Source organism: Drosophila innubila (assembly GCF_004354385.1).
Source record: "Drosophila innubila isolate TH190305 chromosome 3L unlocalized genomic scaffold, UK_Dinn_1.0 0_D_3L, whole genome shotgun sequence".
Classification (NCBI taxonomy): Eukaryota; Metazoa; Arthropoda; class Insecta; order Diptera; family Drosophilidae; genus Drosophila; species Drosophila innubila.
In genome coordinates, this window is record NW_022995376.1 from 8,361,649 (window position 1) to 8,429,044 (window position 67,396).

At 39.0% G+C, this 67,396-nt stretch overlaps 12 protein-coding genes across 14 annotated transcripts; 8 read left to right on the forward strand and 4 right to left on the reverse strand.

The window, feature by feature from the left end:
- The first annotated feature begins 10,427 nt into the window (after positions 1 to 10,427).
- Positions 10,428 to 13,858, forward strand: LOC117788851 (T-box transcription factor TBX6). The gene is made up of 5 exons (XM_034627752.1): positions 10,428 to 10,629; positions 11,394 to 11,559; positions 12,533 to 12,800; positions 12,873 to 13,010; positions 13,225 to 13,858. The coding sequence occupies exons 1-5, from the start codon at positions 10,539 to 10,541 to the stop codon at positions 13,729 to 13,731; spliced, it is 1,170 nt and encodes a 389-aa protein (XP_034483643.1). The 5' UTR covers positions 10,428 to 10,538; the 3' UTR covers positions 13,732 to 13,858.
- Positions 13,859 to 16,413: 2,555 nt separating this feature from the next.
- LOC117788849 (ankyrin repeat and MYND domain-containing protein 2) lies at positions 16,414 to 17,859 on the reverse strand. Its single transcript, XM_034627750.1, has 3 exons — positions 17,603 to 17,859; positions 16,773 to 17,543; positions 16,414 to 16,713 (listed from the first exon to the last, which is right to left on the reverse strand). Exons 1-3 carry the CDS (start codon positions 17,807 to 17,809, stop codon positions 16,477 to 16,479), a joined length of 1,215 nt encoding a protein of 404 aa, XP_034483641.1. The 5' UTR covers positions 17,810 to 17,859; the 3' UTR covers positions 16,414 to 16,476.
- Positions 17,860 to 18,361: 502 nt separating this feature from the next.
- LOC117788852 (CYFIP-related Rac1 interactor B) lies at positions 18,362 to 38,729 on the forward strand. 3 transcript variants are annotated; one of them, XM_034627753.1, is made up of 5 exons: positions 18,362 to 18,449; positions 19,806 to 20,164; positions 33,484 to 33,747; positions 37,018 to 37,280; positions 37,350 to 38,729. In XM_034627753.1, exons 2-5 carry the CDS (start codon positions 19,982 to 19,984, stop codon positions 37,612 to 37,614), a joined length of 975 nt encoding a protein of 324 aa, XP_034483644.1. In that variant the 5' UTR covers positions 18,362 to 18,449; positions 19,806 to 19,981; the 3' UTR covers positions 37,615 to 38,729. The 3 variants fall into 3 exon arrangements, with proteins under 3 accessions (XP_034483644.1, XP_034483645.1, XP_034483646.1); XM_034627754.1 differs by having other exon boundaries at positions 18,369 to 18,653; XM_034627755.1 differs by having other exon boundaries at positions 18,369 to 18,562.
- On the reverse strand, positions 35,631 to 36,563 carry LOC117788853 (probable serine/threonine-protein kinase cdc7). The gene is made up of 2 exons (XM_034627756.1): positions 36,486 to 36,563; positions 35,631 to 36,403 (listed from the first exon to the last, which is right to left on the reverse strand). The coding sequence occupies exons 1-2, from the start codon at positions 36,531 to 36,533 to the stop codon at positions 35,708 to 35,710; spliced, it is 744 nt and encodes a 247-aa protein (XP_034483647.1). The 5' UTR covers positions 36,534 to 36,563; the 3' UTR covers positions 35,631 to 35,707.
- Positions 38,730 to 39,322: 593 nt separating the features above from the next.
- Positions 39,323 to 40,181, reverse strand: LOC117788854 (nuclear envelope phosphatase-regulatory subunit 1 homolog). The gene is made up of 2 exons (XM_034627757.1): positions 39,982 to 40,181; positions 39,323 to 39,911 (listed from the first exon to the last, which is right to left on the reverse strand). Exons 1-2 carry the CDS (start codon positions 40,073 to 40,075, stop codon positions 39,616 to 39,618), a joined length of 390 nt encoding a protein of 129 aa, XP_034483648.1. The 5' UTR covers positions 40,076 to 40,181; the 3' UTR covers positions 39,323 to 39,615.
- Positions 40,182 to 40,429: 248 nt separating this feature from the next.
- On the forward strand, positions 40,430 to 43,282 carry LOC117786970 (histone-lysine N-methyltransferase E(z)). Its single transcript, XM_034625403.1, has 8 exons — positions 40,430 to 40,590; positions 40,672 to 41,385; positions 41,446 to 41,606; positions 41,785 to 41,799; positions 42,146 to 42,243; positions 42,297 to 42,468; positions 42,532 to 43,098; positions 43,161 to 43,282. Exons 1-8 carry the CDS (start codon positions 40,481 to 40,483, stop codon positions 43,280 to 43,282), a joined length of 1,959 nt encoding a protein of 652 aa, XP_034481294.1. The 5' UTR covers positions 40,430 to 40,480.
- A 2,283-nt stretch (positions 43,283 to 45,565) lies between these two features.
- Positions 45,566 to 46,629, forward strand: LOC117787872. The gene is made up of 5 exons (XM_034626495.1): positions 45,566 to 45,817; positions 45,896 to 45,979; positions 46,044 to 46,191; positions 46,246 to 46,377; positions 46,435 to 46,629. Exons 1-5 carry the CDS (start codon positions 45,638 to 45,640, stop codon positions 46,506 to 46,508), a joined length of 618 nt encoding a protein of 205 aa, XP_034482386.1. The 5' UTR covers positions 45,566 to 45,637; the 3' UTR covers positions 46,509 to 46,629.
- A 1,657-nt stretch (positions 46,630 to 48,286) lies between these two features.
- Positions 48,287 to 49,167, forward strand: LOC117787883. The gene is made up of 4 exons (XM_034626509.1): positions 48,287 to 48,423; positions 48,480 to 48,711; positions 48,766 to 49,009; positions 49,075 to 49,167. Exons 1-3 carry the CDS (start codon positions 48,310 to 48,312, stop codon positions 49,002 to 49,004), a joined length of 585 nt encoding a protein of 194 aa, XP_034482400.1. The 5' UTR covers positions 48,287 to 48,309; the 3' UTR covers positions 49,005 to 49,009; positions 49,075 to 49,167.
- LOC117787882 lies at positions 48,922 to 50,029 on the forward strand. Its single transcript, XM_034626508.1, has 5 exons — positions 48,922 to 49,009; positions 49,075 to 49,246; positions 49,298 to 49,381; positions 49,440 to 49,587; positions 49,646 to 50,029. Exons 2-5 carry the CDS (start codon positions 49,136 to 49,138, stop codon positions 49,945 to 49,947), a joined length of 645 nt encoding a protein of 214 aa, XP_034482399.1. The 5' UTR covers positions 48,922 to 49,009; positions 49,075 to 49,135; the 3' UTR covers positions 49,948 to 50,029.
- Positions 50,030 to 50,626: 597 nt separating this feature from the next.
- LOC117787664 lies at positions 50,627 to 51,322 on the forward strand. Its single transcript, XM_034626242.1, has 4 exons — positions 50,627 to 50,752; positions 50,822 to 50,925; positions 50,987 to 51,137; positions 51,193 to 51,322. Exons 1-4 carry the CDS (start codon positions 50,659 to 50,661, stop codon positions 51,306 to 51,308), a joined length of 465 nt encoding a protein of 154 aa, XP_034482133.1. The 5' UTR covers positions 50,627 to 50,658; the 3' UTR covers positions 51,309 to 51,322.
- On the reverse strand, positions 51,323 to 52,008 carry LOC117787663. The gene is made up of 3 exons (XM_034626241.1): positions 51,861 to 52,008; positions 51,713 to 51,796; positions 51,323 to 51,650 (listed from the first exon to the last, which is right to left on the reverse strand). Exons 1-3 carry the CDS (start codon positions 51,963 to 51,965, stop codon positions 51,360 to 51,362), a joined length of 480 nt encoding a protein of 159 aa, XP_034482132.1. The 5' UTR covers positions 51,966 to 52,008; the 3' UTR covers positions 51,323 to 51,359.
- A 1,260-nt stretch (positions 52,009 to 53,268) lies between these two features.
- On the forward strand, positions 53,269 to 54,780 carry LOC117787116 (PE-PGRS family protein PE_PGRS5-like). The gene is made up of 3 exons (XM_034625558.1): positions 53,269 to 53,333; positions 53,384 to 53,488; positions 53,551 to 54,780. The coding sequence occupies exons 1-3, from the start codon at positions 53,270 to 53,272 to the stop codon at positions 54,420 to 54,422; spliced, it is 1,041 nt and encodes a 346-aa protein (XP_034481449.1). The 5' UTR covers position 53,269; the 3' UTR covers positions 54,423 to 54,780.
- Positions 54,781 to 67,396: the final 12,616 nt, after the last annotated feature.

Below are 67,396 nucleotides of genomic sequence, written 5' to 3' on the forward strand. Positions count from 1 at the left end.
GCTCAGATCTCAGCTCAGTTCGGGTTCGGAATCGGGAACTGGGAACCCAACCAAGTGGCCCTTTTGGCGCCCCATTGCAATTGTGTGGCATCGCAGTGGATTTTTTTGTTCACTGTTTCTCTCGTTCGGTGGTCATTAATAAAAATGTTTTTTGTTGCTTTTGGGTTAACTCCCATAAGCCATAAGCCATAAGAAAAACAAACAAATGGACAGGCTGGTTAGTTGGTTAGTTGACTGGTGGCCCAGACACATATAAGTATATATATATGTATATGTATTGGACAGGCCCCTACTTTGGGTCAAATAAGCCAAGTCAGCGACGTGAGCATGAATCAACCTGTCAAAAGTCTCGTTAACGCCAACAGCACCGATTTTTACTCATTTGGCCTTCTTCAGCGACAGGGTCACAACGAACTAGCCATGAGCTACGATTTAAATCACAAACAACATCAATAAAAAATGCAAAGAAAATATTTTTAAAATAAAATCAAAAACTGTAAACTCGTACATATAAATTCAAATGCTCTGCAAAAGTCGTTAAGTTCGGCACTTTCCTGCTCCCCTACACACCAACAAACGCCAGAGATCCCAAAAAAAAAAAAAAAAAAAATCGTTGGTTGCAGCCAGCAGAAACCCTAAGGGGCAACAATAAAAACAACAACGGTGGGGAAATTTTCATTAAATGCCACATTTGGGCAGCCCAAAAACTGGCGCCAGGCTCTGGACACAGCCCAGATCGACATCCACAAGCAGCAGGCATGTCCACATCCCATGTCCATATAATCTCGACAACTGCAACGAGGCCACCGAACAAATAAGCAGCAATTTCTTCATGTTGCGAGCAAATTTGGCTGGAATGCGAACGATGGAACGAACGAGATGACGATGTAGAGGTTGGCCAGGTTGGCCAGGCCAGCAGGCAATGAAGTGCGCCGTCGTGCTGCTAAACGATCTTGCCACCGCCCGTCCACACCATGCCACACACACTACACACACACACACATACACACATACACACACACAACACACATACTGATACAGTTAGGGAAGGGAACACGACGCACGCACGAACTCCGAACTTCAAACATTGCCAGTTAGCCAAGTTACTACGTTCTTGGGGGCCCTTCACCCGACCTGGCTGCCGTTGTTGCTTCTGCTGGGCAGCCGACTGGCGCTATCGTCGTCTGGGTCTGACTCTGACTCTGGGCCAAGTTGTTGTTGTTCCTGCTGTTGTTGTTGTTGTTGCTTTTGCCCACACCGAATTCAGAGGTGCAAATACGTTCAGACCAGTCTCCAATTTGTGCTGGAAAGTGATCATTCATGCGCCGTAGCTGTTTCCATACTTGTTATGTGCTCATGTCGTAATGCCCTCGATGAAATGAGCATAGGGTAGTTGCGGTAGAAGGCTCATAATTATTTTTAAGAAATTACAACTTAATAATAATAAAACTATGGTTATAATCTAGTGGGGTGGATATAATTAGGTAGAACTTAGGATAGAATAACAATTTAAATATATCCCTTGACTCTGTTTCAAAATATTAATTCTATATACTATAAATTATGAACTGTAAAGAAAAAAATTAAAGTTAGATCTGCGGTAACCAAAATAAATACATAAAACAGTTTGTCCTGAATTTACAGATTGACTGACTGACTGATATTCGCTATTTCCAATAAAACTCAACTTTTATCTACTAAATAAAGCGTAAAGTATTTATATATATCAAAAAGTTCCAGGAATTTATTCAGGAAATTAAAAATACAAGATTATACATAAAAATCATTATATTTCCTTTCAAAGTACTTCCAATTCCAAATTATGTATTTTACACTTTATTTTTATTTCTTTTACTCTCCTGCTTTTATTTAAGTTAGAATGCACATACTCATATAGTTGAAAATACAGGGTATTGAAGTTTCGATGCTGCGCATTGGGCTTGTTATCTTCTTTCAACTTGATGATGATTTTACGTTTCTGTCTTTGCCCTCCGGTCGTCTTGTCGTTCTCGTTGTCGTCGTCTTTCGGTCGTCGCCATCGTTGAGAAAAGGAAATGAAATATTTGTCTGGTCTAAAAGTTATCATTTTATTAAAAAGCAGAGGCAATCAACGCATTCACATATTAAAACCGATTTCAACTCGACTTGTGGGATCTTAAAACAAAAACAGCATCAAAAGCAGAAGAAGAAAAAATAAATAAAACCTGAGGAATCACGTTAAGTTTATAGGTCGCAACACACACGCATATATACACATGTGTGTGTGTGTGTGGAAAGTGATTCACTTGGGTTTGGGTCAGTCGAGTGCTGGAGACAGGGGCGTGTCTCGCCAGTCGCCGGTCGCCTCGTCAACTGGCCAACTGTCTGTACAATAATAACCCAGGATATATGAGAATATTTTGGGTAAAAGGGAGCGAGGACTTGTCCTAGTTACGTTGACATTTTGTGGGCGTGATAGGGTCTGGTTTTGATTGAGCTACCCCAAGAGCAAATGAAAATGTCTAGTTAGGTATTGACTAATGTGCTACATAAACAAATCTGAGCCAAGGACTCAGTTCGAGTTACAACTCTTGCAATAGGCGTTTTGTGTGGCTGTCATGTCAAAGTGCAATTTCATGTCAAAGGACTTTAACATGAGATTGGTGTAAGATGTGACTATTTAGTAGACTGTCAATGCATCGCATTCATAACTCAATCAAGTTCCAATGATGGTCATAAACAACTTGAAAAAGTTGAGCCCACTGTTAAGCCCACGCCTCATTCGAAGATTCATAAACTGCCAATATAAATGTTTAACTTAATTATAGTTTAACCATCAAAGATGTTTAATTGTACTCGGCTGAGACTGGACAGGACAGGACCCACCACGGTATTATAATCGTGCCTAGTGCCATATAAAAGACAAAACATTGAAATCCAATTAAATGGGTAGTCATTAAAGTGCCAGCATAATGTTGACTCAAATTCATTTTTAATTGTTTATTTCATAAAAAGAGAATGAAAAAGTGGAGACAACAGGTTGGGAAAAGAAAAACCTAAACAGAGGTGCATATTATCATATTAACGCGTCTCTATATAAGCCCACAACTTTAATTACCAAACATTTCTAATGTCCATCAAATTGAACCCACACTCTTTTGTGTCAATGTCGTAAATACATAAATAAACAAAAAACCAAAATCTCTGCCTCTTCCACCGCCAGAATTTTTGATGATTGATGTCCTTGGTTGTGGAAGGTTCGCCTAAACGGCTGCAATAAAAAATTTACCACGTTTGGGGCACAGCGGGCGGTGACTTGGCGCCAGTGATATATTTCACCCTTTTCTGATATGACTGGGAACTCGGCTTGTGGCCTGAGAATCTCCCAGAGACCGAGAGACGAAGGCAGAGACAGAGACAGAGACAGAGACTACGACTGAGATTTGGAGACGGAGATGGAGATGGAGGCGACATTCGCTGCACTCAGATCGCAGCAAACAGATTCGAACAGAACACAAAAAGGTGGAAATGTTAAAATTTAATTATGGGTTCAGTTTTGGACTACATGCATATAAAGATACTCACACACACACACACACACTCAGCTCACTGCAATAAAACACTGCGTGGCGAGTGTAGAAAAGTCAACAAAAATTTGTTTTTAATTTACAATTTAATATGCGTTATAAAAAATTGGGCTCAATGACGAGACATAAATATTTATGAAGGCTGCGCCAGAAAGGCACAGCCAAAAAGGAAAACGATCTAAGTTTGGGCTCTGCTGGAAACATTTAATGCTCTACAGGTTGAGGCTAAGGATATAAGGCATAAGGCATTGCAGATCACATCAAATGGATGATAGGAGATGAAAACTTGTGAAAAGATCATTTATTATATAGGGTATGATTTATTATAAAGATTGAAATTTATCTAGGCATAATTAGTAGCTTGATAAGATTATCACTGTTATTTACAGCAGGGAAATATTTCTTAGAAATAGAAACAGTGATTTTCCATTGAGACTGATTAATAGATCAGTTCGTAAAAATATGTAAAAACACTTAAATTTAAAGGTAATCAAATTGGATACAATATTCTAACTTTTCATTATATAAATCGAATTTCATTTATTAGTTGAATGTTTTAATATGTCAAAATCACTTGTAATATAACAAATTTAATATGATTAAAATAAAAAATGTTAACCATTAATAATATTTTTAAACAGAATTGAATTTTTAAGGTTTAGAGAACATCTTAAGTTTAAGTAAATGTTATTTTTATTACCCAACTGTTTATTTATTTTAAAACATTTTCTGTTTCAAAGCTTATTATGCAAGAAGTATGCCCCATTTAAAGATTTCCCACATGCGCTTTTGTGGACACACTCTAAAGAATTTGTCAAAGGCAACTAGCAACATTTTCGACGCGAAGCAACGCACACTGGGGCAGGCGGCCGATATGCGTGGCAAAAATCATTTTTTTGACGAAAGCGTTTGTAAAAAGTAATAATAGCATTCGATAGAGAAATCTCCAGAGATTACAAATCAAAGATTTTGAAATCAGGTAAAATTGTGGGCGTGACAGCCTCTCAAAGTTGACCCTTATTTCAGTGCGCGCACAAATGTGGATTTTTCCTAAAATGCAAACTTTAAAACTGATTTGATGACAAGTTATATGACCGATCTTTATGTTTTTGTTTTCATATGAAAAGTACATTCATTTTTAATTAAATGCCGTAGAATTTTGTTTCTTCACTTGTTGACCTTTCATTCCAGCGATGTTTAAAAAAAGCACTAAAATTAGGCTATTTTTTGACTTTGATGGAATAGAAAAAAAATTGGACTCCGAAGGACTCGATCCCACTACCACAGGAGTCTTCGTTAATCAATTCTCTAACGAAATAACCCCGGTCTTTCATGCGTCCAGCTGCGTCTGGGAGAGTTATAGGACGAAAACTGATGCAACCTCGCAAAAAAATGGTGATAGAAGAGGAAGAGCGCAGTGCAATTTCATACGTTTTCGCTATGCCAGGCATCATACAAGATTTATCAAAAAAACAAAATTTTTTTTTTTTTAAATAAGCGTAATAAAACTTTTTTATATATTAAACAATGCTTTTTAAAGAATAAAATAGATTGAAATTTATATTTCGAACAAAAAAAAAATAATTTTTTTTTTAATTTTACATGTAAAATATGCACTGAAAATATTTTTCAACTTTGACCGAAAGCCCTGAATCAACCAGTAGGCCTATTACGCAGTTAAAGCACTGATTTTAAAGCTTATAAAGTTTTCTATCAAATGCTTTTTAAATTTTGAAAATATCTTTACTGGTTCAAAAGATATGATTTTTGCAACGCAAAATGAGGATCTGCCCCACTGTGCAACGCGACGCGACTCGTTTCAAATACTTATGCCACACACATCATGAGGCGATCCTAACTCGCCAAATTGCAAACCGCATAAATTGCCAAACTTGGTGGAGTTGTTGTCGTTGAGTTCGACGTATTTTTGAGCTGCCCGTCGAATGTTTTGACATTTAGAGGCGTTCGTTGTCGCCAGCGAGAAACGAATGACAAACGCCACTGTGGCTCATTATTTATTATGAATTCTATAAATATTAATGGATTTTTAAATGCAATTATAACAACTAATTAATAATGTGCATTTTTAATGGCCAACAACGAATCGAACACCGTCTCCATCAACGTCTTGGTCTCCGGCTTTGTTGGTTCATTTGACGTATTGGTTGACGTATTTATTGCATGTTTTCTCGCTTTCAATTCGATGCGATGCGATTCGATTCGATTCGACTTGGCTTTGAGTTTGATTCGCAGTCCGAGTCCAAATGGAGGTGCGCGAAAAAATTAAACGAGAATGTCTGACAGAATTTATTTTAATTAGTGCGATGGAGCTGTGAGTAGCATGCCAAATGAGAGCTGGCCACATTTCAGAGAGAGATCAACTCTCAGCTCATGGTCGAGTTGATGTCCATGCAAAACAAGTCTTGCCAAATGCCGAAATGGCCAATGGCAATCGCTGATCAGCCGCCCAACCATGACATAAAGATCACAGGCTATAAAGCCGCCAGGAAGAGACAACAAATGGCCAATACAATATGTTCGCAGATCGCGATCACGATCGCCAGCGGGATTGGGATAACGTATCGATTACATAGATCGACTTCTGTGCTCAGGTCAATTGCTGCTAGGCCAATGCAAAGAGAAAAGCCGCCGATAGCAACGGGTCGCGTTGTTGTAATCGATATGGCAAAACGCTTGGCAATCGGAGCCCGGAAAATGTATCTTAAGTAGCAATGTAATGTGTTCAGAGATGCCGAACTGATGATAACAGCGCCCTGGTGGCGACGTCTAGATGATCACAGCGATCAGTAGCTAGCACACTCTCTTTCTCTCCCTCTCTCTCTCTCTCTGTCTGTCTGTCTCGCTAGGCACTTGTAGATAATGTATCTTACAGATACTTATTGATTTTTCGGTCTTGTGACAGGCGTCCGCTGTGGATCCAACCAGGGGGTAGCCAGTTACGAGTAAAATGGAGCCTCACAACGTGAGAAATATAATATACCTAACGATATATGCAAAACAGATAGAGAGGAGTTGAATTTTATTTTGTTTTTGGACTGACGGTGGGGGGAAAAGGTTGCAGCCCGTCGATCAATCCCGATGGAAACAAACATCTTAACAAATTATAATGCCCGTCTCGGGGGTCGATCGTTAAGTATCTCAACTAGTAGCCGCTAGGCAGCCACAGAAAGTGATCATCTCAACGACAGGCCATCGATCATTCAAAACTGAGCTCATGCTGGCGTTGCTTTTACCCAGTCTTCGGTTTTTTTTTTTTTTTGTTTTTTTGGCTACAACTTTGGACCAAGTGTGGTAGAAAGCGTGTTGGAAAATTAAATCATCGTTGTGGTTGTCTGTGTGCTGTTGTTGTTGTTGATGTTGTTGTCTTTGTCTTTTCGCTGTCTTAATGATGCTCAACGCACCTTGAGCTACGGCTTAGTATTTACCCAAAAGATCTCTATCAGCGAGTTAACTCGTTTAGCATTTAGTTGCAGGCGCCTAACTGGTACTTCGACTGTCTCTGTCTCTGGATCTCGATCTGGTTCTGAGTCCAAGTCTGAGTTCGAGTCCGAGTCGGACTTATCGCATAGTTTGCATCTTTATGCATCTTTTCTCAGGATTCGGGGCGCGGCAACGCCTCGCTTATTAGGCGCAGACAGTGTCGTTTATATCATTTATATTATTTTATGAACATCATTTTTTTGTCTTCTGTTTTTTATCTCGTTTTTGTTGTTTTCATAAATTATGTGTAACCTGTTGTGTTTCTTTTTGAGATGCAGGTGACAATCCAGCAGACCTTTGTTTCTTTCATTTGATTTTGGTATGGGTTAATTAGGGTTATACACCATGATTTATTGATTTGTTGTGCCCCCAGAGGCTGTATTAACTGCAACCTGTCTGCCCCCATTGATTATGGCCATCATAAGCAGCCAATGTTGATGGTCTTTTAATTTTGTTAGTTGCTTTATATTTTAATTAGCCAAATGATTTGATGTGGCCTGTCTGCAACTAAAGTGGGCCACAGCCCGCAGCTAAAGAGGAGTCGCTGCCCAACGGTAGCTGCCTCAAATCTCTTATCAAAGTCAAACACATGTCGCTGTTGAGCCACTGGCTGGCTACCGTGCAACATGCGCTGAGGCAGATGCTCTGTCGGCAGATAAGAGCACACACAAAGGCACAGCCAGCGCATGGACAAGCGGACGAAAAGATCTAAAGGTCCTACAGGATCGACTGGCGCCAAGTGAAGCACTTGTCGCGTCGCGCGACAACTGAACAATACCAAATTATTACTTCAATTGGCGACAGCCTCATGCCCATCCACATCCCAGTCAGGTACGAGGCATAAGCAACATCTTAAGTTGATTTCGAAGATGAGAAAAAGACGCCCGCCTACGGATCAGTTCACACCAATGCCGCAACTTACCACAAAATGTGGCACGGAGACAAGTCTGCATATAGTTCATGTACTTTGTGCCTTTGACCTTGCAACATTTAGTGACGCAATTACACCTGACCTTTAACTGGGCTATCTCGAACTAGAATCGGCCATAAAACTACCAGCAACGCCCCAGCTGCTGACCAGGAACAAAGCCAACCGTCAGCTTCCCATACAGTGACTACCTACCTTTTTTTAGACATATGTTTTTTGTCGGTCTTGGCCCTTTATGCAGGCGTGAAGCGTTACAATTTTAATATCTTTTGTTCTCATTTTTTTGTGTCACATAAAGTTATGCTGCAATTTGTACAAATATTTTATGATGCTTAGGCGCCCGTCGCTCAGTCACCAGTCCAACATATACAACAGTCTGGGAAAGTGAACTGGAACTTTGTCTCTCGATTCTCCACACAATTCTCGACTGTCTTCTCACCGGAGATATGCCGTCTACGTCTGGCAAACGTGCTAATGTGTCCAAAATCTCAATTTAATGAGTGAGTCGAGGCGAATTTGCATCGCTTTCTGTATTTAGTTGGAATCCTTCTTTCTAGTCCGTTGACAATCAACTCAACCCCGAAATTATTCGCTGTCGTCGACCATTTGTGATGTGATTTGGCTGCAGCGCTTGAATTCAAGTGCAAATTGTTTTCGTGACATTCTCCAGAAAGTGTCACTGTCATGACAAAAAGAGGGACTACCCCTAATCCCAGTCTCCATGGTGTGGAAATTAGCTGCAAGTTGTCTGCGTGGGCATAGACAAGTATATTTTTAAGTTTGTCAATTGGTTCAAGATCAATATGAAAAGGAATTAATATAATTTGTTTAGTGAAGTGGACATAATATTAAGAAAATAATTGTAGGAAAAGCGATATTAGAAGATGAATAATATTTTAGTGCGCAATTCGTAAAGATCAGTGAACTTGTTTGCTTTTAATGTTGGAATCTTTGGGGATAGCATAGCATGGTTTTTCATGTAAAATATTTTTCGTTTACACCATCAAAAATAACACTTAAAAAATAGATTTAATTTCTAACCACTAGCAAGCTAAATAATCCCTAATTCTAGTGCAAAGAACACCTAAACGGCAATACTGAAAGGAACATTAATCTAAAACATTATTTTCTTATTCTTCTGACCTATTAATAGAACATTATTATAAGCTCAGATTGATATTGTTTATCTATCAGTTTTCTTCACATAAATATCAGTTGAAATAAATAAAACTTTGTATCGATTTTTCTTAAGTAAACTCCTAAAATGATCAATGATATTGAAGTTCCTATAGCTATGAATCATACACAGGCAATAATTTTTACATTCATGGCGACTTCCTGTGGCAACTGCAACTGCTGTCTTGTGATTAGGTTTCGGGAAAATGCATTTCACTATTTTCCGAGCACTTCAACAGCGATTAGCAGCAATTTTCAGTGCTGACAAGCACTAATCAATAGTTGAGAACCAAAAATGTATCAATTTTCGGAAAACTAAGGCCAGCAATCTGGCGAAAACCAAACACCAAATGGTTAAGGAAAGATAAAGAGAGAGAGAGAGGGAAAGAGGGAGGAGGGGTGAGCGCAATGTCGAAACATCGAAACAGGCAATTAACAAAACCAACAAAATTTATGTTTCACCTGTCTGCATAAAATACATAAATACAAAATGCCAGACAATGCCAACAAGAGCCCAAAATGGTGGCTAATTACACGCCACAAAATGCAGCGAAATGCCTAAAAAGATCCCCGTTTCAGGGGCAGTACGAGACGCAGACACAGTATCGAGTACCCAGTACCCAGTACCCAGTGCCAGTTCCAAAGACCCTCAAACGACGGAAGACAAAACACGACGATGAAAATAGCAAACGGGCATTTTTCCAGCCGTCTACAGGCTGTTGTTGTTGCTGCTGCAGACAGGCGCGCTGTGGAAAATCTCACTTCTGAATTACAAAGCATGCCACATTCGAGACTGACAGAAAGAGAGAGAGAGAGAGCGAAAGAGGGAGCGGTAGCAAAGTCAGTGGCGCAGAAAAACACTGCGGCTGATGAAAATCAACAGCGCTAAGCGTTAACTTCGCCACTCGCAGCCCAGCACGGCCCAAACCGATTGCTGTGTTGCAACTGACAGCAGTTGCTGTTGTTGTTGCTGCAACTCCTCACACAAAATGGCGCACGCTTGTCGCCAGAGCGAGTGCGCCATAGTCAAACTCGCAGTCGCAGTCGTAGTCGTTGTCTGCGTAGGCGTCGGCGTCGGCGTCCACGCTGTCAGCCAATCAGCTTGCGCCGCTGCTGGAACCGGTCTGGCAGGTAGCTCCGTTTTAATTTTGGGCAACTGGAACTGAAACTGGAACCGGCTACGGCTACGACGTGTGCGCAGCTAAGCGACTGCCTCGATCAGCTCGAGATCAGTTCGTTGCGAAACGTCGTGCGTGTCAGAACCTCGAACGCAGCGCAGTAAAACCTAAAGAAGAACACAAATACAAAGAGATATAAATAATTATTTTCCCGAGTGTAGTGAAGTTTTGAGTGATTTTGTTTTGAAAATGTTGTCCATGCACGAATTAATGGATATGAGAATGCAGCAGCAGCTGGCACATGAGTTGTACCGTCAACAGATCATGCAACGCATACCGGGTAAGTTAATGTGGCATGAACAAAGGGACAGATTGAAGTGCCGACGTCAAAGCTCGCGATATTTTAAATAGGTTGTAGGTAACAGGTAATCAAGTAATTTTTTTTACAAAGAAATTAAATTATATTTAATTTGGGATTTATAGATTCAACTGAGTCAACTATTTAATTGAGATAATTTTCTAATTGAGACTGAAATCAGTCAAAAGCTGGGGAAATTGATCTCTAAAAATTAGTTAAGTGTAGATCATAAAACAAAGTAAAATTTTGATATTTAGAACTTGTGTCAATTCTACAATAAATTATTAATGGGTCTACTAAGGCTCTAATTAAAGCTGAGATTAGGTAATTAAAATTTCTGGGCATGTTGCTCTAATAAAGTAGATCATAAGGAGGAGTAAGAGAATAACTTGTTACACTTTTAAAATGTCAAACAATTAACTTTACAATTCCGATCTATGCATAGCATCAGTTTCTTATATAATTAGTTATTTCATAGCAATTTTCTAAAATTCTAAAACATAAATAAAGGCTATCTTGACTGAGCTGACTGATATAAAATCAGCGTTATGTATTGCATAATAACAGGCAAGACAGCAGCAATTTCGATGCATCCATAATTGAGTATCTTAACAAATTGTTATGGCATGTCTACACATAAAGAACTGGACAGACTAACGAACCAACCAAACCACTTCTAAGCAACTGACTAACATTGCAGTTTGGCATTTCTCCCTCTCTCTCTCTCTCTCACTTTGAACCAACAGATCCCTTTCCGAGCATGTTGCCGTTGCACATGGCACAACCCCAGCCACAGATGATGATGCCCAGCCGACCGACATTGCCGGGCGTAGAGGCCAAGTTGGAGAATAACGATTTGTGGCAGCAGTTCCATCAGATTGGCACCGAGATGATCATCACCAAAAGCGGCAGGTATGTTTCCCAAGAATTGTGTATGCCACATTTACATCCACATCCTATGCAAATATCGCTACAGTTTTTCCCTGCAACTTGAAGAGTCAAGTGCGGCTACAGGGCCTACGTAAATATTTGCCATGACCCTACTCACTCTCTCTCTCTTTCTCTCTCTCGCTTGTTGTCTCGAGAGAAACGCGGCCTAATGTGGCGCCTAGCGATAATTCAAAACGCAGCAGGAGCGAAAGAGCATGGACAGCAGTGACAACAACAAGAACAACAACAAGTGCAACCGCCGTCCTGGCGCCGGCGTGCTCATAAAAATCTTCTTTCTTGAGAGCGTTGACAATGCCGCAAGACCCAGATCTGGGAATGAACCCAAAGAATGGGTCTTTGCCGCGTTTCTACCTGCATTTTCACACTTTTGCCTACAATGAAACGCCGTTGTCTTGTCTTATGCATATGTATCTTATGTTAGTGATAGTTGGAATCGGGAATATGCATCTGAAAAAGCGACTACCGAGCGGCAGTTTGAAATTAACATAATTATGAGTCGGACAAGCGGACAGTCAGACAGATAGGAGAGGGAGTCGTTGCAGTGTGTCCACTTTCTCGGCTCATTAGCCAGGCATTGACTGCTCGTAACGCCACATTTGGAAGCCGTTAAGCTGCAAGCCAAGACACAGATCTTGTCTAATTGTTTGGCGCCAGCTTCTGAGCGCTCCGCAATTAATCATACATACGTAGAGCGGATCAAGCGCATATTGTTTGGTCTGAGATTTGTTTTTGTTACGTTTTAAATCGATGCAACGCTCGCTGCCTCTGCCTCTGCCCCCCTGTTGTTCATAATTACACACTTGTTAGCTCAGGCCACAAATCAAAATGTCATGGCAACGCCTTTTTTTGCGCTTAGAAAGAGACCTTGATTTATGTACATCGATATATGCTTTAGCTATCTGCTCACTTAATCAACTTCTATTCTTTTTTACAGACGCATGTTTCCCTCGATGCGTGTTTCCCTCAGCGGATTGGAGGAGGAGGCCAGCTACTGCGTGCTCCTCGAGATGGTGCCCATTGGCGATTGTCGCTACAAGTTCTCTGGCTCCCAATGGGTGCCAGCTGGCGGTGCCGAGCCACAGAGTCCACAGCGCATGTATCTGCATCCGGATAGTCCGGCAACTGGCGCACATTGGCAATCCCAGGCCTTGCTCTTCAACAAGGTCAAGCTGACGAATAATACACTCGATAGCAATGGACATGTAAGTGACATCTGATCTTGACACTAATCCGCAGTTACTTATAAAATATATCCTTCTCTCTATCTCAAATAGATTGTGCTGGCCAGCATGCACAAGTATCAGCCTCGTTTGCACATCATCCGGAGCAGTGAGCTCACCCAGCTGCCCTGGGCGCCACAGCAGGCGTTTGTCTTCCCGGAGACGGAGTTTGTCGCCGTAACAGCCTATCAGGTGGGTAGCTCTTGAGATTCTCTCAATGAACATGGTCAGAATCCACTTGAGAAAGACGTGACAGTCCGACAGACAGACAGTTTACAGTTTGTGAACTGTCGCTAATTGCCTGTGACTTTGTCTGTCAATCTATCAAGTGTTTCGCCGTCTACTTGATGACGCCAGCCAGCTCGGATTACAGCAGTCAACTAACCGAAATTGTTTTCAATTCCAGAACGATCGCATTACCAAGCTGAAGATCGACAACAATCCCTTTGCCAAGGGCTTCCGTGAGTCCGGCCAATCGCGTTGCAAGCGCAAGCTGAACAGCAGCTCCAACTCCAGTGCCGAATCCGAGGATGATGGCTCCAGTGTCAGCAGCTGTGATTCCCCGCAAGCAAAGCGTCAACGCTCCGACTTTGATCACGACTCTCAGCGCAGTCTCTCGCCGGCCTACTATGCTGCTCCAGCTGCAGTTGTTTCCCCGCATCCCGCTTATCATAATGCTATGGGCTACGCACCAGGAGCAGCTTTGTTGCAGGCCGCTTACTTTGTCGGAGGAGTGCCGCCAATGGCAACCCTGCAACAGTCTGCCTATGTGGCAACACCAGCAGCAGCGCCACAGCTGGAGACGCCAACAGTGTCCATCTCATCCCCTCACAGCACACCAACAAGCTCGCCACGCACAACAACCTCCAAAAAACGCAACAGTTTCAGCATTTCAGCCATTTTGGCCTATTGATGTTGTTGTTGTTGTTGCCATCTCAGCTTTGTTGTGATTACCGTGTGCATTATATTAGCATTAAGTTGTATTCTGTTAATTATTTCTAAGCGCAGCTTTCAAATAAAGCAAACATTATATCATATTATACGATCATTTGAAATTTTACTGCAGCCAACTTAACATATTTGTATCTACTGTGCGTTATTTAGCGATGTGAGTAAGCAACGCAGCATCGATATATTGACTATTAATTTGTCGATGTCTAACTTAATTCATTCAAAAAATATGGCTCTATGCAATTAGAAAAGTTACAAATATGCGATATTCTCGATATATCAATGCATCAATTATTGCATTGACAACTTTTAAATCAAATGTTAAAATCTATGTTATTTTAAACTTACATCACTAGCGTTATAGTCGAAAGTTCAGCGTTTGCCTGCAAAAGTTATCGATAATAAGCCCACGCATCTGTCGCTGCTGCACTCAAAAAGCCAGAGTGGAAGGGGGACCCCCGCAACCTTCGATGCTTCCGTTTTTACAGGTTTTGCAAGTTGGAAACAACTTTGGCGGGCCTAAAGCAAAATTAATGCGCTCCATCAGCGCCACTCTAAAGGCAAAGACAACGAATGTTTCGTTCAATGTGGCCTAAAACCAACTCCGGTAGTAGTTAAAACAATTCTCGACGATAAGGCATCCATTATGAGCAGCGATTTGACGGCTTTGAAGGCGTTTGGTCTTTGCCGACTGTTCGACTGTCGACTCGACCGACTCTACAAACTGATGACGCAGAAGCGATCAAGCGGCTGCTGTGCATCTCTTTGGCTTGTGAAATTTTCGTTTTTATCGCACCTTTTATGGCCATTGGCCATTGGGGATCGGGAGTCGAGAGTCAAGAGTCTGAAGTCGGCAGTCGGAGTTATGGGTCGAGAGCTGTTGGTGTGGCCATTTCTCGTAGCAGCATTATTATCGCGTCAAATGCGACAAATCTGTCTGCGCGCCGCGGCTGCTGCCTTTTTGGCCTGCATAATTGGTTCGATAAGCCAACGGGGCGACATTTCACGGCGCATGCGTGCGGTCCACGCCGGAGGCTTCCTAAACGGTGGCGCCAAACGTTTCGAGTTTAATAACTTTAATTAAGTTTTAAGGTACGCTAGAAACTCTCACTGCCTACATTATGGCCAAGTTCAAACAGTTAGCCGCAATATAAGACTATTCAAATAATCATTCATTTATTTTCAACTTTGAGCAATCGAAGCAAGAATTTAAAAAGCTTTATATTTTAAAGTAATAGGTACAAATTTAACAAATAAAAGCCTAATATTATTTTTTATCTATTAATTTTTCCATTTTAAATAACATATTTGTTTTTTATGTATAGTTTTAGTCTTACTTTGATATATTTTATATTTAGCTCCATATATATTTTAATTCGACTGATTATATGATGCTCACACTAAATAAATAAATTATAAAATATAGTATTATACATATACTTCAAAAAATTAAAATTCGGATTAAAACTTTAAATTTAGATAAACAAAAATATATTAGTTTTGCCTTGCTTATTGTTGTTTGATCATCGGTTAATTTTCATTCATAGAAATCTTTGCATATCTGAAGCATTAATTAAATCAGCGTGAAATAATTCACTGACTACAAATAAAAGTTGGGACATTGTATTAAAGCTGATTTGACTAATTTTGAGCTTAGTCGCTTTAAGTTTCAGTATGTTTTTTGTTTTTGTTTTAATTTTTGTCACATAAATTTGGCTTTAAAATGTTGAAACAATTAAATTATGGGATTTGCACGTTTTCACTCCGAAATTAGCTGATGATGTTGCTGTTTTTGTTGTCGGCATTTTGGGCTTTGGAAGTGTTTTTTAAACGTTGAGCCTTAATTTGTTGGATTTGTAAATATATGTACATATTTAATGTCGTTGTTTTCTTTTTGAAAAACAGTGGCAAAAAGCGTCAAAATTCGTAGATTATGCGATAAATATGCAAATTTAACGCTCACGTTTCTAATTTGTGCTTGTTTTAATATACTTAATGAATTTTTATTTGTTACCTGCTATTGCAATCCGGTTTTTGCGGTCAAAGCTGTTGATAATGATGATATTGTGGATAATGATGCTTTATTGTTATTGTAAAGGTGTTGCCGTTGCTGTATGTATTTTTTTGAATTGTATTACCAATTATTATATTTTTGGCCATTAAAGTGTTGGCGTGCTTGTTTTTTACGAGCGAGTAAACCACAAGAAAACTAGCTAAATATATAATTTAATTTGAAAGCGAGCGGAAAAACTGGTTATTAGAATTTTAAATTCAACAGTTAGAGGTATAAATAGCTCTTTTTGGTTAAATGCATTTGTAAAGTATGGATGGAAAATAGCTAAAACTTCTTTATTTTATCTAATTCGACTTCAAAATATTCTTTGAATTGATAATTTTCTCCCAAATTGTTGCTCAAAATCTAAAAACAATTTAAATTGCGCGCCGTTTGCAGTTGTTGATCATTTTTTAAACGTGTGGCAGCCTTGAAACGGTTCGATAGTTTGAACTTCCGGCAACTGTGGTATTGGCTAAACAGCTAGTGTTGTAAAACAAACACGTCTCTTTAGTAAGCTGCCATTCCGCTAGATGACGCTACTAATTACTTGAATTGAAGAATAAGAAAACGGTTTGTTTGATATTTGAATGATTTTCGACACTTCTGAATAAGTTTATTATTAAATTGCAGTTAAATATTGCGCCTGCAACCTTAGGCTGACAATTTGGCCAGCTCCTCGCGCAACTCGGAAGCATCAATGGGCGCCTTGGGTTGATCCTTTGAGCCTGCTCCCGCCAAGACGGCGGCCAACAAACGTGGACAACTCTTCTTGTGCATGAACCAATGGAGACGCTGGCACTCCCGATCGCAGTACTGCACCGCCTTGCACTTGGAGCACTTCTTGTCGGGCTTCTCCTGGCCACAGGAACTGCAGTAGCTCGTCTCGTCCTGCCAAAGTTTAAATATAATGGTCACTTTATAACTGATATGATTATGATGATACTGACCACAAAGCCACGCATTCCATTGATGGCATTACGTAGGATGACCAATGCTGGCGGTGCATCCTTGGCTCCCAGTTGCGTGGCTATTTGCCGGAACACCGTGCACTCGCGGAAGGGGAATTCCCGTGCACACTCGCGCACTGTAAATTCGACGTAGTCCAGTTGTCCCAGCTTGTTTTCCTTGAGCACACGCTTAACGAAGACCTCGATGAAGTCGCCTTTAGTGCTGGAATCTCCTTCGGCGGATTTGTCCTTGTGCTGTGCCTTGAACTGCTCCTCGCAGCGCAACAACTCCCCCACAATCCAGCCCAAATAGTGGAATTTAAATGCCATCAGTTCGTTGATGTCGTGTGTCTTTTGCATCTCCTTCTCGCACATCAGCACCAAAGCCTTGCGGAGATTGGGCAGTATCTTCAGCAGACCCAGCGATTGTGCATTAAGTGTAATTCGAACTGGATGCAGATTGATCTCCGTGACAAAGGTGTGAAAGGACTTCAGCAGTACGGGCGGAATGTGCGGCTCCGTCTGCTGTCCGTGCAGCTGTGTGTAGTACTCCAAACCGGAACATGTCACGTAGTTGTTGATGGTCTCCACGCAAGCGTGATTGCCCACGAAGGCGGCCATCTGCGAGGCAGTGCGAGATACGCTGTTTATACTGTTGGGATTGATGCCAGCATCCAGGAGTATCCGGCAAACCTGCGTGTTGCCGGACAAGGCGGCAAAGTGCAACGGCGTATAATCAGCGCCGTGTTGATTCAGATGAATGTCTGCACCCTGTATGGGAAAAGGGACACTAGTTAGACTTCGCTTTTAGTTACTATAGGTTCACTCACCATGTCCAGCAGCAGTTGCACCACTTCCTTGTTACCCTTGAAACTGGCGTGCGCCAAAATCGACATTCCACTGTCGTCCACAAAGTTGACGCCGCCTTTTAGCTGTCCCAGCAGCTGCTTGAAGCCGTTCGTGTCATTCTTGGAGATGCGCTCGATCAGCAGCAGCTGTATCTCATCCAGTTGGCACTTCTTGCCGTCCTCGCTCATGGTTATTTTATTTAAAAGAATGCAAACGCAAAACGTGTTTCTCACAAAAACATATGTTTCTTCCCAGCCATAAACTTAACATTTTTCTCAAATGTTATTAACAGTAGGCAGTGTTTATGTGCAGCTAGAAATGCTAATTAATCTATTCCGTTTTGCAAGGTAAAGCAGTTAAAAAATAATTTTTGCAAAATACTTTAAATAATGGTTGTGTTAACAAACATTTGATAAACATTGTAAATTTTAACAAAAAGAATTGCAATAATAAACAAATTTAAATTTAACAGACTGTAATATAACATAATTTTTTTACTGTAGTTAACAGAAAATGTACCGTGTGTTATCGATATACCGCGCAACAGTGAATTAGCAAAATAATTTACATAGTCATTTAAGTTTACTACAACCTATTTCTATAAATCTATATCAACCGATATCGTATGAAAGCATGCCTTCTCTTATCACATCAAGACAATAAAAATTTTCCACTTTGTTTACATTGGCGCAAGATCAGCATACCAGCCTGAATGTTAAGTCTGTAATGCAACAATACGGTCTGCCTGCTTTGCGTGTGTCAATTTTAGTACGTTTTTAGCTGCCGTCAAGGAAAGTGGTTGCGCGTTAGTTGCGGCGTGTGATTTCGGTGCGTGTTATTATATTTTTTAAGCATAAGCCTTGTGTAAACCTAAGAAGTGTTATAAGCGTAAATGCAAAATCGCGACAATTAAACGAATTTAATAAAAGGCAGCTCCTACGGTACGTGAGTTTGTCAACAAACAAACAAACATACAAGCACAGACACACACACACACAAACACACGCGAAAGTGCTGCGAAAAAAGAATAAGGTGATAAGCGCGCAATGGCCCTGCGTATGTTTTTTTGTTGTATTCGAGGAAATTCTTGTTTTGCTGAAATTCCAATGCAGTAACAGTAACAGCTTACGAATCCACCCTAAAAGAGCCATTGGGAAATAATAAAAATTGTGTGCATATAACAAAACAGATAAGCGCGCAAAATAGCAACAACAACAACAACACGAGAATTGCAGTTGAAAGTGTTTGGACTTGACGATACCCATCTTATCGATATTATCTTGTTTATCTTATGAGTTTGCATGGCATTGTTCCAAACTGAACTGTGTCCTTTTATTGCTAAAACATTTTGAAAATAATCAGAACTGCCTGTATACCCTTTGTGTATGCGTTGCAGGGTATGCAAGAGAGAAGTGACAGCCAGATAAGGCAATGCAGATAAACAAAGCCATATACATATACATATATATATGTTTATATACACATGTGTATAACAAATTATTAATAAAAAGAAACTCGCGCAATGTCTTGGCCGCTTTAATATTTGCAATTAACTTGAATGATAGGGTGGTGGAAGGAGGGGAAGGGAAGCTGCCTAAAATGTTTACATGTGGCGTGGAAAATTGCCTTTTTTCCTGCTCTTGGTGTGAACATTGGCCTTGTAGTGGTTGTATGTGTGTGTGTGCGCTTTGTTGTTTACTAATTTCGATAAGTTTCTGTTTCGCATCATTTCCTGCGCACAAGCAGCTCCCACAAGAACAAATACAAAGTCACACAGGCACACAAACACACATGCACATACTGCAAGACACATGGCAAACAGAGACTCTCCCTCTCTCTCTCTTTCTCTGTCACTCTCTTTATGTCCACCCCCCGCAATGCAAGGGCATCGTTGCCCATTTTCCTTTTGCTGCTTTGCTGGAGTTAAAAATTTTCACATGCCGCGCATTTGTTTGTCTCTTCTGTCACCCTGCTGGAAATGGAAATGGGAATGAAAGAAAACAGTTTTTCTTTGTCCGCTATGTGATCTCTTGCCTCCATATTTTATAAACCCTTAAGAGATTGTTGCAGCAACAACAGGTGCAACAGCCGCATTTTAATAAATTTCCAGCAGCAGCTGTTAATGCTTTAATAGGGGTATTTCTGAAATAAAATCATAATATTTTCCTCTCGTTCCTCTTGCAGCGTTAAAAGTGTATGACAGAAGCAAAAAAGTGCTAACAAATCAATACAGAATAATCAAAATATCCGAAAATCAAAAGCAAACACAAACATAAACATAAATATTTAATAATAATCTACAAGCTGACAAACACACAACTTACATACATATATTTGTAATAAATAAACTAATCAACAAAATGGGCAAATTACTGAGTCTTTTGTCACGCGACGATTCAAATTGTTGCGCCGCCAAATCCTACGATGTGTTCCTGGACTTTGAGAATGCCGCGCCCACGGATACGGAGCGTGAGGTGTATGACGAGGTGGAGCGGGTGCTCAAGGAATCGGAAATTGTGTTAGATGAGATACAAATCTATAAGGTGAGTGCGTCATTAACCCGTTTTCAGAAGGGGGGCTAAAATCACAAACCGGTTGCAAGGGGTGGAGTTGTAATACGACAACGACTATATCTAATTTTTTAAATGGAACTAATTGGCGCATTGTTGCCATATTTGCTTAGGTCTCTCTTTACATTCAAGAACCGTTTAAATATTTAGTTAAGTTGTCTCTCTCTCTCTCTCTCTGTCTTTGTTGCTCTCTCAGCTGATAAGTTCAAGAGAGCGCGCAATAATCAAATGAAAATGTGCGAAATATAACGGGGGCCAGGCAACAAATTGAATATTTAACCTTTGCCAGCAGTCAACAGTTATATGATTTAGCTCTCTTAGCAAACATTCGCTCTTTGGTTTTTCCCACTCTTTCTCTCCCTTGTGCGCTCTCTTGCTGACTCACGTGCGCCTGCATGATCAACGACCAATCGACTTTCTTCATATCATTGTGCTTTGACGTCAAGAACTAAACATATAGTCCACACTTTTAGTTCTTACTCTTCTTTTACACTGCTTCTTTGAGTGGGATTAGTCAGCGTTTGGCTGTTGTGGATTCTTTGTTGTTATTGCTGACCTTTGCTAAGCTAGAGTGAGCGAGCGAGCGAGTGAGCTAGAATTCGAATTCGAGTTCGAATTGGATTGAATTTTAGTGTCGTGGTGCGAATTATTAATTGGCTTTCAGCCAAACCAAATGAGATGTTTGTCCAGGGCGTTAATCAACGCAAATGAACTGCAAAATGAAAATGTCAACCAAATGAGCTCATTTCCTTTGTTTCTCCGCTGTGTATGTGTGTTGACCCAATGGCAAAAGTGACCAACGCACAACAACAAATGTAACAACAACAAAGGCGACCTCGTAACAATTTTAAGCCTTTTAAAGCACACTCTTTCCCCTTTCTCCCTTTCTCTCTTCCTTGGGGAACAACTTGAAATGCGCTCAATTCTTTTGTCGTGCACATTTATTTTCATTTCAAATTTTAGTGGCGCGGTTTTTGCTCCCGCTGTCTGTGGGTGAGTGGTTTTTGGGTGGTGGACTGGTTAGCAAGGCAGTAAACTGGTTTTATGTATGTGATTCCCCTCGTTCCCCCTCCTCACAGTCCTGGCACACAAATCTTTGGCCCGGCGCCAAATGTAGCCAAAGAAAAAGGAAAAACTTCACGTTCTGCATTTTTCTTGCATTTCTATAAATAGAGTGAAAACTGCGCCTCGCAAAAATCGTGCAGCGTCGTTTTGATTTGTTGTTGCTTCAGTTTCTTCATTTCTTGTTTGATAAGGGAGAAAGCATTTAAAGTCGTCTATAGAAACCACTTTCCAATTAGTGAGTGAATCTATTTATCGTTCTTCTGCTATTGTCAAGTGACTACAAATTGTGGCCCAAAGCAGGCAGTTAAAGTCAACAAATGTGTCCATTGTGTGTAATAAACAAATAGATAAGCAAACAAATAAACAAGAACAACAACAGCTTTAACTAAGAACGCATTGAAAGCACATGATCAACAATGAGAATATCAACAATAATATAATAACAATAACAAAAAAGTAATACATATTTTGACAACGTATATGGAATAATAAAAGTAAGCCAAAAAGCCATTGAAACCTGATGAGCTACAAATGCGAACTATAATATAAAACTTGCCCACAAAATGTGGTTAATTGGGTAATGTAATGCAGGCGTAGATTGTAATTATATATATACTCGTAGTATATAACTACATATATAAGTACTGGTAAAGTAATCCAAGACTTAACCTTGTAACTGCACTTGACGAGCAGAATTTGAAAATGCATTTGTGGTTTGAGTTGTTAAACAATGCAGATAAGTATGCTAATTCGTATATATATAAATTACATACATACATATGTATTATATATACGATATATAATGCCCACATTATTGCGAGTTCAATGAGTTCACACGCAAATTGAGTCATCAAACACATTGAGGCATACTTAAGTTAAGCAATCAAATGTGAAGCGTGTGGCGTGATGAAGTTTGCTATAACCGAATACAGAAACAAAGAGTGTTTCTTGTGCACTTGTTTAATAATTATCCATACTCATAACACCCATGTAATACTGGCATACTGTAAAGTCGGGGCATTTTCACGATGAATTCACTTCCTGAAGCTCAGACATGCAATTTAAAAAACAAAGTGTACAGGCACGAAAATTCCCTGTTTTTTTTAGAGTTAAATACTAAATTACTTTGTATAATATTAATGATATTGTTATGTTTAACTTTCACTTCACCCGCTTTTTTGACAGTTAGTCTTGCAATGGAACTTGACCCACATTTAAATAAGCATTTGACTCCAGCTGGCATTAGTAATCAGTTTTTAGCTTGTTATCATTACTCACTAGAAAAATTATTTAGTCTTATTGTTCTTCAAGCTATGCTAAACAATTTTTTATGTTACACTTTTTCTAATTGATTATTAATTGGAATAGGATTCTTATGTATCGTAATTCTTAGAGCAAAAGTAAAATGGAAATTATAATATTTTTTGGATTTATAATTTTAATATATATATTTTATTTTAAACTAAATTACGGTTTCTTTGTCAAAACGATTATATAATTAACTGTATATGTTATACAATATGTTTTATATCCAAAGTATCTTCCCTCAATTATCCGACAGAAAATGACCCATTTATCAAATGGTGCTCCACATTAAAATGACAATACTTCACATGTGCATATGAATAAATAAACACTTAAATGTTTAATGTCGCTTTTGTAATGAAAGCGAGAGGCAGGAACAATCAGAATAATGACAAAAATGAGCAGTCATTATAGACTAAGAGGGAGATGCCAATGCTTTTCCCCCTTTTACCACATCCCGTTGCAGTTGCCGCAATTCCATTTCCAGTTCCACGAATGTTTTAAATGATGTGCGGCCAATGCGAAAAAAATACGCCGCTCGTCGCGTCGTCCCACTTCCTGTTTTGAGGCAGTCAACAAGTCAGTCAGTCAGTTAACCAGTTGGTCAGTCAGTCAGTCATTTTATATATAAGTAATTGCTATAATGTGCGTGCCCATCAAGAGTGTTTGCATATTATAATAAAAAAAAATTGTTATTTGTGTTTGGAACCCTTTGTCCATGTCTAAGCTTTTTTAGAAATGGTCAAGCAGACAATGCTGTTGTTGTTGTGTGACATTTCAATTTCCGTAGTCGCATTTCGAGTATTTCTCACAGAAATCCATTGACAGCTAACTTCTCCTTCCTCTGTCTGGCCCCAAAGAAGGCGAACACAAATTTCTTAAATTTGTTTTTATTGCACAATCGTAAAATCACTATTCGACTTTCCGTAATTGCATTTCACTTGACCTTATTGAATATTTAACGAGTGAATTTTATAGTCCGAATTAGCGACATATTAATTTACAAATTTGTATTATTTATTATTTTAATTGTATGAACTTTTATTTTTAGTGCGTTTTCACTTTCAATGCGTCGTTTGTAAAATTTGTAACATTTTATGGCTCATTTGTTTATTGTTTTTGGCCATCCACTATATACAGTATCTATCTTTGCTGTGTATTTCTATTCGTATTTGTATTTCCGACGTCATACGCTGCAAATTAATTGCGCTGAAAAAAGAAACGCCAAATAAAAAAATAAAAACAATAATGAAAATAAAAAAAAGTAATGTAAACAACATTTTTGAACCGTTTACAAGCGCAATACGAACTTTGGTCAATAATTTATTGTTTATTTTTGTGTAAATACCCTGTAGTTAAGATCTGGTACAAGTAAAGTACTTGTAATTTATTAGTGTTAACTAAAAATGTGTTCTTTATTTGCAAGCGATAAGATATTTATATTTTACAGCTTTAGTAAAGTCGATTTAGTCCAGAAAGATACAAAAATTACTAAAGATACTTTAACAGGAAATTGAAAATTAAATCAGGAAAATCGGATTACGGGGCATCTCTTAGTCAATCATTAACTGGTAAAAGCTTCTAGTTGGTTATCCATAGTTTGCCGTAATTACATTTTACGCTTCAGCCCCCGCCCACTTGAAGAGAAGCACTCGAAACACTCGTGCGGGTTGTTGATGTTGATGCCTCATTATGCTCTCCTCTCAGGTGGCAATTGAAGCGCAAATTTCGCATAAAATTATTTGGCCTCCGCCTACATCGAGTCTTTCTCTCGGATTTGGCGGCAACTGTGTCTGGTTGATCACAATTATTGCTGAATTGAAATGACACTGAAAAGGCTTTGTTGGGTTAACCGAATTTAACTCATTTCAATTTCAATTGAATTGAATTATGTTGCATTGTCTGAGTGCCTGCCCCTCAACTGAACAAAACTGAACTGAACTGAATTGATCTAAGCTTGCCACTTGGCTTTGTCTAGCACAGGATTAGGTGGCAATGACTTTAGCATTTGTTTATTGCCTTTTGTTTGCAGCTGCTTCTTGACTTTTTCTTTGTTTTTATTTTTTTACTGCTCCCACCTGCCTTGAACTTGTCGTCGCTTTTGCTGTAATTGCTTTGCTGACAGTTTTCTAGTGCCACTAAAAATGCCAATGGCCATTTAACTAAAACTACATATACATAAATATACATATATATTTCTCTCTGTGTGTGTGAGTGTGTGTGTGTGTTTGTATCTCGTCTGGCAGCTCAGAAACTGCAAGTGGTTTGTGTAAATTGCAAGTCTCATGCTTTTTTCTTCACTCTTTTCTATTTACATTTCTATTCTTTACGGCCAAATGCAATATGCAAAAAGTTTGCAGCTTTATTTATTTATGTATTTTACATATACTTATGTGTATGTGTATGTGTTTATACATATATTTTTTGGCATTTGGACTTTTTTGTTCTCGTTACAGACAGCAACAGCATGTCAAATGATTCAGGAATTTTTACTTCTTTATTTTTCTTCGATTTTCATCTCTTGCAGCTTTATTTTCTTCAATGCGTGTGCGTGTCGTCAAAGTCAATTAAAATGCCAGCAATTTTTTCGTTAAATTTTTCCCGGTGTTAACCCAATTTTGAGCAGCTGTCGTTGGCTGAATGTGTTAATCAATTGCCAAATTGTATTATATTTGGCTTAAATAATGAATCATCAATGTTAATTTAAACTTTGTCATTTACTATGCGAAACATTTATCGATTTTCGTATGATTCAACAGCGTTTAAGATTCTTAGTACAAAATCAACACAAAATATGAATGAAGAAAATGTTGTCAAGTTTAAACTAGTTTACAACTAAACGGTATATGTAGATTAAAAAAAAAAACATTTCCGAATATATTCTATATACAAAAAGGCACTGCTATTAATTTTCCTTAAACTGTAACGCTTTCCACAATCAGCAATCATGTGTTAGTTGTAAAGATAATAAATGTGAATTTAAGATAAAGCTTTGTCAGTCATTGACCAACACTGTCACTGTTGTTGCTGTCCACCCACACACACACACCACAAACACGTCACAGCACCTCAAACGCGTCAAACTCTTGTTGTGACATTGTGTTTTGATAAGCAAAAAATAAAACTATGGTCGATAATTAAATGCAATCATTTAGCATATTCAACATATGAGTATTAAACGAGTACTTACGTTATTGATGTCCCCTCTCTTTCTTACTTTCACTCTCTCTCTCTCTCAGTCTTTCTTTTTTGTGCTGTCGCTCACGCCATTGATAATCGACATGTGTTTATCTTATCTTTATGACATTGTTGTTGTTGTTGTTGTTATTGCACTTGGCTGGTTGCTTATTTCGATTATCTTGATAAATTACGACGCTCGTGACATCCAACTGGCGGCATTATAACCATTTTTCACTGCTGTAGTTGTTGCTGCTGTTTTTGTAGTTGTTATTTTTGTCATAATGACTTCACGGAGCCCTTGAAAAGCTCGCTGAAAATTAGGCCATTGTCGTTATTTTTAAATGTGTTAACTGAAATTTACGCATCATTTGACAGTTTTACATATGCACGAGACAGAGACTGAGAGTGAGAGTATAAACATGAGTATGTACTTAAATTAGCAACTGTTTATTGCGCAGTTCATTGGGTCCACAACCCCTTTGTTCTCATGCCTCCATGGGCTTTACAGATGTATAATATGTGTATGGATGTAATTATGCCCTTTAACTATGCAGCCAGTTAGTCAGACTGACCCAATGATGTTAGTGAATCACTGAACAGCTGTTTCAAATTCTCACTCTCCTTCTCACTCTCCGATTTTGCGGTCAGTGTCCATACTGAAATTCACTATTTAAAATTAAATTTAAATCGGTTCTGTTTTTAGACTCTGTACTTACAATCTATAAATGCTCATTTAAGTTTATTAAAAAGATTATGAGTAACAGGCAAGATTTCATAAGGCATATATGTATATTCTTGACCAGCATCAATAAGCAAGTCGATATAGCGATCAATCGATCAATAAAAACCTACATTTTTTTTGCAGAACAAGTATAGGTTCCTTAATAGTTAGGTTCGCTCGACTGTAGCTTTTTCTTCGAGTTTGCTCTATTCATTACAACGTTGTCACGTATATTTATAAAGAACTGCATCACCTGAAGATTTCGTCAATGAGCAGTCTTTTAGATCATGATGCAGCAGCATTGTTACATTCTTTAGAAAATCGAAAGCAATTTAAAAATCAAACAACAAATGCCGCTTTACTTCAATGGAAGTAGAAGTCTCAACGATCATTTTTCGTGAGTCACCACAACTATCATTGTTGTTAGTTCTTTGTTGTTGTTGTTACAGCTACTGTCAGCAGTTCTACAAAATACACAAAGAGAGGTTTTGCAATACGCAAACATATGTTGTACTTTGTGTTTATTTTTTTTATTTTTTTTATATTTTTTATTGTATTTTGATATCAAGGCAATACGACGAGTCCATTGAATAATTAAGAAGCCCAACTCAGCGGAAGGCGCTTTACAATGAAAGAGACAACAACAGAGTGACAGAGAGAGAAAGAGTGAAAGAGTCATAATACAAATGGTTATGAAATATTTATGATTATGTAGTCAACACAGCGGCGCTTGAGTTGAGTTCACTTCAGTTGCATTATGGGGTGATCCACGCTGGGAAAATCGTGTCACCAGCGGCGTCCAAGTGTCTGTGGCAGCTGTTGTTGCTGCTGCTGCTTCTGAGGCTGCTGTCAATGGGTCTCCCCCATTTTCAGCTCAACTCTTTGCTTTATAAATATAAATTATGAGTATTTAATAGTCATCGGCTGTTTTTATATACATTTTTTGTTTTAAGAAGAATACAAGTTTTCTGGGAATTCAGATAGATTTAGCATGGGCTGCTTTGCCTTCATCATCATTATTATAACAATCATCATCGTTGTCGTCATCTTCGACTGCGTATCGTATAATTTTTTGTGTCGTTTTCTTTTGATGTTCTCTTAAAGTTCGCATTTCATTTCATTCCAATTGCGACGTGACTGGAATTAAAGGTGCGCATTTTTATGAATGATAAAAACAAAAAAAGAAAAGAAATTAAATGAAAACAAAAATTGGAAAAGCGCAAAAGTTTTCGCGGCATGCAAATATCTATAAAATTGCTTTGATTAATAGTTTTGATGCTGCTGTCATTGTCACAGTTGTTGCTGTTGCTCTTGTTGTTGTTGCTGTGGCAGTTGCAGCTGTTGTTGCGTGACTGTCTAAATTGAAACAACAACAGTTTCAAATGTCGCGGCGTCAGCATACAAAACTCCTGTATTTGAGGAGCATTCCCGACACACCTCCCAAGGGTGCTGTTTTGTTTGCAGCGCATGTTGGAATTTTTGTGACTCCCTGTAGTATCTTATGTGTGTAAATGGACGACTCAGCAATGCCCTGTAGAGCTTGTAAACTAATTTGATATATGTCTATGTTACCTCTTTGTACTGAGTCTGCATAACAAGCATAAATACTGCTAAACATACACAACAGACAAAATGCAAAAGCACAGCAACTTTTGCGACATGCATTTTATGCACGCTTAGTTATTACGTGTAGTACATGAAAACAAACATACGTGTATATATATATATATATGTGTGTGTCAGTGATGGCAACTAATAGACACAAGAACTAGACAAATCAACAAGAAAAAACAAAACAAAATTAGTTGAAAGCACATATAAAAAAATTGAAAGAAAGGTATGGAGTTTTTAGGTAATATTTGTAATTTCGAAAACAAACCGAAACAAATACGTGTATCTGTTCCTGTTCTGTTTCCCAAAACAAGGTTCTACTTAGGTTTTTTCCTTGTGGTTCCGGTAAAAGTATCAGTAAGTATCGGTACAAATCATCCAAAAAAATTTTAAGGTGAAAATATTTTTTTTAATGAATTTGATTAAATTTGAATGCAGAATAAATTTAAAGCCCCAACCATGGTTAAAATGACAATCCGCTTTAAAATCGGTCAAGTTTGGACAAAGTTATGAACGTTTGAAGTTGGTAGCACCCTTGACCTAGCAACTTTACAAGTCCAAATTTTTCTTTAATTTGACATGATTTTTTACAGAAAAATGAAAGCTCTCAGAATCGAATTAAAAGTGTCGTTTTATACTATTTAAGATATAAGGAGTTGATTAAAAGTGAAAACTTGAGATTTAAAATTTTCAAATCTCGAAATTTCAAAGGGGGGACCCTTAGCATCAAATCCATGATCTAGAGAAAAATAATTTTTTTTACAAAATTAATTAAATTTGAATGCAGAATGAATTTAGAGATCAAATCATGATCAAAATGGCATTCCGATTGAAAATCGGTTTAGTTTTGACAAAGTTATGGAAGTTTGAAGTTGGTCAGACTTTGGATCTAACAACTTTACAAGTCAAATTTTTTGTCCGATTTCACATGATTTTTTACAGAAAAACGAAAGGTCTCAGAATCGAATTTAAAGTGTCGTTTTATACTATTTAAGATATAAGGAGTTGATTAAAAGTGAAAACTTGAGATTTAAAATTTTCAAATTTCGAAATTTCAAAGGGGGGACCCTTAGCATCGAACCCATGATCCTGAGGAAAATAATTTTTTTTACAAAATTAATTAAATTTGAATGCAGAATGAATTTAGAGACCAAAACATAATCAAAATGTCATTCCGATTGAAAATCGGTTTAGTTTTGACAAAGTTATGGAAGTTTGAAGTTGGTCAGACTTTGGATCTAACAACTTTACAAGTCAAATTTTTTGTCCGATTTCACATGATTTTTTACAGAAAAATGAAAGGTCTCAGAATCGAATTTAAAGTGTCGTTTTATACTATTTAAGATATAAGGAGTTGATTAAAAGTGAAAACTTGAGATTTAAAATTTTCAAATTTCGAAATTTCAAAGGGGGGACCCTTAGCATCGAACCCATGATCCTGAGGAAAATAATTTTTTTTACAAAATTAATTAAATTTGAATGCAGAATGAATTTAGAGACCAAAACATAATGAAAATGGCATTCCGATTGAAAATCGGTTTAGTTTTGACAAAGTTATGGAAGTTTGAAGTTGGTCAGACTTTGGATCTAACAACTTTACAAGTCAAATTTTTTGTCCGATTTCACATGATTTTTTACAGAAAAATGAAAGGTCTCAGAATCGAATTTAAAGTGTCGTTTTATACTATTTAAGATATAAGGAGTTGATTAAAAGTGAAAACTTGAGATTTAAAATTTTCAAATTTCGAAATTTCAAAGGGGGGACCCTTAGCATCGAACCCATGATCCTGAGGAAAATAATTTTTTTTACAAAATTAATTAAATTTGAATGCAGAATGAATTTAGAGACCAAAACATAATCAAAATGTCATTCCGATTGAAAATCGGTTTAGTTTTGACAAAGTTATGGAAGTTTGAAGTTGGTCAGACTTTGGATCTAACAACTTTACAAGTCAAATTTTTTGTCCGATTTCACATGACTTTTTACAGAAAAATGAAAGGTCTCAGAATCGAATTTAAAGTGTCGTTTTATACTATTTAAGATATAAGGAGTTGATTAAAAGTGAAAACTTGAGATTTAAAATTTTCAAATTTCGAAATTTCAAAGGGGGGACCCTTAGCATTGAACCCATGCTCCTGAGGAAAATAATTTTTTTTACAAAATTAATTAAATTTGAATGCAGAATGAATTTAGAGACCAAAACATAATCAAAATGGCATTCCGATTGAAAATCGGTTTAGTTTTGACAAAGTTATGGAAGTTTGAAGTTGGTCGAAGCCTTGACCTGGCAATTTACACGTCAAAATTTGTGTCTAATTTTCGAATATCTTGGCATTCATATAATAGCAGTTAGTACTATCCGAACTATCCGTTAAAAAGCTAAATTGGCAACTCTGATGTGTGTAGAAATAAACATTGCCCACCCACACTTTCCTGTCTATTACTGCGTTCACTTAAACTGCTTGCTGCTCATTTTAATGCAGCGTCACACACACACACACACACACACGCCGACGGAATGTTTTGTTAAGCAGTCTGTCAGTCAATCGTCAAGCAAGCAGTTTAATATGGTGATTACGCGCCAGTCATTACTGTTTAGATTTAATTATCAATAGCGAGTTGGAGTACACTCGGTTGTTGTTGCTGCTGTTGTTGTTGAACCAACACTACTGAGTGTCATCAATGGTCACCATCAAAGTGGCCGCAAGAGAGCAACACACCCATTTCCGCGTTGATTTTAATTTAATTTTCAATTAAACAGCAGCAGGCAGTAACAACATTACATTAACAACGCTTTTACTTCTTCTATGCAGAGTGCAGCAATTCGCAAACTTAATTAACTATGCATCTCTCTCGCACACACTCTCTGTTTCTGTCTTCGTTTCTATCTCTATGAATAAAATGAAACGCTGACTGATTGCGATTTGTATGTGGTTGTGGTTGTTGTTGTTGTTGCCAAACAGCGTCTTAAGTGTTAATTAAAAATGTAGAAACAGTTACAAAATGAAAACTGCTTTTACCGCACAGCATAAAAGTCATGCAAGTTCAAGTTTGTTGTTGTTGTTGTTGTGGTTGTTGTGGGTGAAGTGAGAAGTTTTCTTAGGAAAATGCATGAAGCACAGACTCAAGACACAAAACACAAAACACAGCACGTGCTTTGTTATTGGAGCATGTAACGTTTAATGCGATGCTGCAGAGAAACGCGATGAATCAACAAATGTTGAATGAGCGTGTGTCCGTTGCATGTTTCCTGTGACAAAATGCAAGTGGCAAGTTGCAAGATGCAACCTCCAGCAGCAGTATAAACTCCACCTACGCCTCTGTCTCAGTCTCCGTCTCTTTGTTTCTCCTGACGTGCACATGTCGCGATGTGAGATAAATGCTTGAAAAATCAGCAAAGGGGCTGAATCACACACAAGCAATCATACAAATACAAATACATGCAATGCAATCTCGGCCTGTAAATCTGTCTGCCTACACACAGCTGCATAAGGAGCACAGTTTCCGTTCCATGACCAGGCACAAGAGTCCTTAGAGAGTCACTGGCGTAAACAAGACAATGCGACAACACAGACAAAAGTATGCAGACTTCCCTTGCAGTTACCTCCCTCTCTCTCTCTCTCTCTCTCTCTCTCTCTCTTTCTCTCTCTCTCTCACACCTCTCTCTTCTCTCTTTCTGTTTGTTTGTGCGCGGTAAACATTCGTGGAGCTTCAAGTGCAGCAGCTGTGGCACTGCCACTGTTGCTGCCACTGGCCAAGGACATGACTTGACTTCAGTTCACTTCATGGACAGGTGTAAATGATGTGGAGCGCAAAGAAATGCAACAATTCAAAAACATGTTCCACTCTGTTTTTTTCCTGCTCTCTGTTGTGTTGATTTTGATGCAGACAGTTGCATTTTTATTATGCCAAAGCACTCGTCGATGGTCTTGCAACCAAATAAACAAATAGAAACAAACAAATCGAAATGATATAGACTTAAACATACTCGTTCCTCAATTTCAAGATATGTTTATTAAATGTATAATTCATAATATTATTTGGAAATATTGGGAGAGTGTGGAAATTATGTAACAATCCTGAGTCTTTATGTCAATTTTAATAAGTCTAGCTCTCACAGTCTCTTAAAACTTCTTCTGCGGCTACACACATTTCAGCGAATACAATATACCCTTGTTCTAAACGTATAACGGGTATAACAAGCAGCAGTGAGTGTGTCTAAGGGTGTTTGTAATTACTTATGTATGTTTCTACTGATTCTTCTGCTTACTGCTTATGGTTCTGCTGCTTGATATGCGCAGCAATTTAATTATAAACACACAACACGTGCTAACCTGAGCCCATTACATTACATTACAGCACTGCACTGCACAGACAGCAAAAGGTGTGCAAACCAAAAATAACATCAGTGTAGATAGACAAGAGTTATGAAACTTGGAGTTGCAAGTTTATACATATTAATTCTGAAATTTATGTTAATGCTGCTTTAAAAGGTCAGACACGCAATGTGTGTTTCTGTGTGACGTTGATTAGCCAAAAACAACAACCGAAACTTATGTGCGTGTCATGTTGGCTAATCAAGAGGGAAGTTTTTATTTAAATACACTGCATATAAGTCGTGAACTGCTTGCTAGAGCAGCAATAGGAAATGTTCCACTGCTTGCAATTGCTATCATTTAAAATCGCTCTTTATCTCCTCATCGAAATACGAGTAAAAGTATTCAATAAATTGATCTGCCAGCGAGTCATTCACTTGTTTTAGTCACAGCTTAATTGTCATTAGTGACACTTAAAAGCGTATGTGGAGTGTATGGCTTGCATTAGAGAAACCAAAATGCATCAATTGATATAATCAACGCCATTTGTTGATTGCCTCTGCGGCATAAATATATAAAAAAAAAATATATATATATAAAAAATAAACTTTTGAAAACATGCAATGACCGTTTGTTCGTTAGGCTTTGTTATGCGAGTATACGAGTATAGATGCATTTTTTTTATTACTACTTTTTTTTTGTGTTGCCTTTCTGTTTTTCGATCATAAAGCGTCGATAAAAATCGCAGCGCCGGTCACTGGACGCGGCGAGTCGTCGGTCTTTGTTGCATGTGGCATAGAAATAATAATAATAATAACAGCAAGAACGAAAAGCCACAATGCCTTATAGTTGGTTGATTGTGTTACAGTTGTGTTGTTGCTTGAAATGTGGTCAGCAAACGGCAGGAAAATGAAAAGGAATAATGCATAAAACACGAGGAAAATCGTTTATTGTGTTTGCATGCCAATCGCACATTTAGCCCAACAAACTTATACTTCAATAAACTGCATACATACATACATACATAAAAGTTACGAGTTAACAATGTGCTTTATTTTAGTTTAATCTTTTTTTTCACTACTATTTTTTCCAGGGAGCCAACAAAGAAATCCGCGAAGCCATCGCGGATCCCTCGCCGGAGGTGCAGGCCAAAGCCTGGTCGGCGGTGCTGCCGTTGGTAATGAAGCTGAGGCGGTGCTATGAGCACTCCCTGGAACTGGACAAAATAGTGCCCAAGCTGTTGGGTCAATTGGTTGGCGGCAAACTCAATCCGACACAGCACCTGGAGACACAGCAGGCGCTGGTCAAGCAGCTGGCCGAGATATTGGAATTTGTGTTGAAATTCGATGAGTACAAGGTGAGTAACAAATGCCAGGTTAACCACAAACACAACCACAACTATATCTATCTCTATCTCTATCTCTATCGTGTGTCTTGTTACAACTGTTGCCCGATTTGGGCACAAACAACGCCCACAATATTGCGCTATTCTGTTCCAAGACGCGTGGGTCAACTTGGATATGTCTTCTTTAAGACCAGGCCAAGCAACGTTCGCTTGCCTTATGTGGGTGCAACAACAAACAAACAGTCAACAGCCTGTGGTTGTCTTAGCCAAGTCATTGCCAACTCATTGCGCGCGTGGTTGCATTTTTAATTGATTGTCTGTCCGTCCGTCTGTCCGTCTGTCTGTCTGTCTGTCTGTCAGTTGAGACAAGCGCGTGCTGCAGCTCATTGATGAAAAATCTTTGAATCGACGCTGCTGCATGCACGTCTATTACAGTAAACTCTCATTAGGGCCTACACAATACACGCATCCGATTGTCGGCGCTTCAGTGAGCACGCAAAGCGGAACGAAGGCAACTCCCTTTGCTCTCCTCTGCATAAATCTTCAAGCGTTGATAGCTCTGACAGAAACCGTAAATAGAAATTGTGGGCAGTCAGTAACTGTTATGAGGAATGATTAAAATAGTTACTTTTAATAGTTAATTCAGGACTTTTAATGTATCCATCAAAGATTATCATTATTTGAGAATTAAAAAATGCAAACAGTAATCAGTTTCCGTAATTACACAGAATTTGGTATATTTAAAAGAAAAATTAAACTTTATGTTGCACTTTTTAGTTGACATGCTGATTAGTTATTTCTAGTTCCTAGACAATCTGCGCCAATAATTTAAAACTAAAGGTAACAGGAATTAAAATTACCTCCTGGATAATTTATAAATTCAAACTGTGTTCAACTTTAACGCGTGTTATGTGTCTCATTTATTGTTTGGGCCAAACAAATCGATTAATGCTATGGCAAATCAGTGTATGTTCATTTTCTTATGGCTCGTTTCCGTTTTGTAAAACTTTTATGAGCTCGAATTGAATGTTGGCTGAGATTGAGGCAGGCAATCCGCCAGAGAGTAGCCTGACAGTGGAAGTCAACGTCATCGTTTGATTACCTCTCTCTCTTCCCTTCTCTGTCACTCGCTCTCTCTCTCTCTCTCTTGTGTCTGCCACTTTTATGTGCTCAACTTGATAATGATGTTGGTGATGATGCTGCTGTTTGCACGTTCATTGTGTGTTTAAGTGTCAGTTTAAAACACACACACACAAAGACATATGTGCTTGCATTATGTATATGCACTTGATATATAAGGCCCAAACGTGCCTTACCAACTAACAGTAACAGCATAACAGCCACTTCCGTTGCTATGCAATAGCCCCACTTGGCCCCACTTTATTATTGTTGCCTTTTGGTCTTTTTAGACTGCGCCGCGAAGTATGCTAGAAAATTTATTGACTTTTGGGTAGGCAAGCAGTGAACTCAAGTCGACTAGATATTTACTGTTAAGCAGTTGAAACGCGACTTCAATTATTTCAACCATAAGTTGTGTTTTTGCAACAAGTTAACTGATCACAGCTTATCGCAAGTGATTGAACTTTGGGCAGCTGGAAAAGTGAACTGACACGAAACGAAATTGCACGAATATGTAGGACAATTTGAACGCCACTTGCTCAGTTACTTAAAAACCTAATTGTTTTTGCAAGCAGTTCAGATGCTTATCGCTTGCAACTGATCCGTTTTTGTCAAGCAGTTTAATCGCTCATTTATCTAAAACGCAAACTAGACTCGCAAGCAGTTCAGCTGCCCATCTGTTTATCTCCAACGATTGATCTGTCGACAATTAGTAAAAATTCTTGGCACACGCACAGCATAAAATGCCGACGTCAGTTGTTGGCACAGGGGATGCATTCAATTTACATTTTTACTTAAATTTTATTGAATAAAGTAGAGGAATTTATTTGAAAATGTTGACCCAAATTGCTGTTTACTTGTCAACGTACGATGCGCCAGTGTTGTACAACGGCTGCAATCGTTGTGGATATTTGCGCAAATAGTCGGAATAATGTTTGGCATATTTTGCCTCAAAGTCGCGATGAGACAACGACTGAGGTGGTTCAAAGTAATTGTTGGGGTTGTTGTTGCTGTAGTTGTTGGGGGCCAGTGAGCGATTACCGCCAATACGAACAATTTGTTCCTCCTCGCGTCGGGAATCCGCCACTGCAAGCAGTTCACGTTGCTCTAGTTCTTGTTGTGATTGCGGTTGTGGTTGTTGTGTGTAGTAAAAGTGGCCGGGTGCATTGTTGTAATTGTGATTGGCAGCACGTGTTGTCGGCACATTGTTGTAGTTGTTGTAATTGTCGTAATTGTTGTCCGGCTCAATAGTGGAATAGGTTTCCCTATTGTTGTAGTAATTAATAGGCAAATAACGTCGATCCTGGTTGCCGTCGAGTCTGTTGCCCTGCTCAGTAACAACAATAGGAGCAGACGACCATATGGACTGTCCAGTTGCAGGATATTGTTGATTGTAGGTCACTGGTATGTCTGGATAGACACTAGGTTGTTGTTGTTGTTGTTGATGTACCTGTTGTTGACTGTTGTGGTCATAAAACTGTCTGTTGTACAATGGTGACGCATATTGAGTCGCAGTAAGTGTCGGCGATATTAATAATAACACTGCTAACTGAAAAGCATTGTTATGTAACAACAAATTAATCATCTGTGTGCTTAATAATAGCAATCCCATCATTAGTTAAAACACTCACCCACTCACAACAGCTAGAACTGATGCTGATCCGTCCTGTTTGCCGCATTGTTACTTACTGTTAGAATGAGTTATGCTAATAACGTATTTATATTAGGTTTCAACACATACTCGTAGTATAGAAAATCAGGCAGGTTTTCAAGCTCTCCCCCAAGGTAAATGATGAGTTGTTGTTCGGGGCAAGGCAGGCGGCGACAGCTCTCAGAAGTTTTTCTCACGCACGACTACGTTGACTACGATGACTTCGTTGAGGCAGCCCTGACAGCTAAATAGACTTTGAATCGTCAACAAATGAGTCTTACTCTGACTCTGAGTCTGGCTTCGAATTATACAAAAAATTAAGTGCGATTGCGGTGTCACGTACTGCAATTAGAGATAAATTAATGCTAGCGTCAATTAAAGTGGGAGTAAAGCAGTGCAGCACTTTATTTAAATTAATTCAACAAGCAGTGCACTGCGCACTGCCTGCTGTGCTGTAAACTGCTTGATTGCTGGTTAACTCAACTGTTTTGTTTCATTCCATCATTCCACAGATGAAAACACCCGCCATACAGAACGACTTCAGTTACTACAGACGCATTGTGAGCCGACAGCGCGTGGATTCCACAGAGAATATGTTGGTCAGCACGGAGTTGGCCAACCGCATGTCCCTGTTCTATGCCCATGCCACGCCCATGCTGAAGGTGCTCAGCGAGGCCACATCCAAGTTTGTGAACGATAATGCCGACGATGTGCAGAACACAACAGAAACGCTTGGCACAATGGCCAAAGTGTGCCTACGCATGCTGGAGAATCCGTAAGTGGCAATCCCAATATATATTTAAATATATTTAATTAATTATATGACTTCCCTTTTTTTTTTTAGCAAACTGCTGCAACAGATCGAGCGGGAGGAGACACAAATGCTGGTGCTGCGTGTTATGGTCGGCCTGGTCATACTCTACGATCATGTGCATCCAGTTGGAGCATTTGCCCGTGGCGCCCACGTGGATGTGAAGGGATGTGTGCGATTGCTGCAGGCACAGCCGGCGATAAAGGCGGAACCGCTGCTCAATGCCCTGCGGTATACGACAAAGCATTTAAATGAGGAGAATACGCCGAAGAATATACGCAATATGCTGGCCGCATAATGTCGGAGGCCGGGGTGGCGGGAGTCGGGAGGCGGGGGATTAAGCCAAAATGCAAGCGCCCACAAACGTTTTGTTTATGTGTACAATTTGTAACGTTAATTTTGTTTAAAGATTAATTCGATTTTTCTTAATTTATGTAATTAATAGGCTTCTATTCTACGACGAGTACGAGTATATATATACATTACATATATATAATACTTATTACTTATGTTTATATTGTGTGTGAGTGTTGTGCAAAAAGGAGGCAGCCTCTAGTTTTATTTATGCATTTCCAGCATTTGTCGTATTAATTTTGTAATTTTTGCGTGTTGTGTATTATTTAGCGCCTCCTTCTGAATTAAATATATCAACAACATGGAAAACAACAGTAACAACAACAACAACAAAAAGATCAACAAACAACCAAGCAACAAAACAATATTTAGCTCATAATTTAGCACTAATATTAAGTAATGAACAAATCTAAAACAACAAATTGATTATCGATGAAACGATGAAAATTTAGCGCAAAGTATAAAAATTATAGAAATGAATATCCTAAATTTCAATTTCAAACTACTAAACACAGAGATTATAAATATTAAATACGTTTTTTAAATCAAATTTAGCATATTTTTTTGTACATGACTACATAATAAATGAATAAAAAATTCTATTATTAATTATGAAACAATTACAATACATACCAACTAAAATGGCCTGAACAAACTGATGATGATGATGATGAATGAAAAACCACACGCAGTAAAAACGCAGATGCATTTATATTTCCACAACTGAATGAAATGAAAATTAGAACATTTGATAAACGTATTTAAACGGACCTTTATACATATACATATGTCTGATTCGGACAGAAAGCTGCGCAATAATAATTTATTTTTAAGATTTACAAATAGAAATTTATAAAATGTCAAAATTTGTACCAAAAAATCAAAAAAAAAAAAAAAACAAATACATGAAGATTTAACTAAAAGAAATGCAACTGAAAAAACACAAGAAAATAAAGATTTATATGTAAAAGCGATAAGAACAGTAAGAACAACCACAAGAACACTATAGAGAATGCTGAATCCAGAATAAATAGTTTTCACACAACATCAACCATATAATCATAAGGTGTGTACTTTACTGACTATATATTTGATTATGAACATGAAATCACCCTGTAAGTTGCCCGTGACAAAGTCCAACCCCCATATAAACTCAATTCATTTGGATTTTTTTAGAATATTGCTGCTTTATTTAAAATTAGTGGTGCTGGTGAATGCCGGAACACCTTTCAGATATTTATAGCGCGTTGCTTAACCGCAACAGGCTTTGGGGTCCTCCTTATTGTGCTCATGTTCGACCTGCACGGTTTCTACACTGCGCAAAATCCTTGGATGTCCCTCGTGGCCGGTGACCGCTGAGCCACCAACTTCCACGGCAGCTGTAAATGGGAATATAAAGACTCTTATATCTTCAAAAGGAAACTTCTTGCGATTCCTTGCAACTTGCCTGCCGATAGACTGAGGACGACGCCCATGAGGATAACGGCAATGTAGAAAATCTTCATCATTTAGCTTTGTTAGACGCCAATGTGATTCTGATACTTTCTCTAGTTTCAACGTGCTCTATTTATACTCGCCCCTAGGTTCATTTTCATTATTTTGAATTGGGCTAAAACACTTGGCCTATTTGCTAACCGCAGTAAATGTCCAGATTTCAATTAGAACGTCATTTATTTGTCGCTTTGTTTGGCAGCAGAAAATAATAACGCCATATGTAACTAAACAGATGAACACGATTATGAACAGGTATTTTGTACAATGGAGCTTCTATATAATTTAACCAAATGAAAGGTACTTAAGATTTTAATTGTATGGATATGCATTAAACTAAACTTGTGTCTGATGCGAATAAGCCATCGTCGTGGAAGTCATCATATTAATAGGGCAAGGCGTTTACATGTTCTACTCAATACTATCAACTAAATCAAATCCTTAAGAAAAGGGTTCATGTATTGCCATTGTTGTTACTTTGCCGAGGCTTCAGTATCAACTTTCCAGTGTGCGGCTCCAGATCCAAAGCAAAGTCAGTGAGCACACTTCGGGTGCGTGATGTTATGATCTGTGGTGCGACCACTAGCTTCTGTATGCCCAATATGAAGAGTACGATTAAAGTGACTGTGGCCACGGTGAAAATGGGATGTATCCAGAGTGATTCCGTTAATGGGACTACGGTGGTGCGGGGATCCTTCAGCCAATACCAAGCACTTATTGCCGTACAGACTGATAATGCGGATAATATAACTAAAAGAAAGCGCATTGATTAGATTATCAACCAACTTGGTTAGCGGCAAAATGGCAAATTAGTTCTTACGACGCCAACGGAGCGTGGATGGCCTATAGGATGAAACCACTTCGGTGAGACGTCGCTCGAAAGCCTTTAGATCTTCACAAGCTGATGGTTCCATGGCGCCAATTTCCTCGATGCTCGTGGCTGCCTTGATGTGTTTAAAATTGTCCAGCTTATATGTGTAATTTTTGACTTATTTTGATAAGATTTCACATTTGATTTGTTTTTGTATTTAGCCACTGTTGCCAACTTAGCTATTTTATAGCTATATCTGGCTATTTTTAGAGTGTTTAACCTATTTTGACCCTAAATTTGCCAACACAAAAATACCAAATACCATGAATACTGAGTATACATTTAACGTAAGTGGTTAAATAACGTAAGCAAGCGCGCTTGCGTCAACAACAGCTGTTTTACTTCTTGTTGCTTACAAACACTGCTTTTGCTTCAGCTTCCAGCACTTACCAACACTACACAGAGTCCGCCAGAAAAAAGTTAATTTGTTGTCTTAAATTAAATAAAAATGAGTAGCAAAGAATGGAAACGTGTGGTCAAGTTGGAGTACATGAAAATTCGACAGCAGAAGCGCTACAAACGTGCCGATGAAATCAAAGAAGCATGGATTAAAAACTGGTAAGTTTGGGAAAATGATGGGAAACGTGGGAAATTTGGCGCTTCATTTAATGGCATCTTTGTTATTTTTTTTTGTGACAGGGACGAACACAATCACAATGTGCAGGATTTGTACTGCGAATCGAAGGTATGGCAGGCCAAGCCATATGATCCGCCGCACGTAGATTGCGTGAAGAGGGCCGAGGTGACCAGCTACAATGGAGGCACCAGTGGACCACAGCGTGTGCCCATTTGTGTGATCAACGCCGTCACGCCCATTCCCACCATGTACACTTGGGCGCCCACGCAGCAGAACTTTATGGTCGAGGATGAGACAGTGCTGCACAATATTCCGTATATGGGTGACGAGGTGCTCGACAAGGATGGCAAGTTCATAGAGGAGCTGATCAAGAACTATGATGGCAAAGTGCACGGCGACAAGGATCCATCCTTCATGGATGATGCCATATTTGTGGAATTGGTGCATGCGTTGATGCGATCACATAGCAAGGAACTGGAGGAAACTGCCACAACCGCCACGGTCAAGATAGAGTCGCCTACGACAAAAGCAAAGGACGATGAGGAGAAAAAGGAGTCGCCTCCATTGGTGGAGCCTACTCCAGAAACTTCTGCTGCTGCTGCTGCTACTACTACCACTGTTGACAGTAAGAAGGATCTGCCTGCTGCGGATGCAGCAGACACGAAACCCAAAGTGGAGGATGTCAAGGATAAACTGCCTTTTCCGGCACCCATCATATTCCAAGCGATCAGTGCCAACTTCCCGGACAAAGGCACCGCTCAGGAGCTAAAGGAAAAGTTTGTTGTGTGTACTCCAGTTGTGTGTACTTGTTTACTAATGTTCCCTGCTTCCATCAGGTACATTGAGCTCACCGAGCATCAGGATCCTGAACGACCACAGGAGTGTACGCCCAACATTGATGGCACCAAGGCGGAGAGTGTTTCCCGTGAACGGACAATGCACTCGTTCCACACGCTCTTCTGTCGTCGCTGCTTCAAATACGACTGTTTCCTGCATCGTAAGTAATACTAATCCTTGGGACAACGCTTCCAGTTTGGGTTTATCTTAATAACTTTTTGTTTTCGTTTTTGCTTTTTCTCTTTATTTGGAAAACATACAAAAATTATTGCAAAATATTTCTTTTGTCCAAAAACAAAAAACTCTTATAATGTTGTTTTAAAATAACTGCAATTTAGGTCACCATGTACAGGGTGAGTCGCTGTTGTAGTTGTTGTTATCGATAACCACACGCACACACACTCATGCCGCCTAGGCCCAAATGTCGCCTTGTTCCTACATCATCATCCAAATCTCTTTATTCCATATTGTATATTACATATCAATGTCTGTGGAAATTGGCAACAAATTGACTTGCTTCAAAATTCTCTTGGTGTTTCTCACCTCATTTCGTGCGGCTTTTGCCTTCAACATTGTTGCATCTACTGTCAAGTAACGTGTCTGCCTCATAATCTAATCCCCAGCGCGTCTCATGGTCATGCTTTCCAACCGCATCCAGAATGAAGTCATACTAAAAGCATTTGCGTTCTCCGTTCACAGGTTTGCAAGGACATGCTGGTCCCAATCTCCAGAAGCGTCGCTATCCGGAACTGATAACCTTTGCGGATCCCTGCAGCAATTCCTGTTACATGCTCATTGTAAGTGGCTAGCTTTTACTTGGTTATTTAACTAATAGGTGATTTATTTTTAGGATGGCATGAAGGAGAAACTGGCGGCTGATAGCAAAACTCCGCCCATTGATCCATCGAGCTCCGAGGACAGCAATGATAGCAACAGTCAGTTCAGCAACAAGGACTTTAGCCACGAGAATGGCAAGGATAATGGCATAGCTGTGAACAGCGCTGAGATCAACTCCATCATGGGTAACGGCTAAACAGATCTTTAGCCCACTCTCTTTACTAACTCTCGTTCCCTCTCTGTTATAGCTGGCATGATGAACATTACCAGCACGCAGTGCGTCTGGACTGGCGCGGATCAGGCGCTCTTTCGTGTGCTGCACAAGGTTTATCTGAAGAACTATTGCGCTGTGGCGCACAACATGCTCACGAAGACTTGCCGCCAGGTGTACGAGTTCGCCCAGAAGGAGGCAGCCGAATTTAGTTTTGAGGATTTGCGACAGGACTTTACTCCGCCCCGCAAGAAGAAGAAGAAGCAACGCCTGTGGTCGCTGCACTGTCGCAAGATACAGCTGAAGAAGGATTCATCATCGAACCATGTATACAACTACACGCCCTGCGATCACGCCGGCCCCTGCGACATGAACTGCTCCTGCATTCAGACGCAGAACTTTTGCGAGAAGTTCTGCAATTGCAGCAGCGATTGCCAGAATCGATTCCCTGGTTGCCGCTGCAAGGCGCAGTGCAACACCAAGCAATGTCCTTGCTATCTGGCTGTGCGGGAGTGTGATCCGGATTTGTGTCAGGCCTGTGGCGCCGATCAGTTCAAGCTGACCAAGATCACATGCAAGAATGTGTGCGTGCAGCGCGGATTACGTGAGTAGCTTCTCCGCTAGGTAGCCATTCAAATTGTACTCAATCTCCAATCTCTTCCACAGACAAGCATCTGCTAATGGCACCCTCGGACATTGCTGAAAAACAGGGCATCTTTCTTATAGGAACTCACAGAAGAACGACATCGGGACACCACACTTCGGCGCACTGCACGCGTGCAATGTAGCCCTTCTTTTGCAGCTCCAACCAGTTGGCCTCGTAGAGTTTGGGACCAATTAAGAAATTCAGATCCGCGATTTTGTCATCCTCACGGAGCAGTGTGGCGGTCAGGCCGAGCTTGCAGTGGGACTGCACAATGGTCAGGACACGTCGGAACATCTTGGCTGGAATTGTGTGCACCTCATCCAGCACCATGATGCCCCATTCCTGCTCCTGCAGCCAGCGCATCGTTTGCTCCGCCTCCCAGGAGCGCTTCTGAGTGTGCGTAATCATGGAATATGTGGTGACCAGGATGCCACAGCCCATGGGCTTATCCTTGGCCTCGGAGGTAAAGCGACAGATCATGCTGTCATCTGCTGTGGACCACATTTTGAACTGCTGCTTCCACTGTTCCACAGAGACACCGCTGTTGCACAGCACCAAAGCCCGTTTGCGAACTGTGCAACAGGCGGTGACACCCACCAGGGATTTGCCAGCACCACACGGCAAAACAATGACTCCGGAACGAGCTCTTCCATTGCCAAACATCTTGCGCAGACTCTTCTCCTGATACGGACGCAGCACGGCAGCTGGTTTGAGGTCAATATTAATGTCAGGATTGTTGGTATCGTTGCGGAAATCGTACTCGGCCAGCAGAGGATGCTCAATCTCAATGCATCGCTTCTGTATCAGCTCTATTTTCTCCTGAGCTACCTCAAAGGAAACCGTTTTAAGATTCGCCTCATCTTCATCCTCCTCTTCCTTGTCAATCTTCTCGTAGAAGTCTGTTATGTCCTCGGGTACCACAGGAGCACCGTCTGCAGGGACACCATCTGCAGTTGCAGCTCCTCCTGCAGTTGCCGCTGCTGCTGCGGAGGTGCTGGCTCCATTATCCGCCGGATTGTCAGGTGCCGTGGGCAACTTGGTGCCAAACTGTGTTATAGCCTTGCTATCCATTGTGCCCTGTATTAAGGCCTCGCCTTCGCTGCGTATAAGACGGCATTTTTGTATGTATTAAGGCCTCGCCTTCGCTGCGTATAAGACGGCATTTTTGTATGACCGGATCTTTAAGAAGCTTTTGTAGCACCTCCGGATGCGGTGACTCAATAAAGTATTTGTTGTGTTTTAGAACAAGTTTCACCTTGCCGTAAGACAGCGTACAGAGACGTATGAACTCCAAGATTCCTTCGGGAATGCTTGTCTTGCTCAAGCGCTTTAGATACTCCACTATATCGTGGGTTTGGAGACCCACGGACACGGCTGCATACAGACTGTAGGCTGTCAGCTTGTACTCGTGTATATGCTCCGGACGACAGACTGGCTCCGAGATGGCAATGAGAAAGTCGTGAGCGTGCTTATACACCGGCGAGAAGGACTCAAGGAACACGTGACCATTGGGCGCAACCCACAGCGGACGATTCATGTGATCCTGGCGTAGTTGCATTTGTGCACGATAATCCTTGGCCCCGTACTCGTCCGTGTTGATGTTCTCATCGTTAGTCTCGGCATTCTTGGACGCGGCACCCGGCACTCCGTCCGACTCACTGGCATTGTCCATGCTGTCATTGTCCTCCACCAGTTGCGTGTACGCATCGTCCTCGGCGCGTCGCTTTTTCGCTGTGGATGCGTAGCAATTTTACCACATGCTACACTTATACGGGTTTGACCAATGCTTACCAAATTTATCGCCCGAGCTACGATCTTTTTTCGATTTCTTTGGCGGACCCATTTTGCTCGTCCGCTTCGGAGAAACTTTGTTTCTGATATGAGCAGCTGATTTCACAGTGTTGTGAAATACAAACAAATCACAGGCAGAAAATGGCGCGAATTCTATCAAAAACTGGCAACTCTGGTCAAGCAACAATTGCTAGAGCCACTTTTTACAAGCTATTTACGCAGTAACTATAATGATTACAGAGCTACTTACGTTTTGACAATGATGGGCATGCTTTTAATTATAGAATCACTTTGAAATATAAACTATTTAAACGCCGAAACAATTCAATAACTTAATGAGCGTGGAGCGCTTTTTCTATGTTGTTATTTTTTTTTGGGACTACCACTTTGACTAAGCGTTGCCACATCACTACACAAACAGCTGCTGGTTAAATGTTATTAACAGACGTGCAGCTATTTTTTGGGAATGTTGACAGCCCTTCGGTTTAAAAAGTAGCGCAGAATTTCCCGCCTGAGCTTCAAAAGTAACAATGGAAACTGAAATGAACATTGCCATGTTGAAAAGAATTCTCATGTCCGCAAGAGTATACTTTATCTTTTTCTTTCTTTTTTTTTTTAACATTTTCTAATATTATCGCATATGCCTTGTTGTAGCACTCACTTACATCTGTAAAATATAACTAAAACCACGATTGGACCCTGAATTATGGCTGCAGCCAAGAAGAAAAAGAAGGAAAAAGACAAAAAGAAACGCGTTAAAACTAAATCAGCATTTGCGAATTTCTTTGAAAAGAATTTAGGAAAAATATGTCTCACAATTGGTATATTCGATTTGACGCATGCTCTTTTTTTCGTCCTTCAAGCCACCATTTCTTTGGTCACAAGCGTAAGTGTTTCAACTGTTCAAGTGTTTCAACTGTTCCTACCAAAATAAATCTATTAAAATTAACGATCCAATAAACAGTTCAATATATACACAATTTTTGCACTCTTGGGAACTATATTTTGGGTGCTGATCGTTATCCTGCTGATTGTGGGTCTAAGTAAGGTGTGTAAAGTTTGAATTGTTCAATTCAAGTTATAAATTTACTGAAGATATTTAAATTATGTAGCGACGTCCTGCCTTGGTTAAAGCCTGGATCATTTTCTCTGTAGTTGGTTTCATTGCGGACATAGGATTTTTAATCTGGGGGATCTTATCTTCAGTAACAGTGGACTGGGATCACTTAAAGGAGTTTTCCATTATATTTATGGGAATATGTGCGTCATATTTTGTTCCTGATTTTCAAATTCTTAATACTTTTCCAACTGTAGTTATCGAGAGCTTGTGCATATACCTTGTATATAGATACTATGTGGCAATGGATCCTTGTCGGCTAATTGATGAACCCGAAAGAGGAACAAGAAAGAAAATGAGAAAACAGCTGGATCAAAAGAAATGCAAGGGTAGGAGAGACTTATATAAGAGTGTACTATATTTGAAAAACATTCTTTATTTAACAGAAAGCCAGAAGTCGGCCAGGAAGAGCAGTAAGAAGTCCGAGAAAAATAAAAAGAAACCAGTGAAGAAAAAATGAAATTCAATACTTTTGGGGGCTAAAGTTTTTAAAATATTTGTGAATTTTAGTTTGTGCTGGTAGGCTTTTAGTTCTACTCTCATTAAATATATTTTAAATACAAATTTAATTATATACATCGTATCGAAGGATATGAAGATGGATGTGGTGGAAGCAACAGGAGTTGCTCTTCAAGATCGTGTTTTTGCTCCGATTTGTTGTCATCTATTGAAAATTTGTTACTTTATTGCTTTTATCGATTTGCTTCAGTCGTTGTTCTTTTTGATTCAGTCCTTTGAGTTGTTGGCAAACAATGTCAGTATTGCATTTATTGGTATTTTTTAATTTTACTAACTAACTAAACCTTTAGGTTGATCTATACTCATTAACTGCATTTCTTGGCTCAATATTTTGGATATTTATGGTTGGACTGCTTTTGGTGGGCCTCTGGAAGGTTTGTATAACATATAGACAAATATTCTTTGCAATCTATTTAAATAAATGTGATATAGAGTCGCTTCCCATTTGTTATCGCTTGGTTGTGCTTTTCTTTTGTTGGCGTTATACTGGATATATTGTTTTTTATTTGGACAATTTCCATTTCCGACCGTATAGAGTGGAATCAGATTATAAAGTTTACACTTCTCTATTTTGGCATTGGTAATTGGAAAATGTAATTTTGGATAGCATACTACTATATCTTGACATTTCAGTTTTGGAATGGCTTTGTGTTTACATTGTTTACAAATACTGCTTAAGGATAAAGTCTTCTTCTGTCGTTCATGAACCCGAGAGTGGTAATGTTAAACCAATACATTCGATCAAACTTCATAAAAGCAAGTCCAGGTCAAGTAAATTGGAGTATTCTGATCAGTCTGAAAAAGGCAAGTCAAGACCTTCAATGGAGTCAAAAACAGGCAAAAAGTAAGTTTTTAAACCTTAAGTTCCATATAATAGAAGTATGTTACTTTTCAGTACCAGAAAAAGCAAATCACAAGTTTCCGATCAATCAGTTCGAGGTTCCGAATCGAGAAAGCTTAACAAAGTAGATTCTCAGCAGTCCAAGGAAAAGGAAAAGCCTAATAAACGCAACAGCAAAGACAACGAAAATAAGAAAAAAAAGAACTCTAAAAGATAATTTTCAATATATTACTTTTTCACATTTATCTAAAACACTTTTGTCTTTCATAAAAAAGTATTTCTGAATAAAAATAAAAGAAGAAGATTCCCATTGGCATTTACGGCCCATTTCAATTTACGGACTAACACCCATGCCCAAAATCAATCCGCCTCTACCAACACAAACAATAATAATAATTGAGTTGGATAGTATTTTTCTTATTTTTTGTTGCCATCTTGAACTGCGTCTTGGGAGAGTCACGTTGTCAATGGTGCAAAATCTAATCTCCAAGCGAAGATGAGGCGGCTGCTGACAAAACAAATGCCGTAAATTATAGATGGCCAGAGGACAATGGACAGAGAACTTGTCGCCAGGCAGCGCAGCCCATGCACAGTGGGTTGATCTGATAAAGCGTGTGAGCAATTATATAAAAGAAAACGTCTGAGAAATGAACTCGTGTTAGAGCACTTGAAATATTAAAATTATTATTAAAACTTTTTTTAATTTATTCTATGTGTGTTTGGACAGTCTTGCTTCACTGTGCAGACGCTTGGCAATCAAATGGCATTGATTAACAAGCAGCAGGAGCATTGGCCGTAGCCCTCCCCCTACACCTTCTATTCTATTCATCATTATAGCTTTGATTTAGTGGCCAACTTTTCCCTATGCTTCAACAATTGCTGAAATGTTTGTTGGACGAGAATGGACGGCAACTCTGATGGATATTTGGTGATTTGCAGCTATGCGATTGCGATACTGGATCTCATCTCAGCGGTACTCTTTGCCAGTGTCTCCGGCGTGCTCTACGCTCAGCACGTAAGCATTCAATATAGAACTATGCCAAGTGACTGCTACTAATTAAATACACCTAGAATCACTGGACATCACTGGCAGCTTTGATCTTCTCTATGCTTTGGATGGTCATTATTTTGATGCTCCTTTTAGGAATTTACCAGCGCAGCTTGAGCTATATACGATATTGGTTGGTCTTCACCTGTCTGGGCATTATGCTAGATGCGATTCTACTGCTCTATGGCTTGACTCTGTCCATATCCATCAACTGGGAAGGTGTTAAGATTACAGTGCTGCCTTTTGTGGGTTTGGGTAAGAGTGTCTGTCAACTTTTCCATAGATATTTATTAAGAAATTCTTTCACAGCTGTGGAAATGACATTTGTGTATATTATCTATATATTCTATCTGGACATGATATATCGAGAGCCATGGATACCTGTATCCAGATATGCTGGAGGTTGCAGTCAGAGGGACATTAAAACTGCTTCCAGTAGCAATGATACCAAACAAAAGGAACGCAAGCGTCTGAAGAAGATGTATAAGCGAGAGGAGAAAGCTGCTCTCAGGGATCTGGCACGGAAACTTCGCAGGGGACAAGTCTAATAAGTGTATCTTCTCTATAACTTATACTAGTTCTCTGCTAAGTATGTTAATTATTAATTATTATAAGCAGGCCAAGACTTTTGCTTACTCCAAACTCGAAGAAAGCATAGAATTCTTGCCAATGTGTCGTCATGCTGCTGGGGGAAAACTCTCTTCTATATTGTGCCTATTCAATTGCCGTCTTTGATCTGCTTTGTGCCGTGTTATTTTCTGTACTCAGTCTGGGTTTGATATTAAGTCATGTAAGCAGCTTTCTTCCCATATTTCCTTAAGATTAGAGTTTTCTCTTTCAGTTAAGCTGGCTAACTATTTTTTGCGTCTGCTTGGGAATCTTTTGGGTGACACTGATTCTGCTGCTAATCTCTGGTATCTATACGGTAAGGTATTTTAATTCATTTCAGATCTCTAACCAATCTTCAAATCTATACTCCGCAGCGTGACTCCGATATGGTGCGTTATTGGCTTATATTTTCCTGCTTTGGCATTTTTGTGGAGCTTATTCTGATTGTGTATGCCTTTTTGAGTCACAGCACATTTCAAGCCGGCGTTATACAAAATAGCTTCATCTTATGTCTTGGCTTGTGTAAGACACAGAATAACATTTAAGAAACCATAACTTCTTATTATTTTATTTGCTGCAGTTGTTGAAACCATTTTCGCCTTCATTATCTATCAGTTCTATCTGGCGGTATCCAGATGCAATGTCTGTGTCCGGAGACGCTCTACGCCGGACTGTGCATGCAATTCCCAGCGATCGCAGCCGTTGATACAACAACAATCCCAGCCAGAGTCCTGTGAATCTCCAAGCTATCGACGGTCAAGCCGAAGAAGCCCCCAATCCTATAGATGCAACATACTGCAGAATAGGGCAGCCACTAGTCCTTACACTTGTGGACCCAAGTCCTCTTACTCAACCGTTAAATGGAAAACCGATAAGTTTTAATGAGCAACACATTGTTAATTGTTGAGTTATAATTATATTTTTTATTAAATGAACAATAATATTTATTAAACTATAAACAGAAGATTGCAGTGCATAATTCTTTAATTCATTGTTTGTCTAGCCAGCAAAAGTGCTTTAATCTTAAATTATTTTGCCAATGTTAAAAACAAAATCCTTTTAAAATAATTTGCACAGCAGCAAAAGGCAGCAAAAAGAAATACTCGTATGCAATAAAACGGAAACGGAAACAGAAACTCGCAGCTCGCAACTCACAGCTCGCGAATCTCGAGACTCGACGCTGAGTTGGCAGCGTGTCTCTTGTCTATTTATGCAAAAAGTGTGTGTGCATATTTACATACATACTTATATGCTTATGTGTACTTGCATATATGCATACTCGTATATTTATAATGCCGCACTGATGAGCACACACACACAACCTCTCACACTCTGACACACACACATACACACACACACACACACATCGAGTGACTTCCCTGATGTCAAATATAATTTACTTTTTTCGCGCTCATTTTCCACGCAGATATCTTGTCCCCTTGTCTCCATCCTATGAAATCTTTTCCAACAGTTTCAACTTTAAGTTTTTTTTCCTGTCAAAACAACAAAAAAAGGCAGCACAAAAAAGTAAAATATCCATGTAAAAAGAAAATGGTGAGCGCTTTAAATGGTTTTGGCCTGGCCATTGGAACCATGGACATCATAGGAGCAGTCTTCTTTGAGCTGATGATCATTTGCATGTTGTGTCGTCGCTCCTCTAAGAAACAGCAGCAAACAGATGTGGCAAGTGAGAGTTTGGAAATGGCTATTGTTACCACATATGCAACAGTAATCAGCAATCATCAATTTGTTCCAGCTCTTTATGGCCAAGCAGTTGGCTCTCGAATGTTGTGGATTTATCTGATCCTATTGAATATCTGGATACTGGCCTCAACTCTTTTGGTCTTTGGTATTCTTTGGGTGAGTAGTCTTTAAGCTTCTATCAAACTTGACTTGAATTGAATATAAATAAATATCGCAGCACAAGTCACAATTGCTTCTCTTCTGGCTCTTCTGGTGTCTGGGTGGTTTGATATTTGATGTTGTGTTTGTACTCTGGTGGCTCTGGGAAATGATCTCAGGCGATGCTATTGAAGCCTTGACCAACATTTTGATCTCCATGTTAACTATGTGTAAGTTTATCATATATGTACACATATTCATAACTAAACTGTACTTTACTTATAGCCATTGAATTTGGTTTCATTTATGTGGTTTACAATGTTTATATGAATTTATCGCAGTCACCCGTTGGACAATCAAATAACGATTCATTGTTGAGCTTTGCAAACTTTATATTTTAATTTTCACATATATATTTTACCACAATACATAATTTTGGTCGTTTTATTTAACTATTCAACCTTTTCCTCGACTGACATTTTGGTAAGTGGACCTCTGATTTTCGTTGGTGGCTCCAAGGTTTCATAGAATCTGTAAATTATCAAGATTATACCAATCTGTGCCATTACGCGACCAACAAGCGGAGCATGTGCTTCACTTAGTTCCTTCATGAATTCTGCCTTGTCTTTGTTCTTTTCAGCAAAGAAATATTCATAAATGTTGACAAACACTTTGATAACACCTGCCCAATTTATCTGGCAATAGGACAACAGCAACCAGACTTTTACCATCGATCTGTAACGCTATAGAGCTCAGAAAGAATTATTAAAATTCATCAATGATATTTTATATATAGAGTACTTACAGTAATAACACCAAACGCTAAAATACCAAAGCATATTAATTTGCACACACCCTCCAACTGTACCATACCATCCTCCATATCAAACTGTCTCAAAGAAAAATACATTCTGATATAAATTGTTTGTCTATTATAGTAAACTGATACTTGCCTTCATGATTTTGAAAAAGTTGCTCATCTTAAGTATGGTTAGCACGGCAAGACAACCCTCATAAGCCAATGCCATGTAGGCAAAGTAGTTTAAAATTATGGTCATTCTGTTGTTCAACAATTTCTGGAAATAAATTATTTTTATTTAACTCGACAGCTGTCGAAACAGTAGAATTTACTTTTATATATTTGAAATATTTTTTAAAACAGTTGCTGAGGAGAAAAAATGCCCAGACTGCTGTATGAGAAAAAGAGCATTATTTATTTTTTGACATGCATTAATGTTTGTTAACTGAATAATATGAAATATGAGATATTTTTTTGTAGTAATATTATATTTTTATATATATTATAATAGATTTATTTATAGTTACAGGGTATAGTATACCATTAGTTCTTACTAGAGACTCTGCACTGTCAGCTAGCAGGCTAAATCTCTTTCTTATAATTGCCACTGCAGAAGAGTCCGTTATTCGAGGCCCTGTGGGTGGTAGGACAATGAGGACCTAAAGCATTGCTGCTACCGGCGCCATTTTTTATGGTACACTTTATACGAGTAGTTGCTTTGTTTTTTGCATTCGAGTGCTTTGTAGTTTTTAATGGTCTGCCGCACGGAAATTGATTCATTTCCTTTTTTTGTTTTCCACATCCGTTTGGAGTCTGCCGCTTATGAAGCCGACATAGGGACAGAGCAACAAGAAATCAGCTTAAAGCCAACTCTGGGTAATCCATTAAAAACTCGCCTTAATTCAAATCAAATTCAAATCAATGGCATTGTCAACTGCCAAACTGTCACTTGCATCTCGATGCTAAGCACAAGCAAAATATATTTATTCTTTAATAAAGTGTGCTTGGACCTCTACTTCTTTGGTTGCTAAGGACTTCCCAAGACGCTCCCCATTCTCATCCTCTCTGGCATCTAGTGGCTGCTCAAATTTATTGTTTGCAAATTGAAATTCTTGTCGACACGCACGAGCAACTGCAAAACCCACTGGGAATGCCGGGCACGAGGCATCTCCAGCAGCTCTAAGCTTGTCAACTTGGCCAACGGCTTTGATGGCAGCGTTGAACGGGCAGCTCATCATGGCTCTTTAGTATAATATTTATTAAGATTTTGATATGCCATGAAACATATTTTGCAAAAATAAACAAATATTTTAAAGCAGCTTTATCGAAACCCACTGGGAAATCGAAAAGAAAAGCACTGTGGCTTTTGCAGCTGCTCCAGAGAGATCTATTTACCTTTCAGACACAATCTGCTGCTCAGCAAGAGTTGGAAAGATTAGACATTTAAAGTGGGTTCTCTTAAGTATACATATTGCGAGAGAGTGTGTCTAAGAGTAGCGCATTCTCTACGAGAATTGTTTGCTATAAATATAACGAGACTGGTCGATTTGAACTCATTTGATGATGTTCATAATGAGGTTGCTGTTGCTATTGACGGTTCTAAGCGGACTTTCGTTGGCTAAGAAAAGTAAATATTCTTACAAAAAGTTATAGCTCATTTTATAACTTTTTTATTAGATCAGTCGGACAATGATTCTATATCTGACAAAGATATATACCCAGAGGCAGTTCGCACTGAAAGCATTCAAAACCCAAACCAGTTGAATAACCCGGATAGCTATGGTATGTTAACTTTAAGTGAATTAAAAGCTTTGAATTCATTTCAATTTGCATTTATATTACAGAAGAAAGTCAGTTAATGAAAGTGGTAACAAGAGAGGTGCTGAAAGTGAGACAAGCGCTTAGAAAACGCCGGGCATGTGGAAACAGTGCTCGAGATTCCACACCACAAAGATCTTTTGGTGTTCCACGATCTACAGCAGCTTTCGAAAACAATGGAAATAGTGCTAAAAAAGGAGTCGATGGCTCTGGAAGATTTGGTGGTTGCTCTGGCGCCGTGGGTGGCTTTGAAGGCAAAGGAATTAATGTCGGAGGTGGGAAAATAGGCAATGATGGAGTTAGGGGATCCGGAGTTTTTTCTGGTACTCCTGGTGGTTCAGTAAGTAAAGGAAACGGTGGTAGAGGAAGCAGAAAGAGTAGCTCAGACGGCAAAGGAATTAATGTCGGAAGTGGAAAGGTACCCAATAGTGAAGCTAGCAGATCTGAAGTTATTTCTGGTAACCCAGGTGGTTCAGGTGATAAGGGAAACGGTGGAAGAGGGGGCAGTGGAAACAGAAAGGTTAGTAATGGAAGAACTGGCGGATCTGGCAGATCTGGTGCTTCACGAAGAAAAGGAAATGTTACAAGAAATAGGGGAAGGACTACAAGTAAAGTACCTGTCAGTTGTAGGAGTTGTACTGGCATTCTAATTGAGTCAGAAAGTAATGAAAATAGCGGTGAAAATATAAGAGCACTATCTAAAAATATCTCGAGCGCCCCTGGTAGTTTAAGAGGTAATGGTGAAAGAGCTAGTGTTGCTGGAATTGGAGGCAAAGATGGAGCTGTCGGATCTGGAGTTTTTTCTTATGGTTCAGGAGGAAGGGGAAGCGACGGTGGTGTTGGAAATAGAAGATTTAGAAGTTCCTCTGGCGCCGTAGGTGCTTCAGGCAATCAATAAAAATAATGGAGATAAAGTTAGAGAAATGTGAATGGCAAAACGAAAGGTAAATCAGAAATAGAAACCCATGCAGCATTTCAAACCCAAATACGGAAAACATCCGATTGCTAAACTGATTTAATGAATGCATCCATCTATTCACTTTTGCACTACTCGATGCGAACGTTTCTGAGTCATAAATAGTTATTAGAAGCAGTTTTATGGGGCATGATTCACAACCAGAATATGGTCGAATAATTGGCTTTTTAAATTACCTCATGTACGTAATTTTAAATATTTCGTTTAAGTTATAGATGACATAATGTGAGAAGCAATAAAAAAAATGATTAAGACATAAGTTTATTAACAGATTTAAGCACTTGCTGATATATTACGTTTAAAGGTATAAATTGAAGTTCGCACAGCTTGTTAAATCTTGCAGGCATCAACCTTTTGTTAGACTAACAGGATTTTCTTTTGAATTTCTAAGCGGCGTCACATTTCACTTCATACAAAAGGTGTACGGCATAAAAGGCAGCCAAATTGCAAAGTCTACGCAGGAAATTGATTGATTTCCGCTTCGTGCAGTGAAAAACTGAGAAAAATATCAACTAAACGAATCGAAATGGCAACGTAGTAAGTCATACAATTTACTTGGTCCACCTCATCCAGCTCCAGAATGGACAGCCTTGTAGATAGATGGATGGAAATTGACACCCTTGGCCATAATTTTGGCTTGCAATTAGACGGTCTTGTTGTTGGGCACTTTCATTGCACTTTTAGCCAAATGTTGTTCATGGCTAAACACAAATGAAGTGTGTTTGCTGTGAGTATGTAATTTAATATATATATATGTGTGTGCGTGTGTGTGTGTTAGTGTTTATATTTAGCCTGCAGCTGATGCGTTGGCAGCGAACATAAACTCAGTCAAAACATATAAAGCGTCGCACATGTTTTTGGTAAATGAAGCCAATGGCTGTCAGGATATAGTAGGATGTGCGTGCAAGCCAGTTGCCTGAGCTGATATCCCGTTATGTTTGCATATCTATGTGTACGTGTTTGTGTTTGTGCTTGTATGTGTTTGTGTGACTAAAAGCAAAAGCTTCACTTGTTACATGCTCAATTAAGCCGGAAATGACACCAGAGCCCACTAAAGTCACGCTTTGTATAGTTTTACAATTGGCGCTAAGCTCAACCACTAATACACACACACACACACACACACACACATGCCAAAATTGCAGTGGCAAACAGCCAGCACAACAGACAGATACAAATACGAGTATATTTTATCATATAACAAGCAAAAGGAACTTTAAACGGAAAATATTAGACTTGCAATTTCCGTATCTGCTTTTGAGCTGCAAATAAATAGATTGTATGTAAATTCTAAATATTTTCCTTGAGAATTTATTGAGTTTGTCATTTTGGAATTTCTTGATAAATTGAGTAAAGGCTAAGATATAACGTATACGCAACATGCTACATTTGGATTTTTGAAATAAATTTAACTTAAAAATACCTTAGTTTTGGTAAATTTTTAAATTGCAATATTAATGCTTCAGTTTCAACGCTGTTAAATAAACTTGTCGCCTGTTTATTAAATAATTTAAAAATATGTCACCATAATTACGGCCGCATCCTTTGGCCTTAAGCAAATTATCGAGCACGCAAAATTGCTTTAGAAAGTCGAGCAGGACAAAGCGACTGGCAATTAGCGTAGCTCGGCACGAAGTCTTCTTGCTAATATGCTTAGTCAGGCCAAGTCCTTTTGCAGAATAGCACAGGACACGTGCGATATACATATAAACATTCCTATACAGACACACACACATATATATACGCATATGTGTGTGATTTGCTTAGAATAGAAGAAGACTGTCGTTGTTTTCGAGGACATAATAGTGAAAAGTTGGGCTTTGGCACAGAATTTGAGGCGAAGGCGCGAAGGACATCAACATAGACGCGCTGACACATACACAGACACACTTGGAATTGCAAATCAGTCGACTAATGTGTACATAATCAGTCATGTCCCAACATGTGAATTCCATTAGTGAATACACGGCACATGTAAACAAACAGGCATTAATCAGTACATAACAAGAGTGCCAAAGAGAGAGAGAGAGGCATTATATCTCTATCCTCAACGTTGAACAAGCAGTTTCATTATTTATGTTTTTTGTCTAGCCATTTATATATGGAACAGCAAAAAGAAGAAATTCTGTTGCCTACTTATGGGGACACTACACACATTCACACTCTCACACACACACTCATATAAATGAGGACATTCGCAGGCGACTTACAAATTACCCCAACTACCTTGATTTATACTCGGATATCAATGCAATGTAGCACAGTGGCACTGAAAGCCGACATCTTATTAATATGCCATTCATTTGGCCGCTTCATACTTCATTAAAACAGGAGCTGGGCGTCCGAGCAGCGCATCCTGCCGCCTTGGCCACAAAGTGCAGCCAGCAAAAATTATGCGGCTCGTTTGCCACTGCCATTGCCACGACAGCAACTTCAGGCTTGCAACAAGGACGGTCTCTGACTGTAGCTCTGACTCTGCGAATGCGACTGTGGATCTGAGTTCTTGCCATTCGTTTATCCTTTTGTTCTCATTTATTTGCATGTCATTTGCTTCGCCTTTGCTCTGTGTGAGTGTTGCTATATATGTGTGTGTGTGTGTGAGTGTGAGTGTGTGTGCCTGTGTGTGTGCGGTTGCTTCTTGGGTCACGTTTGCCAGGACGCCAGTTACTTATGACTATTGTGTGCATTATCAATATGCATTGTACGGCTGCGATGTGCTCTTTATATTTCACCAACGTTTTCATACGCTTACAATATAGGTATATAAATTCTTTAAGTTAGTATGATGCACTCAGAAGAAGTAAATAAATAAATAAGTTATTTTTAGTGAATTATTTTTGTTAAAAATTCAAAACTAAAATTAAATTTAAACTAAAACAATTTTTAATACTGAATACAAAAATCAATTATAATAATTAGGGATTAAGCAATCTTTGTGATTAGGCTTAGTTATCATTATTCTTATATAAATTATGATTGTAGTGACTAGTGATATAAATTATAAGTAACAGAATATTTGTAGCACTGGGAATCAATGAAATAAAATTATAATAAAATTCAAAAAATAAATTTTCCTATTCAATTTATTCTTTTGTATGCTTAAAATATGGATGTAGAAACACTATCTCGTTTCGTTTGTTATAAAAGTATGAAAATTAATTAATGCAAGATAATGAGCTACTTTTATATATTATAAGAATAGATGCAAATCTCTTTACACTCTTCGAATTAAAAATACCTTCTGTAGGGTATCTTAAGTCTTGCTTATTTGTTCATATATTTATTACAAATATCTTTTAGGATTCTGCTTGGCAAATACACTTTTTCTCTTTTGTTGCTTTTTAAGTATTCTTCTCTCTGTATTGCAGTTTTAATAAGGAATTGCTTTTTTATGGTTTCCGGCTTATGGCAAAGCAGAGAAATTGGCAAAGAAAGCAAAATCGTAGCAGAGCAAATTCTTTAATCATGTTTTGTGTTTCTATTTTATTTAAAGCAACATTTGATATTTTTTTCTGCTACATTCTTGTCTTTTTTTGTTGTTGCTGCTACTGCTGCCTTGTTGCTTTGTTGGCCAAGTGAACTCTGGGCCAGCTTCCGTTAGCTGGAGTCACTGTTAATGTCACACCATTCCTGGTGCCAGGGCGACTGGCAGTGCGACTGGCGTTACCGTTGATATTTGTGCGCCAGGCGTAATTAGTGCTCATGGCATAAGGCGCACTTTCTTTTTACTCTATTCTACTCTACTCTCTCTACTCTCCTTACGCTCTCAACAGCTATTGTTGCTCTATCTCTTTCCATGACATTCCGACTGGCATCGTTGCCTTTGCTGGCACTGCGTTGCTTTCCATTTGTAATCACTTTCTGCTGGCTCCAGCGCTTTGTTTCAAGGATTTACTAACTGGACAGCGGCAGACACAAACACACACAAACACACCCAAACATATACACACCAATTCGCACACTCATCCACCCACACACAGTATAACTTTGTTGTAGCTCTGCTTTCGTCATCATGCCTGGCCCATTGTTGTAATTTTAATGTTAACAAATTTGTAATTTAGGACGCATTGAATTTCTGCTAATTAAGGACGTGCCTTAGTATCAAGAGGTTGTTAAATGCAATGAAATTAAATGAGCCTGCCGGCAAAATAGCTTTCGAAATTAACAAGGATTTGCTCCACTTGACAGAACTAGAGAAAGCAACTCGTACAATAAGTTGAATAACATTTGAAATATAAAAATAAGAATGCTAAGAGAAATTTTTCAGCATAAGCTTTAAATCGCTGATTTTATTTGGTTATTATAAATATTATTTTTATATTGTCGTCAGATATTTGAAAAATAAAAAAAGCAATCTAAAATCCATTCAACATTCCATTATCTTCACTTTATATTAAATTCCAAATTATCTTCCTATATTCTTAACTGCAATTCATTGTCATTTAAACATAATCAAGTTGCCTTTTAAGCGCTGTTTCTGTTTCATTTCGAAGGGTTTCTTAGACATAGTTTGCTTCTCAACTATAAAATACACTTCCATTTGTATGGTAGACACAATTGCGCTGTGCTCTCCAGCTGATTCAACTTTTCATGCTAATTGCCATTTGGTAACTTTCGCGACTTGATTCAAACTTCAATTCCCACTGGACTGTGAAAGCATTCAGTTGCTGCTGTCTATGTGTATTTGCCTATGTATGTGTTTCGATTGTCGCTTTTGTCCATTGTTTGAGTTCACGCAGACTGGCCATTAATTTCACAATTAGTTGGCAGCCGTCGCTGAAGGAATGAATAGAACAGAGGAACAACCACCAGGGGAACCACCTGACGGCAATTCAAGACAAAAGTTCAAGTAGCTTTAATTAATTTTAGTTAAGGTAGAGGTATGAGTGGGTGTGTGTGTGTGTGTGTGTATATTTGCTCATTGTCTGCTAATTTTGCGCAACTATTTGACAACAATTTGCGAGAGAGTTTTCGAATTGGCTAAGAAAACACGGCAAAAACTGCGAGTACAACTAACAAAATTGCCAACTGACGCAGCAGTTGACTGTCGTTCTGTTGTGAACTGAGTTTTTGCCTCTGCTTTCTACTTTCATCATTCGTTGTCTGACGATTTTTGCTGTCTAACTTTGCACCGCAAAAACAACAGCAAGTCGAGCGGAGCAAAAATTTAAATTTATGTATTTTGGGATTGCCTGGCATCTGACGGGCTCAATATTTTATTTATGTGTGTTGCCACCTTGTGCATTTTGCCTAGCATTTGCTTTTAACAGCAGCTGCAACAACAATTGCAACAACAACATTAACAACAACAAAATGTGCCGCGTCTGCTTCGTGAGCTGAAAGCGAAAATTTCTGCTGATGCCACATTGTCAACTTTCACTTTAGCTGCAGCTGGTGACAACAGAGAGAGAGAGGGAGAGAAAGAGAAAAAGAGAGAGAGAGAGAGTGCGATCTCCCTGATATGCTATTCCATATCCTAGCAATATTCTGGCATTAGCAGCGAATAGTCAAATATTGTGAATCACTCATACGCAACGTGGTACATGCCACTCGCATTTCGTTTCAACTTCAATTGTGCTCAACGAAAAAAAAAGGCAAAATAAGAGAAAAGTTGTATAAAAGTTTTCGCTGTTGCTGCTGCTGCTTTTTGGCAACCCTCGCTTGATGTAATGAAATTTGTGCAATTGTGTGGCAACAAGAAATCCATTAAAGCGTATTTTTCGAGCTAAAGTTTTTGGGTCCGACCATTTCACTGATTGATTGGCATCAACAATGTGCCGCCGCCGGGTGGCAACTTCCAGATAGGAAGGGCAACTCCGGTTGACACTGCTCGAATGGTGGGCGCTGGGCGGTGGGTGGCCATTTTGGGCACTCACTGTTAATGCTGCCAAATTTGTTGAGCGTGTGTAAGACAATAAAAATAATTGAGTGCGTTCTTGCTTGTTACACTTGCCCCTTGTATTTGGATTGTCAATGTAGTGTAAATTGTGTCGCCTGCCTTCGACTCCAATGCCTACTCAGATTCAAACAATTGGGTGTGCCGAGCTGTGCAGATGGGGGAGCAGAGATAAGCCTCAGTCATTACCGTGTGGCAGAGGGCAGTTGTCGTTATCCAGATACAGAATGCTCCCACCAACTACAACTGTGCACAGCTGTGTGTTCCTGTCAACTTGTCTGCCTGAGCATGGCATTGGATTTGCGGATGGCTATTTGCAATTTTGCTGTAACAGTTCCGGAATGCCATAAACCAAGAAACTCATTAAAGGTATGTGGTGTCACTTCCTTTTTTTTGCCTTTGTTTTCTGTTGTTATTGTTATGAGTAACACTTCAAAGCTGTCGCTTTGTAAGTGGTGTAGATAAGATACAATTAAGTTGGACTATACTTATATTAATATAAGAAGATATCATCTTGACAAATTTATTTATAACAAAATTTTATTGTTTTTTTCAACTTTTAAACATTAAATTAAAAATGTATTTGAGTATTTTTGTATATAATTATAACTTTTAAAATATATAGCTTATTATAATTAATGATCCTAACACTCACCTTTTTTTGTTTTTTTTTCCACTGTGCCTCACATATACATGCACAGTCTCACACACGCACAAAAATCCAAGTGAATTGCGCAGCGCATCATTAAATTGCTCAAAATTGTGTGCAAAATTGCCAACTCTCTCTCTCTCTCTCTCTTTTCCCCGCTCACCACTCATTTCTATCTTTGAGCCCTTCTCTCTATTTTTTCTTGAAACAGTTGTCAGTCGTTCTTTTTGCGCTATTTATTTTTGCCGCCTCAACAAACAAAGCTAGCTGCCACACCCCTTAACGCCCAAAACGTTCCTCTCTCTTTCTCTTCAGCACTTGCATAATTTGCATAGCTAAGTGAGCAAAGAGTCGTCAAAATAAAGCGGATTGCTCTCCCAAACCCGACCCCTTCCCATCGTCAGCATCATCATCCTCATCCGCATCCGCTTGGACGTTTGTTGCTTCGACAATGTTGCCGAAATGTGCGTCCGTTTCATAACTTAATTTTAATTGAATTATGTAAATCGCCGGCTAAAAATTAGCAGGCGCAAATTATTTTTTAATGATGCATTGTGCGCGTTTAATTAAAAGCGAGCGCAAATTAAATTTAATGATAGCATTTTGCATAGCTCATCCACGCCTTGTGCCACGCCAACCCCCAAGTTGGGTAAGAGTTACATAGCCAACCCGTCCGACAGCGGACTTTAACAATTTATCATCGTTGGCAAGATTAGCCTTCATCCCTGCCATGGCCAGGGACCAGGGACCAGGGACGTTCGAGCAGTCGAAACCAACTACTACTAAGACCGCAGAGCCCCTTGGCTGTGGTTCACTTGCAAATGATGTCCACTTTGTCTGCCAGGATGAACTATGCACTGTGTATGGTTGTGTGTGTGGTTGTGTGTGTGTGTGGGTTTGTGAGTATTTGTGCTTGTTTGTGTGTGTGTGTCAGTATGTTGTCTGTTTGTTGGGAAATTATGCAATAATCTATGGCTATGACGATGCATCGGAACTGTTGCCATTGGCAGCGTTAACCGAGGCGACTAGCTCAAAGGAGTCATACAATGAGCAGACACTCACAAATACATACAAACACACACACACACACAACAGCAACAGCAACAGCTTCCTGCTAATCTGCTGCATACGTTACGGCGCTCATTTCCACTGCAGTGTGTGTCTGTGTGTGTGTGTGTGCTTGTGGGAGAATCGGTTTAAGCGTTTTAGTCGCTCGCCTGTGAAGTGGAACTTGAGCTTGTCCAGCTCTGAAGCGCTTTTCCAGATGGACATTGACCTGGCTCTCTACAAGAGTTGTCAGCCTGCCCGGACTACACCACAGACGGACTGTGCGTGAACGGTTCTTTGCCCTCTGGAGCTGTGTTTTAATTGCGCTTAATTTTAATAGCAAATGTACGCAGGCAAAAAATGAATCATAAATAAAAAATCTAAAGGAATGACAAAAAATTATGTTAATGTCATTACAAAAGCTTGTTAGCACTGCATTAAAATTGTTTGTTGTAATGCGAGAAGATTTTAACATAAATATTAAAAAATTATTTTTAGCAAGCGGTTGAAAAAGTGGCAATTGTCAACTGTATAAAAAATACTCGTACTGTCTAGTTAAAAAGACGGGCAGATATCCTTTAACCGACTTTGAAAAAATATCAAGTATACGCAGAGCCCTAAATATATTAAGTATACGGGCTCACATATGTTGTTTGATTTATTACAATTTTTGTATCGATAAGATATTTCCTCGATGCAGCTTGTTGCTCAATTTAAGCCATATTTATTAACCAATTAACTTGGTGTGTTAATTAAAATTAATTGAATTTTGCAAATGCTCTATGACAACAAAATAAATAGGTATGTTAATCGCCTTAATGTGCAAATTAAACGAATATAATAGAAATATGCAAAAAAGGTAGTGTAAAGATTTATGCGTTTTTTTAATAGAATTTAATTTGCATATCATATTCTACTTATACAAATATTTTCAGCCAGCGTGTGCTATCATTTAATCAATGAAGCGTAACAATTACATTTTAGCCATTAAATTATCCCACCTTCCCATTCGAAAAACTGATTCTGACAACGATATGCGGTTGGTCCTTATGCAAATTCGATTTGTTATTTGCATACAAGCTAAAGTGGAACATAAATATGTAATATAAGTACAATAAACATATTTTATTTCACCATTCACCATTCATATAAATTATTAATACATTTGAATTTTTGCTTTTAATTCAGTAAACACACCTGTCACTAAAATTTTATATAATTTTGATTTGATTGCTTCCCAAGCGAGTTGAAATTAGTAAAATAACCGCTTTAAACCAATTTAAATAAAACAAAATTCATTTTTGGTTTTTTAACATACATTTTATTTATTTTACAAATAACAATTGCAGTTGATTAGCGGGCGAGCACAATATGACTAATTACGCATACGACATGTGGTTTACGCTTTTGATGCTGCCAAAAAATAAATCAAACATAGAATGTTAAACTAAACTGGCCATAAAAAAACTACAATATCATTCGAGTATATCAGTGGCATGACAGTGTAATATATACACTCTCATGTGCTGTGGTGCAGGGCCAAGTCGGGGGCAGGAACTATCTCGGCTTGATGGATTTAAGCGGCAACCACAGTGGTCACTGCAGCTGTAGCTGCATGTCTGCATATGGATTTGTCGATAAAAAACAACAATAACAATGTATATATAAATGTCAGAATGCCTGTCTCTCCCTTCGTAATAGTTGGAACATGCTCTATTTATAATGCGCGACGCGTAACTCCAAGCGCAAAGTGAAAGAGATAGACTGAGAGTCAGAGCGAGAGAGTGGGCTGGTAAAAAAGAGATAGATTGACATGACATGACATGCCAATCGTAGGGCAAAATATTTTATTTGTAGCTAACAATTTTTAATTTATTTTTTTCCATCTAGCAAAGCGCTCATCCCTCTAGAAACCTTTTTTCCCCGAAAAAAGTGATTGCAATTGCAGCTGAGCTGCTTCAACACTCACACACACACACTTAACGATAATTGCAAGCACTCAAGTGGCACCATTGTGCTCAAAGTGTTCCTAGTGTGGGTTAGAGGAAGAGTATTCAAGTTGCAACTTGCAACGTTTTAAAATAATTTAACAGCATTTTGAAGCTCATTCAAGTTAACTTCCGTTGACGTTCACATTGCCATTGCAATTGCAATTGCAGTTGCAGTTGTCGTTGCCATTTGCTGACTTGTTCTGGCCATGAGCATTCTGCAATTTGTCATTTGGCCAAATACACATACTAAAGATGAACGGTGTGTCATTCGACTGGCAAAGGAGGTCTATCTTTGATGAGGGGGCAAAGGGTAGTTGGCAAGTAATTGAATGAATTATTGTTGCCATGCTTAGCACACTTTAACAGCTTCGAATGCAGCTTAGTTTTATTTGCAGCCATAAGTTTAAAAAGTCGATAAAAACAGCTGCCTGAAGTGCATTCCATAAATGGAAATCGTAGCTAGTTCTCTCATTCATAATCAATTGCTTTTGGCCATTTATTTAACACGCACTCTGCTGCAGCTGGAAGTTTTCTTAGCCAAGGCAATTAACGGCTTTCAGGGAAATCCACTCGACGAAACGCTGAACACTTTTGCTTGAAACACTTGCAAAGTAATTAAGTAAAAAATTGCACTGCTATTCGTAGATTTCTGCACAATTTAGCGTTCAATTAAAACTCACTTCCGAAAAGGGCTAACAGATCAGAACGGCATGGAAAGAGACCGGATGAAAGGGGAGAGAAGTTGAGCCATACAATTCAAGTGGCCAAGGAAATTGCACTTGAGTAATTTTTTAAAAAATTAATTGCTTTCATTATCATCAAAGGGGCAGTCAAACTGGCGCATCAGTATCAGCTGCTGCTCAAACTCCAACTCCTTTTCCTGCTCCTGCTTCTGCTTCTGGTTCATCTTCTGATTCAGCCAATGTTTAAATATTCATTGAGAAACAGAGAGAAACGTTCCCTTCTGCCCGCAGCTGCTCACGCCCAGTTGTCAAGCGTACTATGCAAATAAGTTTGGGCATACAAATTGGCTATTGGTTAAAGAGTTTGGCCAAAGAGCAAGGGTAAGCATGTACAGCTACGTGATCTGCCCTACCCCTTTCCCTATCCCTGTCCCTTTCCCTTTACCATTCTCTTCCTACAAAGATATGCTGCCAATTGAACTGCTTTGAGTTTGATATTGATCTTTGTTGCTTTGTTTTTCATTTGTCTCTTTGCAAATAGCTCAATTTCAATGGCTGCGCTTTACACTGTTTACTGTGAATAAACTGCAGCCATTTGGAGTAGAGAGAAGAAGGGGTTAGAGGAGAAAAGTGGATCAGCGCCCAACTGTATCGTTTTGTAGCCAACCTAAGTGCTTCATAATAATTTAACACGTTCGCCACTTCCTTCCCGGCCCAAGCCAGGTGTTTATCAAACTTTTCGCCAAGTTTTTCGCGCTTTCTCGCGCTGAGACCTGAAGCAGAAGATGAAGATGAAGAAAAAGCATTGAGTTCGCTGTTTTGTCTTTGGTATTTTAATTAAAAAACTGTCGTTAGTTGTGCTCCAAGTTTAAATTAAACATGTCTCTCCTTCTCTCTCTCTCTTTCTCACTTGCTCTCTTGTTTGCTATTTTCTTATCTCCGCGGAGTTGAAGATATCTTGACTGTGGCCAGGTCGTGGCCATAAAGCTGCCAACGATATCAGACCATGTTTCAAATTTCATTGAAGTTTCAAGCGCTCCTTGAATTTTGTGTGTTTCGTAGACTTGTGGAAAAACACTTACCCCACAATAAACTGTTGTGGTGCAAAGTAATCAACATTCTCCAGGGGAATTAAGTTCCAAATGTGTTGACAGCCAGCCAGAGTGTCAACGTCCAAAGGGGGCCTAAGCTCATCCTGCATCCTCTGCTCTCAAACTTGATTAAATCTCATTCGAATTTATCATTTAATTTTCTTGAAATTCTATATTTAAATTTAATTCAATTTGAAAATGCTAATTATAGCCAGTACTGCCATTTATAATCAATAGTAGAATTTAAATGTTAAATACACTATCACAATATGTAGTTATCAATCACTTAGAGAAATTGGTAACTTATAACATACTTTCGAGTCTAAAATCTAGATTATTTTCTTCTTTAAAGTTCTCTGAATTTTAACATTTTATATACACCTTAAATATTATTTTCATTTACATTATTAAACTCCCAAGAGTGAATAACTTTTTTCTGTGTATACACCTTCGAGAACATCTAAAGTGAAAAGCTTTCCAGTTGACTTGTTGCAGTGCTTGGAAAACTAATTAAAACATATTGATACATTAGAATTTTGTTTACCAATGACTTTGGCCTGACTTAATGATTGCTAATTATGGAAAATATATTACTAATCACTGAAAGCTAATCGCTTTATTAATCGGATTACGTGCTGAACACACACACACACACATACACTTGTTGGCACGCACATGCACAGCTGTCAAAGAGCGTGCTTTGGGGGCGTGGCAGTGCGCCTTAGAGTCTGATTAGCCATCAGTCGACTAATTTGCACATTGATGGCGTCTTTTATTGAAAGATGTAGGCAGGAAATTCCAAGAATCGAGCTAGGCTAAGTCACGAGCAAAGCATGTTGATTGGCATAATTAAAACCGTGTGTTGGCCATGTAGTGTGTGTGTGAGTGTGACAATGTATGTGTGCGACTTAATGATGTTTCATTAGTTTGCAGCTGAGCTACATTATTTTGGTGTAGTACTCGAAAAAGCAGCAAAAACAAGTGTGGTTAGTGTTAGTTAAGCTTACGGCTGAAGAGAACACACACACTCACACATACACACATATGTGAAGGCAACTATTTAACAAGCAAAACCTAGTGAAAGCCTGGCAATAAAAGATAAGCGCTTTCAACTTTGTGGTTGTGCGCGTGAATGAATGTGTATGTGAGTGTGAGAGTGAGTGTGATAGAGAGAGTGTATGTGGAAGTGTGTAAGTCCATTGTTGCAACGCTAGATAAGAACCTCAACTCATTTGACTAAAGTGCTCGACGCAAATTGTATCGAGCAACATTCACCCGAGATACTCGAGGCGCATATTAACTGAAATTCAGTTTCGAAACTAAACTCATTAGATGATGAGGGAGACATGAAGAGAGAGAGAGAGAGAGAGAGAGGGGGAGGGAAAAGAGATGAATGCAGCTGTTATAAGCACTCGTGTATACGAGTTGTAATCACACCTGCCTGGGGATTTACATAAAACAATTTAATGAATGAAAAACTTTGCTGTGCTTTTGAATCGCCAAAGTCGAATTGTTGCATTCGAGAAGAATACTGTCGAT

Bases quoted from the DNA above. Each gene is read 5' to 3' on its own strand.
- LOC117788851 (XM_034627752.1), top strand. From the start codon at position 10,539: ATGTTGTCCATGCACGAATTAATGGATATGAGAATGCAGCAGCAGCTG. The intron at 11,560-12,532 runs GTATGTTTCCCA...TCTTTTTTACAG, and splicing joins ATCATCACCAAAAGCGGCAG to ACGCATGTTTCCCTCGATGC. The intron at 12,801-12,872 runs GTAAGTGACATC...TATCTCAAATAG, and splicing joins CACTCGATAGCAATGGACAT to ATTGTGCTGGCCAGCATGCA.
- LOC117788849 (XM_034627750.1), bottom strand. From the start codon at position 17,809: ATGAGCGAGGACGGCAAGAAGTGCCAACTGGATGAGATACAGCTGCTG. The intron at 17,544-17,602 runs GTGAGTGAACCT...TTTCCCATACAG, and splicing joins TGCAACTGCTGCTGGACATG to GGTGCAGACATTCATCTGAA. The intron at 16,714-16,772 runs GTCAGTATCATC...AAACTTTGGCAG, and splicing joins ATGGAATGCGTGGCTTTGTG to GACGAGACGAGCTACTGCAG.
- LOC117788852 (XM_034627753.1), top strand. From the start codon at position 19,982: ATGGGCAAATTACTGAGTCTTTTGTCACGCGACGATTCAAATTGTTGC. The intron at 33,748-37,017 runs GTGAGTAACAAA...ATCATTCCACAG, and splicing joins TGAAATTCGATGAGTACAAG to ATGAAAACACCCGCCATACA. The intron at 37,281-37,349 runs GTAAGTGGCAAT...TTTTTTTTTTAG, and splicing joins CTACGCATGCTGGAGAATCC to CAAACTGCTGCAACAGATCG.
- LOC117788853 (XM_034627756.1), bottom strand. From the start codon at position 36,533: ATGCGGCAAACAGGACGGATCAGCATCAGTTCTAGCTGTTGTGAGTGG. The intron at 36,404-36,485 runs GTGAGTGTTTTA...AATGCTTTTCAG, and splicing joins GTTCTAGCTGTTGTGAGTGG to TTAGCAGTGTTATTATTAAT.
- LOC117788854 (XM_034627757.1), bottom strand. From the start codon at position 40,075: ATGGAACCATCAGCTTGTGAAGATCTAAAGGCTTTCGAGCGACGTCTC. The intron at 39,912-39,981 runs GTAAGAACTAAT...GCTTTCTTTTAG, and splicing joins ATCCACGCTCCGTTGGCGTC to TTATATTATCCGCATTATCA.
- LOC117786970 (XM_034625403.1), top strand. From the start codon at position 40,481: ATGAGTAGCAAAGAATGGAAACGTGTGGTCAAGTTGGAGTACATGAAA. The intron at 42,469-42,531 runs GTAACGGCTAAA...TCTCTGTTATAG, and splicing joins TGAGATCAACTCCATCATGG to CTGGCATGATGAACATTACC. The intron at 43,099-43,160 runs GTGAGTAGCTTC...TCTCTTCCACAG, and splicing joins GTGCGTGCAGCGCGGATTAC to ACAAGCATCTGCTAATGGCA.
- LOC117787872 (XM_034626495.1), top strand. From the start codon at position 45,638: ATGGCTGCAGCCAAGAAGAAAAAGAAGGAAAAAGACAAAAAGAAACGC. The intron at 45,980-46,043 runs GTGTGTAAAGTT...TAAATTATGTAG, and splicing joins TGATTGTGGGTCTAAGTAAG to CGACGTCCTGCCTTGGTTAA. The intron at 46,378-46,434 runs GTAGGAGAGACT...TTTATTTAACAG, and splicing joins GGATCAAAAGAAATGCAAGG to AAAGCCAGAAGTCGGCCAGG.
- LOC117787883 (XM_034626509.1), top strand. From the start codon at position 48,310: ATGGACGGCAACTCTGATGGATATTTGGTGATTTGCAGCTATGCGATT. The intron at 48,424-48,479 runs GTAAGCATTCAA...AAATACACCTAG, and splicing joins GCGTGCTCTACGCTCAGCAC to AATCACTGGACATCACTGGC. The intron at 48,712-48,765 runs GTAAGAGTGTCT...ATTCTTTCACAG, and splicing joins GCTGCCTTTTGTGGGTTTGG to CTGTGGAAATGACATTTGTG.
- LOC117787882 (XM_034626508.1), top strand. From the start codon at position 49,136: ATGCTGCTGGGGGAAAACTCTCTTCTATATTGTGCCTATTCAATTGCC. The intron at 49,247-49,297 runs GTAAGCAGCTTT...TTTCTCTTTCAG, and splicing joins TGGGTTTGATATTAAGTCAT to TTAAGCTGGCTAACTATTTT. The intron at 49,382-49,439 runs GTAAGGTATTTT...TATACTCCGCAG, and splicing joins TAATCTCTGGTATCTATACG to CGTGACTCCGATATGGTGCG.
- LOC117787664 (XM_034626242.1), top strand. From the start codon at position 50,659: ATGGACATCATAGGAGCAGTCTTCTTTGAGCTGATGATCATTTGCATG. The intron at 50,926-50,986 runs GTGAGTAGTCTT...TAAATATCGCAG, and splicing joins TGGTCTTTGGTATTCTTTGG to CACAAGTCACAATTGCTTCT. The intron at 51,138-51,192 runs GTAAGTTTATCA...CTTTACTTATAG, and splicing joins GATCTCCATGTTAACTATGT to CCATTGAATTTGGTTTCATT.
- LOC117787663 (XM_034626241.1), bottom strand. From the start codon at position 51,965: ATGACCATAATTTTAAACTACTTTGCCTACATGGCATTGGCTTATGAG. The intron at 51,797-51,860 runs GCAAGTATCAGT...TCTTTGAGACAG, and splicing joins ACTTTTTCAAAATCATGAAG to TTTGATATGGAGGATGGTAT. The intron at 51,651-51,712 runs GTAAGTACTCTA...TGAGCTCTATAG, and splicing joins TAGCGTTTGGTGTTATTACT to CGTTACAGATCGATGGTAAA.
- LOC117787116 (XM_034625558.1), top strand. From the start codon at position 53,270: ATGTTCATAATGAGGTTGCTGTTGCTATTGACGGTTCTAAGCGGACTT. The intron at 53,334-53,383 runs GTAAATATTCTT...CTTTTTTATTAG, and splicing joins ACTTTCGTTGGCTAAGAAAA to ATCAGTCGGACAATGATTCT. The intron at 53,489-53,550 runs GTATGTTAACTT...TTTATATTACAG, and splicing joins GAATAACCCGGATAGCTATG to AAGAAAGTCAGTTAATGAAA.